At 33.3% G+C, this 72,089-nt stretch overlaps 1 protein-coding gene and 1 non-coding gene across 2 annotated transcripts; both read left to right on the top strand.

The window, feature by feature from the left end:
• Positions 1 to 17,160: 17,160 nt before the first annotated feature.
• On the top strand, positions 17,161 to 56,643 carry LOC149529509 (putative inactive purple acid phosphatase 27). Its single transcript, XM_089809066.1, has 13 exons — positions 17,161 to 17,541; positions 18,548 to 18,635; positions 19,902 to 20,168; positions 53,601 to 53,709; positions 53,983 to 54,100; positions 54,214 to 54,346; positions 54,719 to 54,897; positions 55,000 to 55,186; positions 55,530 to 55,597; positions 55,842 to 55,941; positions 56,075 to 56,263; positions 56,348 to 56,428; positions 56,523 to 56,643. The coding sequence occupies exons 1-13, from the start codon at positions 17,189 to 17,191 to the stop codon at positions 56,592 to 56,594; spliced, it is 1,944 nt and encodes a 647-aa protein (XP_089665192.1). The 5' UTR covers positions 17,161 to 17,188; the 3' UTR covers positions 56,595 to 56,643.
• Positions 56,644 to 68,684: 12,041 nt separating this feature from the next.
• TRNAL-CAA (transfer RNA leucine (anticodon CAA)) lies at positions 68,685 to 68,768 on the top strand. Its single transcript has one exon. It is a non-coding gene; the product is annotated as a tRNA-Leu (tRNA).
• The last annotated feature ends 3,321 nt before the right edge of the window (positions 68,769 to 72,089 follow it).

Below are 72,089 nucleotides of genomic sequence, written 5' to 3' on the forward strand. Positions count from 1 at the left end.
TATGACATGCAAGATCTAGGTAGTTGTCAAAACTGACATGCAAGATCTGGGTAGTTGTCAAAACTGCCATGCAACTTCTACAAACCCTTAGGCTGACAAGATCATGGCTCTGATACCACTGTAATGTCCCTTTTCTGATTTTGTATGATATTTCCAACCTTTAATCAGATCTTTAAGATCAAACAACTAATATCACAAAGATCCACCAAATTTCTCAAGAAACCCCAAATTGGGTATGCCAGAAATGGTGCCAAAAGCTTCACAGCTTCACCTATTATTAATAAATCTGAAAATGGCTATTTTTATAAAAATTTCAGCAGCATAACAGCCTACAAAATGAAATTTCCAGATCTATATAGCCTTTACACAACATATCACAAATGTAGGACAAAAACTATGCTCATCGGGCTCCCGAAATTAACACAAAAATGCCCGAAAACACCACAAAAACACTAATAAACTATCTCAGAAGTTTAATCATGTCCCAATACATATATTCAGCTCTATTTTAATAGCTTAAAGTCTGAAATATAGCAGCAACCAAAACTGATATGAAATGCTCAACTGAAAACACCAAACTCATGCAAAAAACACACCCAAAAACCCACAAATCTACACTGTTCAACACAAAGACAAACTCTGTATGAGCATGCACATGGAATGGCTTCAAACTCCCATCCTTATCCTTCTTGGAAACCTACAAACTCCTGTTCTTGGGTCTCCCTGGAAACCTACAAACTCCCATTCTTGGGTCTCCTTCTCCACAGGTTTGGCAGCCTCTGAAGAATAACAAAGAATGAGCAAAAATCAAGTTCTGAAATCAGCCCAAAATGCCTCCAAACCCCTTAAAAGAGGGCATAACTGTAACTCACGTCCAAGAGAGGTTAATGAAACATATTTTAATAATAATTTTCATTTATTAGTCCAACGGTTTCCAAAGATTAACCCCCTTTTTCCGAAACTTCACTTTCTTGGGCTTGCCTGCCTTAGCAAAGATTATTAATTTTTTATTATTTGAAAAGGGGACATGACATCAGGTTTATAATCCTATTGTTGAATCCAATTCTTTCTAGTACATCCTGAAGGAAGTCCCAATTGACCTTATCATAAGCTTTGGAAATGTCCAACTTGAATGCCATTCTTGGTTGCCTACTCTTTTCCATTGAATGGATAACCTCATGGGTTGTAATAGCCACATCAAGGATCTTCCTTCCTGGCACAAACCCCTTATGAGGACTACCAATAATTTTTCCAAGAAAGGCTTTAATATGTTCACTAAAACCTTGGCAAAGACCTTGTAGATAGTATTCCATAGACTTATAGGTCTAAAATCATTCAAATTTAGAGGATTGGAAATTTTTGGAACTAGGGCAATAAAGGTCTTATTTATGCTCTGTAGTAGTTTACCTACTCTGAAAAAATCCCTAGTCACCCAAATTACCTCTGATTTGATCACCTCCCAGAAATGCTAAAAGAAAGCAGGTGGAAAACCATTGGGGCCCGAGGCCTTGAAAGCTTTCATTAAGAACACTACCTTTTTCACTTCCTCTTCTGTGATCTTACCAAGGATTAGTTCATTTTCCTCTTCTCTTATACTCCTTGGGATTGAATTAATCAAACTTCTCTTGATCACCTGGTTCACAACGACATAGTTAATTCTATAACATTGTTTCTATTAAGTTGACTTTTTTCTTCACATTAGAAGCTTTGATTCTTGTTACTTAATCTCATTATTTTTTGATTAGCAAGGATTCCTCTAAATAGAAAAGATTCTAAATAGTCTATAGAGTTCCTCCAAGGAAACAACACTAAGTATAGGTGTAAGAAAATAACTCTTGATTCTTAATCATAATCTCATGAACTCTTTGAGCAACAATCTATAGATAAGTAGGAGATATTTTCCATAAAAATTCAAATTATGATATTTCTATCAGGATTCAACTATGTAGTTTTTTGAGTCAAACTCATTGTCCCTTATTTCATGGATAGTGGTTCATAAAACCCATCTCTCATGAGAATGAATGGAACACTCAACAAGCATTTGATCTAGATGATGCTCACAGAGGTGAAGTGTCAAGACTTTCTAGGAGGTAACCCATCTCAGTACTACTCCAACTTAAGTAAATTTAACCATGAAGTTTCCTCCATGGTTATTATATCCACTCTTCTTATAGGCCCATTTTCAAAACCTTCACATGTGTCTTATTGACCATTTACTAGGAAGCCCCTTAAGTTTATCAACCATCTATACTCAAACTCCACCAAATTTACAAACCATAACCTTCACAATATATACATTCTTCAAGTCTATTGATAACAATAAAGAAAAAGAAAATAAAAATGAACCAAAAGTTTTTTTAAATAGTTCTCTAACTCATTTCTAACATACTACTCTTGATTGCGTTGATTGCCTCAACTAAACCACTCAATAGATATTAATGCTTAAATGGCCCCACTATAATAGAAACAAATTAGAATGAAATTATACAATTTATTCATTACATTACTCAATACATAAAGACAACCATTTTCAATGATCCAAAAAATAATAAAAACAAAGATACACTTAGTGTTCATGATAAAAAATAGATTTTTTTCTTGTGTTGTATCACGTCTGTTTCATATTTCTTAATTTTTTGAGGTCTAGAAGATTTGGGTGAGTAAGTATGTGTGATAGATTTGGATATATATTTATTTAATCAAAAATTTGAATTTATTTTGACTGATTTGCTATGTCAAAGTTTTATATAACAATTTTTAAGGAAGCAAAGGTGTGTGGAATCACTTCCTACACTAATCTTTGAGAGGACAATTATGCAAATTCAACTAAGTATTGCAGAGCTCTCAAAAAATGCATAATAATTTAATCAAAATAACAAGGAACTCATAACACAATGATTACTATGAGGAAACCCTTTCAAGAGAAAAAAAAAACCCACCCTCCAAAACCCACACAATGTATTCTCAGATTTGAAAGATTACAATACACTTGCAATGCAAGTTCTTACAGGAGTGCATCACCACAACTTGAACTCAAACTCAAACTTAGAGAGACTCCTTCTAGCACCAGTCTTGCAAACTGAACTTGATGATTCAAACACCTCCCAAAGCCCTCCTTTTATAGTGATTTGCCACTCGAAAACCATTTGTGGTTTTAGAAAACCATGGGCCAAAACCATGGGGAAAACAACCATGCCACATGTTACCCACTTCTAATTTGTAGCTCCAAGAATACCATTTTCATCCATAATTTTTTTCTCTAGTTTAGACCCCCATAAAAGTCATATAATGAATTGTTTACACTCTAAAAATAACCCTTCTACATTTTTCTAGAGACTAGACACATTTTTAACAACCCATACACCTTTTTCCAACTCATAAACTTCCACAAACAAATTCTAGAATTTTCTACAATTTTTTTGGAAAAAGATTGCAAAGTTGAGACACAATTCTCAACAATATTTATGAGTTTTAGTAACTTCTTACTGTAGCTGATTTCAAAAACAAAAACTATATATATATATATATATATATATATATTCCTTTGATAAACAACACACATTGCCATTTCCATTTGAGAATTAAGCAATTCTATTGCAACCATTTAACCACTCCTTTCCAAGTACCTGGTTGATTAAACATTGATCATAAATGTAAAATTGAAAAAGATGTTATTCTTTTGCTCTAAACAAGTGAAATTTTCATTGGCATAATGATATTGACATTATTTGAGCCTAATGAGAATTTTAAAGGACATATTCTATTTGACCACTCGTTTCACTCTATACTCTACTTCACTCTAATTTCTTGTATCGTTTGAATTGGTTTAGTGGTAGAAATTTTTTAATCTAACCAAAATCAATGTTAAAATTAATATTAAATCAATTGTACACAGAATCGAAATATAAGATATAATTTTAAAAGCTTAATTCAAAAAGGCAACATTTTAATAAAAATAATTTAATAAGTATATAATGCGATTTGTTTATAAAAATAATTGAACAATCAAATTCTAATGTTCATTAATATTTAAAGTGTCAAATATTTGTATTTTTAGTCATTTATAAATTAGTTCATTAAATCATATGTAAGATTGTGTTAGTTTTACTTTTAATATTTATATCATAGAATATGTTAATATATTAATATTATTACATACTATTTTATTCAATGGTTATTTATATTATTTTACCAATTTAGACATAGAACAACGAGGAATAATCCATAGCTCTTATGAATTTCACACTCAATAGATTCTCTAATTCTACTTTCACCAAGAAGGCAACATGCAGATACATTTTTCTCAAAAAAATTTAATGGGCTTGACACAAGAAGCTATAGAAAAATGATGCATGATAAGGTCATTGTCAAGTTTGGGCATGTTTGCATATGTCCAAGTGAAATTGATCTTCTTCTCACAGAAAAACTAAGTGAATTTTTTATTTTCTTTAGTTGACAAAGATTGAGCTAGCTGTATAATTTTTGAAGACTCTTTAGTGTCAAGATTGATAGGCTACGCGAGATCAATCAACATTAGTGATCTGTCTTAAAAATAACTAGGAAAACTACCAAGTACCTCATCCTCGAGCAACTCAAAGAGGTTTTCACCCTCAAATACATATTTATTTTTAGGCTCTAACACTACCTCAAAGTTTTTTTCACCATCACAACACCTCTTTTTCGTATTTTTAAAAATTTTGTGACTAACATACTCAATATCTATGTCTATCATGGTGATAGTTGGTTCACTGGTGGAAGAGACTATAAGCTCAATGGTGTTAAGGTAGTAAGTGATCTCATAGTAATTTTGAAAGGATAGTAACTCAAGTGATTGACTTTGTATAGACCAATCAATAAGATTGAGGTGCATGAGTGATGGTGAGGTGAACGATTTAAGGTTATTAATGTGAAGGAAACTATCTCTAGTGAAAAGGGAGTTAAAATATATGAGAAATTCTTCAAAGGTACCAAAATTGGGGTAAACACTAGGAAAATTAGTGTGATCCACTAAAGCAAGTTGAGAATCCAACTCATCAAATCCTATTAATGACTCATCAAATATTTTGGTTTGGTTAGCATCTGGGCATGTATATCATCTATCCTTAACTCAAGAGATGCAACTAAAAGGGAATCCCATTTATATTCATTAGAGTTAGTACTTTGGTCATGCTCTATAAGGTGAGCAATGTTCTTTCTGATCGGTCTCTATTAGGATCTTTGGCATCTAACTCATCAAACTCAAGTTGTCTAGAAGTGGAAGCCTCAACACTATGATCATTATTTAGTTCATCTTCACCCCAAATAATAGAGGTGGAAGGTATAAAATCCTCATCTTTAGTAGTTGTAGCAATAGGTCGAGTTTTTGCTTTAGAGTCACTAGCAGTGAAAGGTTCTTTATCATAGATAGGCAGATTGTCATTAACAACATAGCCAAACCAGTAGTTTCTTTTCTTTTGCATCCTTTATTGTAATTCATGGGTTTAGTAAGAGCATATTTACTATCAGTTAAAGGTCCATAACCCAAATAACCCATACTTCTAAGGAACTCATAGTATTTTACACATCTCTTAGGAGAAATAAGAGTTGTAAGCATGATCTTATCAGATGTCTCTTCTTCCTATAAATTCAATCTCTAATAGCTTGATCTTCCTTTTCATCTTCTAAAGGAAATGAGGACTAGAAAAAAGTGCCATAGATTTTTTTTAGCTAAAGATGAAGGTTTCATGTTTTCAAATGGTTTCCCATAGGAACAAGGGGAAACTAGAAGCACAACAATTAAGTCAAGGTTATATTCCCCCATACCGATGTTCATCATCTTAATCCTATTCTCATAATTAGAAAGTGTGGTTCTAGCCTCATTAGTAGCTATATTGTTTCAAACCAAGGATTCAGCACTGCTAAGCATGTTAATTGACATAGCATTGTCCATATGGATAAAAAGTTATGTACCTTTGAAAGGGATTTTGATACATTGATGATAAGTAGATGAGATAGCCTACATGTCATGTATCCAAGGCCTTCCTAGCAAGATATTTATGTTATAAGAATAATGTTGTATTAACCTTTGTACAAGCTCATCAAAATATTTTAGAGGAGGGGTAATCTTTTTGAACCACTCAATGGATTTTCCATTCAAACTTTTTGGAAAGAGTCACATGAGGTATGTATCTTCTTGCATGAGGTCCATACTAAGCACATATAATTTCCTAACTTGATCATGTGGATTGAAATTTCAATCATATTTATCATATTTAGGAATCTCCACATCTCTTGGAAAAGGAAGATCATGTAAGGACTCTTGTCAAAAGGAAGCACACATATAGACTCAATGAATGAAGACTTAGGATTTTCCCTTTCCATTTTCATGCATGAAATTTTTTTTCATAAGTCTTGGACTTGTTTTAGATCAAGATCTCATTTTTTTATAGGTTCTCTCTTTTGAGTGATCTATTGATCATCAAACTCATGGGGTAATTTCCATCCTCTAGAAGTAATGTATGTAAAATAATAGTCCCCAATTTTCTCTAAAGTCTTAAGAACGAGTCTTGGAAAGTAATAATCTTGTTGGAATCTTATGAGGTCTTTGATAGTATTCTAATTATCTACCTCAATCCCATGTTGTGAAGGTTTTCCATGTCGAGAATGTCTAGGTGGAGACATGTTGGCCTTAGGATGAGACCTTGGGGTCCTTGGAGGGGTGGCATTTTCATTTTTTTGAAAGTTTGCAAAAGGATTGCTATAAGTTGTATTAGAATTTGGGTTCCCAAAGTTATTCACATGATGATTCCAAATCCATGAGAGTTAGTATTGCAAGCATTGTTTTCCTCATACATATAAGCATTCATCCTAGCATCCACTTGTCTTGCTTGTTCAAGTCTCTCTTGTTCTAGTCTTTCTTGTTCATCTTGGTAGGATTTCTTCTCACATTTTGTTTATTTAGACCTAATTGGAAAGAAGATAAATAAGTGTTAGTTTCTCTCTTCTTGATTCACGGTGAAAGACACTATTTTCAACCCTAAAGTATCAAATGGAGTATCAAAGGAACTACTAAAATGACTAAGAAGATTGTACCAAGTGTTAGATTTTTCTTCCTTTACTTTGTGAAAGAAAATTTTAGCCTCAAAATGTTTCTTACATGGGCACCTAGTTGGAGAAGATAATTATTCAAAGCTAAAGAAGGGTGACTTCCTTGACCAAGTTGGAATCTAGTTGTAACTAGTATGTAATAGCTAGCTTTTAGCCAAATAAGATAACACAAAGCACTTGGATTTCAAACTTAGAAAATTAAGATGTTCACTTTTCAAAGAGAGGTAGTAATGATAGCAACTTGTCAAAAGTGTCCAAGTAGTTTATGAAACTAGCAACTCAAGTTGGGAGCTAGGCAACAACCCAAATAGAAAAGTAAGTAGGGTGAGAAGAATGACAAGTGAACAATCCTTCAAATCAAGTTATGTAACCAAGGAGCCAGTGTCATCATTTTAAGCCTAAAATAGAGCCAAATATACATATTTCAGACTAGGGACACAATATGATCAAGTATAGACACCCCTAAGTCAACCAAGAATATAGTCGAAGTCAAATTGAGAAAGCAAAAGGACTAGGTGAAAGAATCCGTTAGCATGAATGCTAGTGGTGTTCCTTTGGGGGAGTATCCTAAGCACTGATAGAAAAATTGGGGAGATTGACATGTTGTATTCATGACTGTGTTTTTCATTGATGTCAACATAGTATTGTTTCTATAAAGACCGACATAGTAGCAGATCGAGAACAAGGTCATATGGATTTTGTATTGAAAATGAGGTCAAGCCTCATTGAGAATATGCTCTACAATATGTCCTGATGGTGTGGACAAGTGTGCCTACAATAAAGTTGAAGACATGTGAGAGTTATTCATGATTTATAGAGGACAGTGTGTAGATAGAGTACCTAAGAAGTGGTTTCTAGTATTTGGATTGTATTTCTTAACATGGATAGAATAGTGATGAGAAAAGTTAGACAATGATGGTAGAAAACCAGAGGATGACATCAATGAGTGTGGGAGGTTTGAGGTCACACATGTACAAAGTTGTAATTACTGTACACTGAGAGTGTTTTGTAATTGTAAAAAGATGTAATGAATTATATTATCTGAATGAAGTGCTATTATAATTAATTGGAAAAGCCTCAAGGATAACTCAGAGAATTATTTTGAGGATATGGTATAAAGGAAGGTTATTTTCCTTGTAGTGAAACATGGGTAAAATTGTGTGTAAGTGTGAATTATGCAAGTGATGTCCAAAGTTTGTAATTGTAAGTGATCAAAGGGATTAGTGTAATGTGAATTTGTAGATTTGGTTTTGAGATATGAGAAGGTATTTGGTGTGGTATTGGCATAGTAAGAAGATAGAGAAAGAGTGCAAGTTGCAAAGATTAGTTGTATTTCTATTATTCTAAAAGGAATAATATAGAGGCCAGTTGGACAGTGAGTTTAGTGGTATTTTCCTGCAAGATGTTGGATAGTGTGTCCATCTATCTTCTAAAACTCCTAATAGGGCTGGTACAAATCCTAATAGGGTTAGCATAACTCCTATCAGGTTTGGAATCTCCTAACAGACATTTAAAGTCTCCTAATAAGGACTGATATGTATTGAATGCATTTCATTTGCTCCTAACAGAATCCATCTTCTTACAAGGAAATTTTTTATTAGTACATCATTTTTTGGGTACCATCCCCACCATGATTTTTCCTCTAATCAATGGTTTCCCTAGTTAACATATATGATGTTATTCTGTATGTGTATCTTCTTAAGGTTATTGATTATATTCTTCATATGCTTAAGCTTTAATAAGGTCGATAAAAGTTATATTAATCTGATAATTGATTCACCCCCTCCCCTCTTAGTTATCTTGGTGGACTTTACTTTCTTACAGTTGGTGCCAGAGCATCAAGTCCTTGAAGGAAAATCTTGACAACTTAAGGAGATCAATGGCAGGTCATTTTAGAAAAGAAAGTGGTACAAGAGCACCTAGAAAAATGGACAAAAAGAAATACATATGTCATTAATATTTTTTCTTAAATTTCAAGTTAATATTTGTCAATTTATATTTGAGTCAACATGTAAGGCTAAGTTAAGCCTTGGAAACAATTTGTAATAGATTGTCAAAGTTGTCTAGTATGGTCAAATTATGTAAATAAACCCATGGAAGGGTAAAATGTCATAAAATTTCATATATATTATATTTTGGTATGTTAGTAGGGGTTTTATAAAGTTAGAAGGTCATTTATGAGAAAACACAAAAATTTTCAAATATGTGATAAAATATTGTCACACAAATTTGACAATATGTAAATTTGATGTAAAAGGAAGGTCGAGTCATAGGAGGTATCCAATAGTTAGAGAAATTTAAAATAAATTAAAATATCATGTAATGGTCATGATTTAAAGATTGGAATGGTTGGAAATCCTTTTGAGAAGAATAGGAATGAAAAGAGTTTTGTTTTGCAAGTCTTATGTTAATTTTCTGTATGATTTTCCAGAAACTTGACTATTTTTTCTATTGGTATAAATTTATATGAAAAGATACAAGCATGAAACTTATATTTTAAGAAAGCTATTTGAGTTAGCTTCCTTTTTTATTTGGTTTTGTCAAATTTCATTAAGTTTTCTAGAAGTTATGACCATTTTGGTGACTGCAGGTCTGAATTTGTCATAGTTTGTTAATATTGCCATCATAAGTTATGGAATTTTCATTATGTGATTTTTGAATCCTTGCATCAAATTGGTATTAGACTAAAAAATATTTGGGGAAAGGAAATTATGTGGGTTTGATGTTTGAATTTTGCAGGTTGAAGAGAGAACCTAGATGCCAAGAAATCAGGTAGTGGAAAAGAGAGGAAAACCTAGGTGAGGCAAGAAAAGATGTGGTAAGAAGATATAATATTTCTTGGAGGGTTTAAATTTTTTAGGAAGTATATGTAGGATAAGGATTCACAAAAGGAGAAGAAAGAATATGAAAATAAAAGGAAAGAAGAAGAAGAAAAGAAGAGGAAAAATGAAGAGAGAAGGAAGAGAAAAGAAGAAGAGGTGAAGGAGATAAAGGAAGAATTAATGAACTTGAAAATAAAGTTAAATAATATGGAAGAGAAAACTTAAGCATTGGGAGAGATGATTACAGCTCAAGAGGAAGAGATAAATCATGAACCTATTGTCCAAATTGTGAAAGAAGATAAACAATCTTCCTTAGTCATTGTGGAACCTACACAAGAAAATACTAGTATTGGTAATATGGTTGTGGTTGAAGAGAAAAAGGATGGTACCATTGCTGATGAATCTCATGATGAGATTTCTATTGAAAAAGAAGAAATCAAGGTTATGAATGAGCAAAGAGTAGAGAGTGATCAAATTTATGGTGAAAGTAAAGACAAATGTGAAAAGTTCCCAAGAAGACTTGAGAGAAAATATGCAATATTTATGATTGAATTTGATATTAATCAAATTGATTTTATCCATGAATTTTTCACTATTTTCTTTTAAATGCAGGTAATAGAGAAATCAGATTGTAAAGGGCATAAATATTTTCATGACAAGTTCATATTCTTAAGCAAGAGGATTGAGAGACCAAAAGTGAAGATGAAGATAAGCTTTCTTTTTACCCCTTTCCAATATACTTGGAAGATTTGAAAGTTGAGAGCATGGTGCAAGAGCATACATATCTCAGTAATATTTTTTCTTAAATTTCAAGTTAATATTTGTCAATATATTTGAGTCAACATGTAAGGCTAAGTTAAGCCTTGGAATCAATTTGTAACAGATTGTCAAAGTTGTCTAGTATTGTTAAATTATGTAAATAAACCCTTGAAAGGGTAAAACATCATAAAATAATTTCATATATATTATATTTTGATATGTTAGTAGGGGTTTTATAAATTTAAAATTCCATTTATGAGAAAATGCAAAAGTTTTGAAATTTGTGATAAAATATTATCACAAAAATTTGACAATATGTAAAGTTGATGTAAAATGGAAGGTCAAGAGTAATAGGAGGTATCCAATAGTTAGATGAATTTAAAAGAAATTAAAATATCATGTAATGGTCATGATATACAGATTGGAATGGTTGGAAATCTTTTTGAGAAGAATAGAAATGAAAAGAATTTTGTTTTGCAAGTCTTATGTTAATTTTCTATATAATTTTCTAGACATCCAACTATTGTTTCTATTAGTAAAAATTCATATGAAAAGATATAGGCATGAAACTTATATTTTCACAAAGGTATTTGAGTTAGCTTTCTTTTGGTTTTGGTTTGGTCGAATTTCATTAAGTTTTGTAGAAGTTATGACCATTTTGGTGCTTGCAGGTTTGAATCTATCCTAGTTTGTTGATTTAGCTAAAAATTTGCAAAATGTGCTATATTTCTGTGATAAGTTATAGAATTTTATTTATGTGATTTCTGAATCCTTGTATCCTTGCATCAAAAAGTCTTAAGTTTGATGGATTTAACTATGACAGTTGGAAAGAGAAGATAAAGACACGTCTGCTATACAAGGTTCTAGAATATTGACTAATGACAAAGAATATAAAAAATATTATGGAAGAAAGAAAACTTGATGAATGTAGTAAAGATAAAATAGATCTAATATGTGTAAGATGCTTGCTAGAGAAGCACTTTTTTCAGCTCTTCCTAAAAATGAATACAGGACCAAGTAAAATCCTTAGATTTATCTCATGAAATTTGGAAAGCTTTGGAATCTACTTTGATGGAAGATGAATTAGTAAGAAGTTATACCTAGTAAATATCAAAGATTGTTGCAAGAATTACATCTTCTAATGGATCCAAAGATGAAGATGAGATTATATGGAAGATCTTGAAAACCTTGACACCACCATTCAAGTAGACATCGTAGATGATTGAGCAAGTGATACCATGTACTGAAAATTTTACCAGAGAGACTCTTCTTGGAATATTGGAAATGGCATAAGTAAGGTTAAAATAGGGTAGAGATTTTCCTAGAGTGCAAACTACTTTTAGTGGATTATGTGTAACCCTAAGATCTATAGTAGGATTTAAGTGGTAAAATATCATAATTGCCTATTTAAGGAGGTACAAGGGCCCAACTTACCAATGATGAGAAGGGTGTTGAAGGTTGAAGCATTTGCTAATATTATATAACTAGAGAATCAAAGTAGAAAGACAATAAGAGTTAAGAAGAAGTGAAGAGTGATTGCTTAAAGGGTTGCCAAGAAAATTAGAGACCGAGATGATAATGGAGGCCAAACAATGAATTGGCTTATGGGACAAACTAAGATTTGTATATGAAAATTGAGTTGTACTTGACATATCAAAACTTGTCGTTACTTTCTAACCATTGTAAACAGTATTTGAAATCCTTTAGTCAAGGTTGATCTAATAGACATATGTAAATCCTGTAATCAAGGTGGAATCTAATGGAATGTTTTAAAGTCCTCTAACAAGGCCACTTTTAATAGGGTGATTAAATCCTCTAACAAGGTCATGTTTAATAGTGTGCTTTGTAGCCTTTAATAGGGTTGGCTCCTAATAGAGCTCACTTGAGAAGAGTGAAAATTGGTGGCATTTTATTGGCGGTTTTCTCCAAATTGGGTTTCCATGTTAAATACTAGTGTCAAACTTGTGTGGATGTTTGTTGTGATGTTTTACAATTTATTTCTACATTTTGAAGTCTTTTATATTTAGGACAGTGAACTACTAGTTGATGTTACTTAAAGTTAACTATAAAGACCAAGCTATCAAATGTTAAGAGCTGAAGTTGGTTAAGTATTTGTTTGTTCAATTGGTACACCTAGACCTTGGATAACTAATTCACCTCACCCCCCTCTTAGTTATTCTAAACATTCTAATAGTATCACACTGCATGGACAAGATCATACTTGATAATCTCCCAAAACTCTTAGAAGAATGTCAGGGTGAAACCATCTGTTCCAAAGGCCTTAAAGGAACCCATAGAAAAGACCACCTTCTTAACTTCATCCTCAGTCACCTTCCTAACAAAGTCTTGATGAGTCTCATTATCAATGACCAAGTGAAGAACTAAAAGGAAGTCAAACTTGGTTTGGGGATTAACATGAACATTAGGGGGATTTTACATCTCTTGAGAATAGCTAGTAGTCCACTTCTCTAGATCCTCCTCATCATGAAGTTGTTTTTTGTCCTTATTGATCAGCTTCTAGATAGTATTTCTCTTCTTGTTCTTGGAGGTCAATTTGTGAAGAAAAGTCATGTTCCTATCTCCTTCTAGTAACCATTGAACCCTAGATCTTTGCTTTGAGAAGACTTCTTCTCTTCCAATTTCCATATTTCATCTCCTCCACCATCCTTTCTTTTCTTCATGGTTAGCCATTGAAAGGTCATCTTCTTTCATCCTCCCTTGTAATTCTTCCAGATTTCTTTTGATTTCAGGTTTTTTTATTTGAAGCTATTTCCAAAGACATTTTTTCTTGATAAGTTATCTTCTTATAACTCTCTTCTTCCTCACTATATTCAATACATATCCAATCCTTGTATTCTTGTGCTCCACCAATAGTTGATCGGGTCTCTAAGCTAGGGATGCGAATGCCAAATGATTTCATATCAAAAAGGTTTCTTCCTATGACAATTATTAGAATGCCAAGTGAACAAAAGTATTGAGTGGTTAGAGACAAACCTTGTGAATTCTTGGAGGGAGGTGAAAGGTAAGATATCCCATCCTACCAATATTAGCACACTATCAAGCCTTACCTAAATAAGATTTCTTCCCATCCTATTATTAGACCAGGTTTATTGGAGTCCCTATAGCTCAATATCTATGACATTATTTGCAATCAAGAATCCCTCTAGATATTGCATACTCTTTGAGACATCATCTAGGCCACCCATCTTCTCTAACGGTTATAAGAGGTGTTAAAATATCTCGCACACATGAAATGGGCAAATCCTTCCATTTCTTCATATAATTAGAGGCTTCACCCCAGAGCTGAAGGTGTCCCACACCTAGTGTTCGAAGCATAGAAGTTCAAAAGAACCTAGGTTTGACCTTCCTCATTTAAGGTAACTACCACAAAGTGGATGTGATAATGGAGCTCCACTACTTCAAGTTTTTTTGAGTTCCACATAGTAGCAATCCCCCCAAAAGCACTAGTCGCTTCACTATAGGCATATTTTTTCCCCTAGCCACAAATAGTTGGCCATTTTTTCAAAGTTCTAATTATTCATCTTAACCTCCTAAATGAGAACTATATCTACCTTATGATACTTGATCATAGATTTCAAAACAAATTATTTTATTGAACTATTAAAACCCCTAATATTCCAAGAGATTAATTTCATTTCTTACCTCTTTGGGTATTTTCCAAGGTCTTATGTGACCCATTAACTATGTTCTGAGAAGTAGCCTTGGTTCTTGTGACTCTTGTTAGGGGCCTACAAATCCTTGTTTATAAGCCCACATCTACCTTAGGTTGATCATACCTCTTTTGTTTGGGTTCCTACCAACTCCCTTCCATCCACAAAGGGGTCCCTCATCTTGAGGGCATAGAGCTCAACTCAGAGGCTATTTGAAGCTCAATACATGGGAGCTTAATCATAAGAGTGCCACATAGTGAGGAGCAACTTGACCCATCCTTCTTCTTTGACGCATTCATCCTTACCCAACCATCCTCTGGTTGGGCTTGTGTCACTTTTTTCTAAGTAATCCGAGACAATGATATCTCGGCATTGTGGGTCATCCTTTCCCCTACAACCTCTATGTGTGAAACCCACTTGCCTCTAAGGGCTTGCATAGAATATTGTTGACTATCTTACCAACCTAGGGCAATCTCGCCTCATCAAACTCCTTCTAAAATTCTCCCTCCATAAGAGGTCACAGAGATCCTTGTTAAAACATATATTTGGTCCTTATCTCCCTTGTGGTTCACTTGCCCCACCAAAACCCCCTTCCATGGGGTTTGGTCCTAGGATGTCACCATAGATCCACCAAGACACACATCTGGGACATCCAGTTATTTTGTGGGTTCCATCTCTTTATCATCCCTTTTTCTGAAACCCATTTTTCATTAAGAGACCACATGTCCATACTATCTACATCTTTGGCAATATAAGTCTACATTCTCATAATTGATATCTTGTCTCCAAATTCCCCATTTTGAATTCAGAATAATACAACTTCAAAGCATATTATTAACTACAACATTCACATAGAATTTGGAAAATCCTAACAAAGACCTATTTTGGGTAGTTGCATCCACCTTAATGAAGTGACCAAATTAATCTCTGATCCATTGGAAGACCTTATCATCCAAGAATTCCAATGGAAAGCATGGGAGGTGGAACCAAACTAGGGCCATTCTCTGCAAATCAACACTAGGATTAAAGCCATGCTTCCATTTGGCCATGACTAGATTGTATATCCCCAATCTCTAGGAACCTGCCAATACCCAGTTTCTATCCTTTTCATTTGTGAATTTAAAAAGGAACATTGCCTCCACCATAACTGATCCTCTTAACTTCCACCTATTAGAGACTAATTTCCTAACCATCTATATGGTAGGTCTATAACCAAGAAATCTTCCCACAAGACTTAGTGAAAATCTTTTGGACACATTTTCCACAACCATATTTGGAAATGAAATCTTTGGCCCAAACTCTCCATGCAAGATAGTGTTAGTAACCTTAGATGTGGGTCCAAAATCTATTCCCACCAGCATGCCTTTCTAGCTTAGTTTAGCATCCATCGCACCCGGTTCTATCCCAGTAACCTTGGGTGTAGAAGATTGCATAAATGCTAGATGATTTGTCACATTTGATGAAGTAGGAGAAATCAACTCCTGTCCACCACAGGTACACGTGACATCCAAGAAAGTCCCTTTTGACATAGCCAGCCATAAGTCTAGGTGAACCGCCTGGGCAAGGGGTACCAACTCATCTCACATAAAAACCACCATTAACAACCATTAACAAGCAAAGTAGAGTTGCAGAGCTATGCTTCAATGTTGTTTCGACTTTGTTGATGATTAAAAATGTTAATACAAAAATTAAATAAACACATCTTGATGTTTATAAATTACAATAATTGAAATAAATATATAACACTTTAAATGTAGATAAATGTTAGAAAATCTTTATTAGTAATTTATTATTTGGTTGATTAAATTAATGGTAAGATTATGTTTATGTTTCTTATGTTTTTCTTTTCCTTATGTGAGGTTATTATTTAAAATTATTTTGTTCAATGATCAAATGTTTTTTTTTCATAATAAAAATAGAATTATTTATAATTCTTCTATAATAAAATATAAAATTACTAAAATAATCAATGGGTTATAGTTCAATTAGTTGAAACAATTAAAGAGGATGATGATATGTGACAAGGTTTAAACTTTTTGACTTGTTCCTTTCTTTCAAGTGTGATATGTGGATGATGGTTTTCCAACAATACTCTTACACGTTTGCTTCTAGTCAAGAGATGCTCTTGAGTATCGGTTTTACATATGAATGATTTTAAAGAACTTTTTTTTTTTTAATACAAAATATAGAATTGATATAATTACCCTGTGGTTATAGTTCAATTGTTTGAAAGGAATTTAAGATGATGATGGTATGTGATAAGCTTGAAACTTCTAGATGTGCTTGTCATTTAGGTGTGACATTTCAATGATGACTTTGATGACCAAAACTCTTACACATGTCTACATAGTCAAGAAATGTTCTTAGATCATATTTGACATATAAATTACTTTATAAATATGATAAACAAGACCACATAATTACACAATTCAAAGACAATTATAATTTCAAAATTTACTGTTTATTGTCATAATCTATTATATAAATATAAAGATGTCAACCTGTATATAATAATAAATGTGTGTTCTAGAAAAAATCTATATGACAATCTGTTAGAAAAAGCTATGAAAAATATATTATATATAGTTGAAAGGAGTGATCCAAAAGCTTCCGGAGAAACGAATCTTATACAAGGTTTGCTCAATGTGAAAAGGTTATGACAAGAGCTGTTGAAAACCAACACGTAACTCTCAACATTACATAGACGTAAGACCACTTGGTTTTTCAAGCCAGCCCCTACATTATATAACAACAACAGAGCCATTGTGTAAGAAAACAATTGAATTTTTTATGATCTATTTTAAATTTTCCCATCACTCCGCAGAAGAGAAATCAAAACCTTGAGCAGCCATGGCAGCTTGCTTTGAGAGATTATTCATTTCTCACGGGTATTCATTTGCCCGTGTAATTTCAATAGCTCTCCTATTTATATGTTGTGATATAATTCAACAATGCAGCGGATCATCCATAGTATTTAATACAACGTTGAGCAAATCTAGTGAGAACGAGTATTGCAGAGAAGGATTCAGATGTATTAACAGAAGGAGTTTACGTCAGTGTGGGGAACAAAATCCATATTTACATATAAATTTGAGCACGCAGGGGCCTCTCCTTGATGAGGAATTTGTTACAGTGACAATCAATGGCATGTTGAATCCCAAAGATGATGATTGGGTCGCCTTAATTTCGCCTGCAAATGCCAAGTATGCTTCTTTTTATCAATAGCCGTGTTAAAGATTATATATTTCTGCTCTTGTTAACAGTTATTATCATTCAAACAGATATCCAATTTATTAACAGAAGATGTCAACCATATTTCAACTTAGTCGGCAGACTTTCAGGCAAACGCAATTGGCAGGCGAAAAACAGTCAATACCCAAGTATCATTTATTAATATTTTTGAGTTTTTGCCTTTTTCACTACTATACCAGAAGGGCAACAAGTGTCATTTTATGCTACAAGAGTACTATGAAATTATGGTAGGAAACTCTGTAAATTGCTTAGTTAGAATCAAATCCATCTAAAATTCAAGAAGTCTCTGATCTCGATTTTCTTTTAGGATAAGTAGAAATCTCGCTGCATTGAAATCCACTCTCAGTCCGTGGATTTCTAATGAATTTAGATATTGTCGGGCAGGTCGAGGTTCACATTTAATCTACAGTAATATCGGATCTGTAGGCATCGATTCATCTACTTTTTCAAGGTGGCTATGCCTACTATGAACTGGTAGGGATTCCAAATTTGCAATTACATTGCTTTTGTATTCATGATGATCAAGTGATTGGTGATTTAGTTACCAACAATGGTTTTAAAGAGGTGTTTGCTCCCACCATTGATGATCAAGTGGGCTTTCCGTCCGCGCTTCATCAAAGAAAGACACCTACAAAAGAGACTACAATTTAATTTAAGATGAGTCTGGAAAGAGTAGAAACCATAATTTAATGGGTCATCACACGACACAAACTAAACTCCATTAAGAAGAAACATTTGAAAGTAAAGCAATTTTGTTTGGCATACCATTTTTAAGGTGATCGTCTCATTTCCGTTGGTTGAGAATGATATCATTTTCGAAATGTCTATTTCTGAATTTGTCTGATTTATACAACTCTTATAGACATCTTTTTCAGTAAGCATCTTAGAGAGAATAGCTCTTGGTATATTGTGGATATTCTTTTGTTCTGACGATAGAGAATTAATAATGTGAAACAGAGTAACGGATTGTCCTCTGAATGACGTGCTCTATGTGGAAACAGGAGATGTGGCATCCCATCCTCTTTTATGCCATTACCCTGTGAAGGTAACCTCAATATCCTAGTTTAATATTATTTTATTTTTTCTCATTAGTTGAATCATATCTTCATTTTTAGTTCAATTTATTTGAAAATGTTGAATTGACTCACTTCGGAAAAAAAATTTAAAAAATTGACAATATTTTATTGACTCTTGATTAATTGCCGCTCTATTAAGATGCCCATTTAGGAATTTATTAACTTCTAGAATTGTGATGTTAAATTTATAAATTATAAATTGTATAAAATGGGCAGGTCTAATATTAAACTATATTTATCTATTGGTTCAATAGTATATATGTTGTATTTTGAGGGTTGTACTAATTGTTTGAATGGATTCATTTAAATAAAATCATCTAAATTTTGATTTATATGAGTGGTGAACTAAAATCGTATAATTAAATGAGTTCTATGTTAAAAGTAAGTGCAGTTTCATAAGAGTCATTAGATAAGATTTAAATATATTATAAGCTTTGATTTGGATAGGTGGCCCTTCTTGAATCACATAATTAATAGATAGATCTTACTAGAAAAGTCACCGTGGTTTGAAATGATCCAATGAATTTGTCTTGAACTACAAAATAGAGAATTTGACTCCATTAGATGATTCAGTTTAAATCACATTAATAAGATCCTCTTGCAAAATAAGACATAAACTGTTAGATTCTACTTAAACTATTTTAAATTTTTACTTCATTTAATTGTTCAATAAAGTCTCTAAGAAACTAGACTTAATAACACTTTTAAATTTTAATTTATAAATAGGCAAGAGCTTACAATGCATCAGTAAATTGTGAGTCTCTCATTGGAGAGGTGTTGTGTTCCAATATGGAGATTTAATCACATAATTTTTTTTAAAGTAATAATTTATAAATAATATATTTTCAAATCATATCTTTTTCACCTTTTATTATGATTAAAATTTAGTTGGTCTACATCATTCCCAAGATAAACACTCTGATTAAAGCAGCCTTATAGTTCAAATCATTCCTTGTTACAACCATCCAAACTGTACAGTTGACCAATTTCCAAAAAAATAGAAAACATCATGAATTTTTCTGAAAATTTCAAGTTTTGATCTTCATGATCTACATAGTTTGTAGTTGTAAACAACAAAAAAATTTAGAAAAAATTTACCATGATTTGAAAAAAGAAAGTTTTGACTTTATTTTCTCTTTAGTACATTTTAGAGGGAGATTAACCTGTCTCTATACAGTTTTAGGGAAAGGGGAGCTGGTTGATTTTTAAATAAATGAATTGTATGGTTGTTACAGTCCCAGTTCATGAAGAACGACCCTTCCTATCTATCATGCAATAAAAGCAGGTGTGAGAAGAAAACAGGAGATGTTTGTACGGTAGAGACTTGCAGTGGGTCCTTATCATTTCACATTGTAAACATCCGCACACACATTGAGTTTGTTGTATTCCGAGGTGGCTATGATGTTGCTTGCATCCTCAACTCTTCAAAGCCTCTCATGTTTTCCAACCCAAATATGCCTCTTTATGCTCACATTTCCACCACAGATTCTACAGGGACTTCTGTATGTGGCCCTAATTAAGCACTAGTTATTCATTAAATTTATATAGATTTAATACTAAGAATTAGTAATATCACTACTACATGGGGGGGTATAAAGACATTTTTTTAGACAATTCCTTAACCAATTGTCTTAATCTACGACAATACAAAAGTTGTATACCGTCTCACATCTTGTCTTTAACCGAGTGTCTTAAATTATGTCTTAAAGTATTGTCGCTATAAGACAATATGAAACAAAAGTAATTTTGTCTCTTTAGAGACAATTTACTTTAATCCCAACTAGTGTCTTTAGAGGGACAATAGTGTTTACATCCAACTATTGTCTCTAATAGACATTATTAAAAATATTTTTTAAATTAATATTTTTTTCTTCCAATTTCAACATCTAATGTTTACAGAAAATAATAGTACAAATATGCACTATAATTATTTTCAATATCTCATATAAGAAACTCAACAAAGTAGCATAACAAATTAACCTGTGAAGAAAAATCATATTAATTAATTTATTCCAATGTTTTTTTCTTACAAAATGATGTGGGAGCTGGTCCACTGCAACCAATAAAACACATTGTAGATATGCCATATCCATCATTGAATAATAACATTGAGTTCCTTCAACTCTATAGCCTCGTAATGAAGTAGCTAGACTTACACAAACACCATATTACACATCCACAAAGTTTAATGGTGTAGTTAAAAAGATCCTTATTTTAAATACATATTTTTATGAACAAAACCATAAAACCATAAGGAAATATCTCAGTGGGATTTGTGGGTTGCAACTCATAGTTAACACCATCAAGCTCCCTTCAAAGTATTTCTTTCGAGGGCATAAAACATCTTTGTCCTTAACTCTATAGCCTCATAGTGAAGTAGCCAAGCTGACCCAAACATCATATTACACATCCACCATGTTTAATGGTGTAGTACAAACAATCCTTGCGTTAAATACATATTTTATGAAGATAACCATAAGGAAAGATCTTCTTTAGATATCAGTTCCTAATGACGTGAATGCCCATCTCAGTGAGTTTTGTGGCCTACAACTCATGGTGAACACCATCAAGCTCCTTTTAAGTATGTCTTTGGAGGTAGCATAAAACATCTTTGCCTTGATATGGAATGCAATAGAAGACCTGATGATATCATTAAAATATTCACCATATTTAGATGTTGAAGATGGACATAAAAATATAATGCCTATAATTTAATGGATAAAGGAAAACAAATTAGATATACAATAGAGTAAAAAATTGTGATCAAAGCCATGGTACAATCTCAAATGTTTTTTGACTTCATGAAATTGATTAGAGGGAAAAAATTACCATCCATTTAGCAGAAATTTTAATGCCATATACTTCAATACTCACCTTATTTTGGATCTTGAAACTTATTGTTTCAAATATCAACTAATACACCATATTTACGTATGAAATGCATTCACATAAGAAAAATCAATGAAATGCAAAAGAACTGACCAGACAATGAAGAATGTCTTTCTCTTCTGGTGGTTGTGGTAATGCGCCCCATGGTTATTATTTCATTCTATTCTTTTATAGGTAAAACCAAGGGGCAAAGCTTGTAGCTTTAAATAGCTCATCTTCATAACAAATGCTCAAACTTTTATTATACCATACCCATCTAATTTGAAGTATGTTGCTGCATACTACCTGTAGTTCCAAGATGATAAAAAATAGACCAACAGTTAGAGCCAATAGTATGTCCATGAATTAGAAGAAAACATGATATGTTTTACTTACCATGCAAGAAATGGTTGCTTAACTTTGACCTTTTCTTGTACTTTCCATCAGACCTGAAACCACTAGAAAATAGATTTATGGTTCCCAAATAAGAAATTCTTGAGAATATTTTATTTTGGTTGAGTCAGAAGCTCAATTTGTCTAATTTGATTGACACAGAAAAATAGAAACACAAAATATCTAATGGCTAGTAAGTCTGTAAATCCTATTTATTGAAAAGGAGAGCTTTTCTATAGGAAAAAAATAGCAACTTAGATAAAAGGAACTCGTCACAATGTAAACACTTACAATATTTAGCCTTCTGGAATAGCAGTGTACAACCAATTTAAGAATTCATCGGTTAGTCTAACACCGATGGACTAGGATTTTTTAGAAATGACAGAGCCACGAGAAATTCTTTCCTTTTCATAATCTTCAAAGGCACTCCTGATAAATCATATTAGAGATTTCAGAAAATAAATAAAAAATGTTTAGTTTAGTATGCAATTAGCATACTCAAACAAATACAAGTAGCATAATTCTAAGCACACGTCTAATTAATTTCCTGAAAAAATGTCTATGCTAAATATGGTTAACAGATAATAATTTCTTTTGACAGTTTAATGTGAATTCAATTTCCCTTTGAATTAGTTTTAATAGAAATGCAAAAATAAGATGCATTGACCATAATTCGGAAGAAATTGCAAGTTGCTTAGCAAGCTCTAATCCATCCTGATGGAGCCCAATTTTTAAAAAAATTTGGGGCCTCTATTTATGATGTAACGTGTGAGATTAGTGGTGATATGTTGAGTTGATGTCAGGCTAGTGAAACACAACAATACACAACGTGAAGATGACACTTTGAACAAATGTATCGCTAGAAAATTGTAGAATGGATCTTTGAACAAGACACTATACTAACATCTCCATTTGGTTGACTTGGCAGGCTCAGAGAGGATGAAGTTTTTGGGTGCTAAAACTGGATGCTTAAAAGAAGCCACAAATGTCAATAAATCTTAGTCCATTCGCGACTGCCTATACTCGTGGAAAAATAAATGTACTAGCTTTATCAAGTGATATGATGTTGAAGTATAACTATGAAGAAATTTTGTCAAAAAATTTGCAGATGTGTACTGGTAGAGGACTAATGGCCGACCTCCAGGAATTTATTAACCCAACCATTTGTTGTCTGTGCATCTTTACTGCCTGATAGATTATAGTGACATAGAATATAGCTCTAGGGGTATTTAGTTTTTCCTTTAGACTAATACATAGTGCTTTTCACAGAATTAAGATGGACATGTGCTTTCAGATTTATTGATAAACTCAAATACAAAGTAATGGAATAGATTATGAATTGTTACATTAGTTACAATAGTCTTGAGCTAATAGCTGCAAGGAATTTAAATGTTCACTTCCAATAGATGCAATAAGTATTTCCTAAATCTTGAACTACTTTCCATGTGCTGGCTACAAAAGGGGTAGCATGAAGAAATGATTTGAGATTCGAACATTCTTTCTCTACCACAGGAAACCCCTATTCATTAATGTTCATTGGGTATAGTTAGTGGGCTTCAGAGCACTAAATAGATTTATATATCTGTCTACAAATCAACAGAGATCTGATATCTTCACAATAATGGCTACTAGGAACAAAGATTAAACAGAAACATAATTGAACAAATGTCACTGAAATATGTCTTAAAATATGATGCTATTGGGAACATACCTCACTAAAAGATGATTTAAAATATGATGCTATTGGGAATACAAAGTAGAGATGAGAGAACATCTACATTAGATTATAAAGGCATGATATTGACATGAATCTTTAGTAAATGTAGTGGAGGAACACATAGGTTATTTTGAGTAACTTCTAGCCCTTAAAAGGAGCAACAATCCTACTTGCTTCTATAACGTATCTTCCACCTAGTAATGTTGAAATAGAGATAATAAAATCATTACCGAAAGAGAAGTTGTTAAATTCTCCTTGTGAAGATGAATGGACTGCATTTCACACTGCTTCAACTAGGAATAAAAATAATTTAAGGCCCAATACAGTTTATCATTTCCAAAAGAGTGGATGCTAAATTCTCCTTGTGAAGATCAATGGACTGCATTTCACACTCCTTGAGTACATTCATCTATGATACTTAAAGGCCTAATACAATTTATCTTTTGCACCATTTATAATGAATTTTGTTCAACCATTTTACATTGCTATAAGAATTCCAATCACCACGGAATTGACAAAATAGGTCCTCATCAAGAATGGAATTAGATGGAGGCTCAAAACGGTACCATAATTTTCTAGGACATAATATGTATACCAGTGAAATTGATCATTAACACTATTGTAACCACAAGTTGCTATTTGAAATCAAGGATGTGTTCTTCAAAAGACAGACTCTCAAAAGAAACGAAAGAAGTTTATTTTGATTTGATAAATACCTTGTGTGAGCTGGTTTTATTCAGACACCCATAAACACTCTTCTTGCCTGCAAGATGACAAAAATATTCAATCTATAGTAAGCCAATGTATGAAGTGAACCAAAACACATAGAAAAGCATGTGATCAAATAATAAGAAAACATCTTCACTGACGAAAAGCATAAGAATACAAAACTGAAATACATCAAAATCCAACATTGGAAAACAAGATTGCAAAGACACAATTTACCTTCAACCAATCAACTATCTATGACAGGTCAACTTTTTTATTATCTATTGACCCAATGAATTTCATTTGACCATTTTTGCATATTAAAGTGGCAATATCAGAGTAATAACTTTATATAGGATGATGACAATTTGTAACTTAGATCTACACCTGTAAATAAGCAAAGAGTTTCTTCCAGAGAAAATAAGAAATTGTCTTTGCAAAAGGATTCTTTTATAAAGAACAGATTTCCACAACCACAAGAAAACAATTTAGTAATGAAACAAATTGTAATTTAAATCTAACAAAATGGTCTGTAGGAATCACATTATATAAAATGATTTTCTAATCCTCAACTCCAATATCGTGCTTGATTGTTGTGACTGTGATTCTAATTTCAACCACCATGTGAATTTACCTCCTGCATGGCTGATGCGATGTACAATGATTAGAAGTTCAATAGGATTGTGCATATCCTGTGTGGAATCAGGATGTTAATTGTAAGACAATGGACAGGCATATTTCAACACCCTCTCATGTATAAATCATTTCCCAATGTCACTTGCAGGATAAAATATATATCAAAGCCAATCCCCAAGGCTCTATCCCAAACTAACAAATACCCAGAGCTAATACACCCCTCTTACTAGGTCATTTTTATTGCATTCATATGGATCTATTTTTTGGATATTGGGCGTTGTAGGGGCGATTAGCCAAAAATATGCAGCCCCGAGCATAATGGCGTTCATACTCTGTTTGGGATGGGTGATGGAGGTACTCAGAAATATAGTGCACGTCACAACTACAAGGGTTTTGCCATTGTTTTATCTGAGGGGAATGCAATGAAATGTTCATTTCTCTTTCCAGAGAGCCCTAAAAACATCTTTGGGAAGCATCAATCTGGGATCAGTCTTAGTACCTTTTCTAGAAGTTCTTCAAGTCCTCGTAATCAAACATGAACACCTTATTTCCAAAAATTATCCTATACGAAGAATCAAAATTAATTTAGCTTTTGTGGTGGGCCATAAGTTTATTTTTTGTATGGCAAGGACGGGAAATGAATATGGTTGAAGGAGAAGATGAATTTTTCTTCTCCTGTGAATACATTTTCCAATTTGCTAACAACTAGGCCTTTGTTCAGGTATACTCTCATTTCAATGACATTATTTTTAGCAATTAAATAATTTGGAAGAACAACACCACACCCAAAACTTCAAAGGAGACAAATGGTTATAGATTCGAATCTTTAAGCTGATTCATGGAAATTAATGTAGTATTAGGGCCAGGTTATGATAGGAAACCCAAAAGGCTCAATCATTTAAACCAAAAGAAGAGGGTAGTATTAAATGTGAAAAGGTTCTAGGTTTTCAATTGCATCTGGTCCATGAGAAATATTAAATTCGGCAATTTATTTGCAGGTAGCAACACACAGGAAAGGATTTGTAAAAGCAGCTCAAGACACTTGGGCATTGTTCAAAGCGGCGAGTTACTTAATAAATTTCTTGTGTATAAAAAATACGAAAAATAGGAGCTGCGTAAACTTAAGAGCTCAATTCAAATCTCTATTATGTAAGAATAATCCTTTGAAATTTATATGATCTTGATCATCAACCTTCAAATCAGTAACAACATATTCAAGAAGTTCAAGAAGCACGCATAATCAAAAAAACATTTAGAAACTATACCACTGCATGGGGTCAGCAAGTTAACACAGACAAATCAGAAATTTACTTTCTATAGCCTACAAAGCAGGCGGAAGTTGCTAAGAAGCTGGATCAAAGGATTTTAACACCCCCTAACACCCCCACCCCCAGCAGGTACTTGGCCATCCCAACTTTTAAAGACTTGAAGAACCCCAAATTGCAATCCATTGTTAGAAACATGCACAAACAAGATGGCTATCTGGAAAGTAAAATGCATGTCATAGCAGGCAGAATGTTAATGCTAAACACTGTTATATCTACAATAATTATAAATTAATCATTGAATATAATAAAAATTAAATTTAAAACCTGAAAGTTAAAATTAATTAAAAACTCTAAGTGTTGTAAGACTATCATAGTAATGCCATAAAGCTTTAACTTAAAAAATAACTTAGCTTTCTTCCATTCATGTCAGCATCTCTGCATCATATACTCTAAATCATGAGTTTTAAAAGGTTCCTCTGTTACTATTTTGACACTATAGCTCCTTTTTAATTTGAACCCACTCTTCACACATCTCAATTATCCCTCTTTTGTTTGCATTTTGTTTTGCCCTAAGACTTCATCCAAAACAAAAGTTGAAACCATTTGGAAATAAAAACTGACTGTCAGTTACTTCACGTGTCTCTTTCAAACTGCAATCTTATATGACAGATGCCTATGATCCTTCTTTGACCTTTTGCAGATAATTTGGTTAGTAAATAAATTCTCCACAGAAAGCAAAAAAAGGAAGATGTCAAAATTGTGAGAGCAGGCACTGCTGGTAAACAATAGTGGCAGTGGAAAAAGCTTCAGTTGAACACCACAAAATCATGCCTAGACACCCCTGGGGATGCCACTAATTAATTTTTTCCACAAAAACTCTTAATAAAATATTTTATGATTTTGAACCCTTTTGTGTTTTCTAAAGTTTCCTAAATTTCAAATTTATACAAAAAGAAATCACCAACCCTGTTACTTCACCTATAACAGTATTTATTCATAAAAAGCATATTTACATCTACTAGTCTACTATTTTTTCACAACTATATTTTAATAGCATTTTAACAAAACAACAACTATCTATTATGTTTAGCAGATAATATCTCTAATTTCAGCTCTAGACTAGCTCTTACATTAGCAGATTCCCCACTTCTAGCCACCAGTAGACTCTGTTCCAAACAAAGACAACATTGAAAAAAATATGATGGACTTGTTTAGTCCATTCAAGTGGATATTTACACCACAATGATCAAATTGATATAGAGACAGGTCTTAATTTAACCATTGCTAATATTGTTTGGAACTTTTGAAGTCACATTACTATTTGTACTCTAAATTCTAGCTCCCTTTTTACAACAATGAAGTGTTTTTTTTAATAGATGATACAACAATGAAGTTGATGGTGAAAATTCAAATGACTATTGTGGAAACGAACAAGTTAAATTTTAAATTTCACTATTGCAAGCTACTTACCATAAGTACTCTGCTCCAGTTCTATTTTCTTTTCTTGATATCCAACAATGCAGCAGCCAAATTCAGACCTATGTCTCCATTGTTGCACTTAAGTTGTCTTCTCACAACCATCACAATAAATCTAAAATAGATTAAATATAAATTGACCAATAGTTAAAGAACTCAATAGTAGGAGTAACAATTCATGACTAACCGTATGATAACTAGAAATTCATTATGTGTAAAAGCCTCCAAACATAAAAGCAAACGATAAAAGAATAAGGTGTCCAACTCTTATGCATTAACTGAGGGAAGATCTGCAACATACTTCAGCATAAGCTTCGGTATTTCTTTGCATATATCATCCCAAGCTTCCTAAAATTAGTGCTTGAATTTCAGAATTTTATCACAATTCTCAAACATTCCATCTTTGTGGAAACTAATACATGTAGCATATACCAAGACATTGTTAGTTCAACTTACACTATTCATAAACAAGACCTAAGTGCCTAACAACATGAAAACAAAGTTCCACCAACAAAATTAACATTTCTAGCTCACCTAGATTTATATGCTTTCGCCAACTATGTACTCTAAGAACAATGATTATAAATGTAAAACTAATAACAATTGGTGACATGTTACACAAACCTGGCTCATATTCTTCATTAGTTCATTGCATAAGAAGCTCAATGGTTCATGGTAAAAATGTTCCATGCATGCCATCTACAGAATTCACAACATAACAAGTCCAAGTTCAGTGTGAGTCAAGAGAACATATATTTGTATGAACCAATAGAATATAAACATCACAGTCGCTAGATAAAAAGATAAAAAATTCTGAAACTGACCTTCAGTGCCCTTAGAAAGAAGGTTGCAGTACCATCCTGCCTCAAGAAGTTTGTGTACAGAAACCTTGCAACCATGAACCCAATATCAAATCCACAAAAGGATTCAATCACTATGGCAATGAGAAAAGCCTCAAGGCGCTCCTGAGGATACTTTAAGTTAAACCTTTGAGGATTTAGATGTTGTATTGCACTTAAGGGCAGTAGTTTCCTTAAAGCATCGACAATTGTTTCCATTCCCATTACAAGAACAACTGGTATCTGAACAACCCATTCACTGACACAACAACATTAAAAACTCAAAAACTAGAAAACTATCGAGGCAAATAGACATTTCTAGAAATAACCAAGAAATCCATTGCAATTATAATGTACATGAAGGTACAATCTGAACCAATACTTATTTTCAATCACTATGCATATGGACACTAGTATTATTCTCAATGCATTTTTTTATCTAGCTAATATTCACAAAAGTCTTCAAAATGCTGCAAAAGAGGAATTGTAAACCCTCTTCTATCTAATAATAGTACAAGTCTATGGACCTTTTACGAATATATATATATATATATATATATATATATATTGAAAAGCTTATCCCAATTAATAGTCTAAAAATTATGATAATCCAGTTACTGGCAATGCTAAAGATACCATAATTATGTTGGTGATGCCCATTGATTGTTTGATAAATGCTTTCATGTTAATATTTTGTCCATATCAACGATAAATACACACATCAAGTTAACATTACATAAATATATTATATATTGTAGGGAACTGATAGATGTAACTAAATCTAGACAATCAAATTCAAAATCAGTAATATACATATCTAGTAAAATGATGCCATCTCTAAGTTAAGATTATGTTAGTAGAAAGAAAATTAATGATGAAGTTACCTACAAACAGTAAGTAATGATCTCTTGTCAAGTGAAGACAATCAAATTCAGAATCAGTAAAACTATATATCATAGATCTTTAAAATAATATAATGTTAGCAGTAAGAAATGTGATTATGAAATTGCCTGACAATAGTAATGTACTCCAACAAGTAATGATGTGGTTTTCAGTTACAACATCTTCTCCATTGATATCTTGCACACCACCAGTCATTGTGGACTTCATATCCAAGTCCAACACACGTGGTCCACCTCATCTCTTTAAATAATTGTATTAAATAAGAATAGTTCAATATTACATTTATAACTCATATATATCATAGTTGAGGAATCTAAAATAACTACCTAAAATGATTTTTTGCAGTCTCTATCAATTTGAATATGCTGCCTAATTCACATAACCCATTTGCATTTTACCCATCATCTCCTAGGGAAACCTGCAGTACATACAAGTTAGAATTCATCCATTTGAGATCAAACAATGATAAGGTAAAGGGTTAGAGACCCACTTGTAATTACAAAAATAGAATATGTTTATTGAATGCCCTAATTAGAATGCGTAATGGCTTACCTGTTTGAACTTTTCCAGAAATTGCTTACTTATTTATTGCAACCCAGTCACACAACTTATATCTTGGTTAGTCTCTGCAGTTCTTAGCCTTGTATGAGTGTCTCCAATATGTTCTCTAAAATTTATAAGTATGGAAGTTTTCTCACTAGAGAGGTAGATAATGGATAGAATCTACTGCCTCGTATAGGTAGAATTTGATGTTTCCTATGAATGTACAGTCAACACAAACTCATTTGAGAGCTTAACCAAATGATCTATAACAAAAATAAAAATGTGTCAAAGCCAAATAAAATTACAACAACTGTTTTCAAATTACCTCCCATACTAAAAACTGCAAGTGGTACCCAACACTACATAATAACCCAAAATAATAATAGAAAAGAATAACAATATTACCTTGATCTCTTCTAATTTCTGTTAACCTCAACAATTTAATGAAAAAATGTGTTTACAACAATCAAATTAGATATGTTATATGCAAAGAGTTCAAAGACTATTAGCAATTGAATGTTCTCAAACACCACAAATTACTACTGCTTCATTAGTTTAACATATTTATTAAAGTATTTTGCAACTCCAAGAACAGAATGTAGCACAACGTGCATAAATAATAGTAGTAGAAACAAAGCCTGGAAATAATGCATGCAATATTTTTATAAGTAAAAGGCAAAGTCGTATTAAATTTAATCTATTTTTATGTTATCTTCTGCGAAATATTTGTATGCATCTGTTTCCTTTTTGTTCTCTTTCTACGAGGCACTAGACGGATTGTTGTTTTAGATTGCTTATTGCATTGTACATTTTTGTCATTATTCTTCTCTCCCATTTGTTCAGATTCAATGATGGTTGACTTCTGAGTTTCAGGAACATGTATTGCATCGTGTGAATGCATCTCATCTTCATGCTCACTACTAGATGCTTCAGTTGACGAGTTTGATTTTTCAGCTTCCTATACACAAAACAATTTAAGTATTAAAACATAATTTATCCAATTAATTTAATCCATGTCATAAAATATATAAATTACATACATCAAATTTCTCACTATTGATTAATTTGTCCCCTCGATCAATCATATATTGTCGAAGGCCTTGTGAACCATGTAGCAGAGCATACTTCAAGTCCTTCTCTACTGCTTCCTTTTCAAAATGGTGAACCTATATTAACAAAGACAAATAAACTTATAAGGTACAATGACTAACACAATCGAATTAACTTAAAAAATTATTACTAAGATAGTGAATATAATAGATTAAATATTCACTTACCATGCTAGCACGAATGCTATTATATCCACCAGATCCTAATTTATGAGAACCAATCCTTGACACTCGAGCTTTGGTTGCATTGCTTGTATCATGAAGGCATCTTTTACTTCCTTGTATAGATGCCTTGTAGTTTGGATTCTCATCGACCTTCCTCTTAAACTTGGCATCTTTCACAAGTTCATCCCATGTCACTTGATTCGTGATCCAAGCTGGATGCGGATACTTCAAGTTTTTGACCAATTTTAGCCTTAAATTATCTCTTTTTGAGTGTATGTACTTACATGCTATATCTAGAATAACATCTTTATTAAAACCAGGATCACCAAATGTTGTAATGACATCATTAAAGAGTTCTTCCTTTTTATCTATAGGTTGATTCCTCCAATCCCTTTGGATGGTATCTCCAAATAAATTTTCCACACGACGATATATAAAGTGAAAGTATTTTAGGCTTGTTTCATCCTTCAACACATTTCCTTCAGAGGTGAGCAATATTGTTAGTTCTTGCAATCCTTTTGTAGTTACTAATGATACTTTTGTAGTCTTGGGGGTTGAGGCAAATCCCCTTACAGGCACATCAGTCACTTGCTCATTTACTTCCTGTATTTATAATTAAATTTTGAAATCAGTTAAACCCCAACCAAAATATTAAACTATTGTCAAATCCAGAACTAGTGCAAAGACATTATCCATAAATGAGCAATCAAAGAAAACACAATGCTAGCAAATAGACTATACTAAGGATAAGAATTAATTTTCAAATAATCATGTGCCAAAAAAGGAATACTTGTTACTCTTTTATATCATGTATGTCAACATTGATACACAAACATATATAATAAATATTGCTGCTACACAAAGAGCTGTAGAAAATTTCATATTTGCTGTTTACATCTAAAAAATATATATAATACATAAAGTTCTACAAGGCATGTCTATCTACTAGTAAAATAATATAAATACGAAACACCCATATGCAACAACATATATTTGGAGCATACAAACTTATACTCTCAAGTACAGAAGTAAAGAAAGAAAATTACAATAATAGTTAATAAATATATGAAGTGATATTACTGATCTAATGTATATATATATATATATATATATATATATCAAATATTCAATCCGGCAACGATTCTCCTTCACTCGTTCAATAATTATATAGCAAGTATTGATCACTGAATACAGCAGCACTAATTTAATCAACAAGTGACTATTTATTTTCCTATATATTTCTATACTAACATGATGTTGGTGGGAGAAGTCATTGATGGGGAAAAAATATTATTTCAGTTCATTGATATCAGTAGCAAACAAAAGAAAGAACAAATTCCATTTGAAATATATCTCTTACACTACCAAGTTAACAGTGATAAATCAAATCTAAGAATAAACCAATCCTTTCAATATCTGAAAATTTAAAATTAACAATAGTTGAAATCTATATTTTTGAAAAAATATATGAACTTCACATGAACAAGAATTTATTATATCTCTTTGCAATTTTACCTGTTCATCTGAGGTACTCCCTGCAGTCTCTAGTAATGCCCTATCACATAGCTGAATTTGTTTAATCATTTCTTATCTGATTCCAATATTTTCAGGAGTATCTGGTAACATCCTTAACATTCTTGATTGTGAGTCTCTATTAATCCTTAAGGAAATTTGTTCCAATGTAGGTGGAAGAATTCTTATAGAACCCACATTTGGTGTGCTCCTAATAGGGGCATTCATTCGCAACTCAACAAGTCCATTAGGAACATTAGTGTTTGATGTAGATGGTCTGGTATGAGGTTTTTCACTTGATCCCACTCTTGTCATAGGTTCTTTTGTTGTAGACATAGATGGTATACCAAGAGCCTCTACACCAGTACAATGCATGCTTGTTGGAGTTGTCCCTAAAATATTTGGCAAGTACAAATATACATATTTTGATGGTATAATAACACGAAATTAATATAAGTAAGCTTGCTCAAAAATGTCATCAGATCCTACCTTTGGCATACCAAAAGATGTATTGGTGGGCATAGTTGGATCCTGTATACTAGCAGAATACACGGTCAATTGAGTTACTTTCCAAATGTCTTGTGTATAAAAAAACACAAAAAATAGTAAGTAGAGAAACTAAAATGCAAATAATAAATGCATAATAATCTTGATCAGATTTTACCACTAATATAGCACTAGATGTAGTAACTAATGTAATAGAGGTCGGAATGACATTCGAATGACCTGCATTCCATAGATATAAAATAACATTATATTAAAGATGGAATTGTGAGTCTTTATTACTCCTTAACTAAACTTTCTCCAATGTAGGTGGAAGAATTCTTAAAGAACCCACATTTGATGTGCTCCTAATAGGGCTAGTCATTTTTTATTCAATAGGTTCGTTAGGAACATTTGTTTTAGATGTAGATGGTCTGCTATGAGGTTTTGCACTTGATCCAACTCGTGTCATAGGTGGTTTTGTTCTACACATAGAGGGTATACCATGAGCCTGTACACTAGTAGATTGCATGCTTGTTGGAGTTGTCCTTGATATATTTTGCAAGTACAAATATAAATATTTTGATGGTATAATAAGTTAAATATTTTAATCAAGCTTACTCAAAAAATTCATGTCATCCCACCTTTGGCATAGCAATAGGTATATTGGTGGGCATAGTTGAATCCTGCATACCAGCAAAATACATGCTTAATTGAGTTACTTCCAAATTTCTTCTGTATAAAAAAGCACAAAAAATAGTAACTAGATAAACTGAAATAAGGTTATTAAATGCATAATAATCTTGATCATATTTTACAACTGTTATAGTACTAGATGTACTAACTGATGTAATAGGGGTTGGAATGACTTTTGAAATGGCCTGCATTTCATAGATATAAAATAACATTATATAAAAGGTAACATTTGATAATTGATATTATAAACAATAATTTTCAAGCTTACCTCCTTCACCATCATCGTTATCTGTTGCCCTTGTCCATTTTTTAACATTTCAACTAAAGCATTTAAAATCAATGGATCCCCCACAGAAGAATTTGTAGCACTTTGGGCCACATTCTTGAAAATGTACACAATGACAATATAATAAAAATAAGAACATATTTATTAGAGAACATATGCAAACAATATTAGTAAAAAATTCAAATTTAGTGCCCCATTAACAATAACATATACAAATTTCATTAATCGTCAACATAAGCAGTGGTCAACATGCATTCTTTTGAGTTTTTTATATTACATTTATCTTGAATAGGTGGTGATTGCATAAAGTTCCTAGATTTTGATTGTGTAAAGTTTCCCAGAAATTCAATTGAGAATTTGCAGCATGTTATGTCATGTGCCTCCACCAAACATAAAACTATTTTAAAAATAAATGCTTGAAGAAATAAAACATAAATACAATTAAACATAAACTTATCCAATTGAAAAAAAATGAAGTTATATGTATTGACATTACAAACATCCACTATAAAAGAATTCAAATTAGTAATTTTTCATTACATTTTGTGTATAATAATAAACTCAATACTCATATACAAGTGTTTATTAATGTACTTATTACCTACAATAATCTTAAAGTGAGCATGGTTATCAAACCATATCATCCTAAGATGCAATGTCCTCATCTGATGGCATAAATAACCCATCATTAGTAGGCCCTAAATCCACAAATAAATTAATACTATTGCTTTCATGATCTTCATCACCTTCAACTATAGGTAAATGAAAATCAATGAAGTCATCATCTTCATGGACTTGTTGTCGTTGTAGTTCCTCATGTGTTTCAAGCACTTCATTAAAATCAGCAAGATCTTCATCATGGTCATATGTATCATTGACAATAAAAATTTCATCGTCATCATCTATGTCTTCAAGTGGGATTTCTACATCTTCAAGTAAGCCATGGTCGTTTGCTTCAACAAATGTTACTCTTCGCCCTCTTGGATCATAATCAATAACAAATGACCAACCAAGTTGTTCTAAATTTGGAATGAGAAATATTTGGTCACATTGATTTGGAAACACATAAGGTTCAGAAGTGGCTTCAAACCTACAAGTATTGATCATATAGAATCCATTATCATGCAAAAAGATTGTTTTATCTTCGCCCACTTTGATTAGCCTGTACCATTCAACACGAAAAACAACTTTCGTGAAAGACCTAAAATCAAGCTCTATAATATCCTCCAACACTCCATAATACTGAAGCGTGCTTGTGATTGGTTCTCTATCATTTGCATGTGAACGACATTCCACCTCAAATGATGCTGAAACACCACAATCATAGGTTTGTCTCTTTTCATCAACTTTTCTAATGCGAAAATGATGACCAAGATTCCACATTGCTTTGTAATATTTTACCTAAAATCATTAAAATAAGAACTAATTAGATTCAATTATACAAAAAATAAAATAAAACACAGTAAAAATATCCAATATGCTAATATATATGAATCACCTCCCCGTTCATTGATCCTTTAACAAAGTTTAATTGTTGTGGTGTCACTCTATTCTTCTTTTTTGTTGTCTCATGTTCAATATTGGTCTTTAGCCAATTCCATGAGCATCTATCTGTCCATCTTCTTTTATGGCTTGCAGGTAGCCCTCGAGAAGTGTTTTGACCATGTTTATTATATATCTCGGCCCATGCCTTTTCATCCTCTAATTTCTTTTGTTCAACATACATTTCCATCCATTCCAACATAAAGTTAGAATTGTACGCAATATACAAATGTAATGTCTCCCACTCCTTAGCATCTACAACGAAAAACAAAATTAATCAATAAGTTAATAATTATTTAAATTATTTCACTGTTAAATTTAACATAAAATTATTGCTTCAACATTATTGCATACCTTTTATCCGCTTTGATGTCCCCTGCCCCTCTAATTGTTCTCCTTCAAATGATAGAGGTTGGTTATAATTCCATAATTGTGGAGCTTCAAGGTGCAATTGAGGCAAGTACTCACTCAAATGAACCATTGCTTGGAAAACCACATACCCCTCAACCATGGATCCTTCTGGTCGAGCCTTTTGCCTAACAATTTTTTTTAAAACTTTCATATATCTCTCCACTAGCCACATTGTCCGAATATGAATAGGACCACACAACTCAATCTCTTCTACTAGGTGTACAAGGTAGTGGTCTTGAGAATTAAAAAAACTAGTAGGGAAGCACATTTGAATATCACACATCAAAACTGAAATATTCCTTTTCCAATACTTCAAGTCATCCTGATGTATCTCTTTAGATGAAACCCACCTACAAACATTTACAATTATTAGATAAAGATTTTTGATATCTTCAAAACTGAAAGGATTAGCTCGTACATAGGCAAAAGTAATGATGCACTTAAAATGATAAGATTAGTATATTGTTATGCATTATTAATTCAAAATACCTCAAATATTTCGACAATTTGTATATTGTTAATGTGACATCATGATCAAAACTGCTTGGTATTGTTGTGGGCAACACATACTGCACAACCATTGATGAATAACCATTTTAAAATATGCATGACCTGATATTATTACTTGGATATGCAAATTTCTAACTAGGTTTGAAATATTTCTAACATACTACAAAGTTACCTTTATCCAATTATGCCAATCGTGTGTTTTTAGGCCTGATAAATCTGATCCATCTCTTGTGAATAAGTTTTTTAATGATGCACCAAATCCAGAAGGAAATCTAATCACTTTCATTTTTTCAATGATGTTATCTTTCTCACTTGACGTAAGAGTCCATGCAGCATCAACATATGAGTTATCTCCATGTAACCACATGTTCGGCATGATATTGGCAACTTGCAAGTCCTTCCGCAACTTAATTTGTGCTTCATGATTGGTTCCATTTAGATGTTTCCATAAGCATTCTGCCACATTTTTTGCAATGTGCATAGTATGAAATAGATGGGCTATTGGAAAGTTCTCATAATATTCTAATTTGTAGAAAATTGAGAGCCTTTTCATTCCTAGTGGAAATCTCGCCCCTTCCTTTTTGTCATACATCGCTTTCCACCTAGTTGGGTTCATTCTTCTTGGCTTTCTTGTTTCCACTTCTTGTCCATTAAACTTGTTTTTCTCACGCACTCTATAGCAATGATTTTGTGGTAAGAAATGTCTATACTCATCATACACAGTTTTATTGAGATCTTTTGACTGCCTGTGTAAGGTTTTTGGCTCACATGTTGGACAACCATGTTTCCCCTTTGTTTGTAGCCCTAAAATAAGAATGGAAATTAGAGTTATTAAATGGAACAACGAAAATAATAATTACAAAATGAAATTTTTCGTATATTACCACAACAAATAGAGAGCCCAGGGGCATCATGTATTGTCCATATCAATATTGCATGAAAGAGGAAGTTTCTATCATTGATTGATCTTGATAGATCATACATATTTACACCATTCCATAGTTCGCAAAGCTCATCAATGAGGGGCTCCATGTATACATCCATATCCTTTACTTGATTCTTCCCTAAATAAAAGAACAAAATTATTTGGTTTCAAGAAAAATGAAGTATTTATATAAAATCTTCAAGAAAGAATTGAATTTATATGTTCTAATACCTGGTATGATAAGAGTTAACATTGCATGCTCCTTTTTCATTGCCATCCATGGGGGAAGATTGTTGTTAATAATTAAAACTGGCCATACAGAATATGTTGTTCTAAGATCTCCAAAAGGATTGACACCATCCATTGCTAGAGAGATCCTTGCATTCCTTGGCTTATTTCTTAAATGTGGCCATTTTTCCTCAATCTCTGTCCAATATTTGCTATCTGCGGCCATACGCATGACACCATCTTCACTTCTCCCATCTGCATGATAATTCATATATTTTGCCAATTCCTTGCATTTGAACATTCTCTCAAACCTTGGCTTTAGTGGAATATGCCGTAATACTTTATGTGGAACCTTCTTGGACACTTGATCTTGGCAATACCTACTTGTGTGACACACTGGACATGTTAGGTTGTGGTGACTGATCAGGAAAGTACTGTACATACTTCATAAATAGTGGGGTTCGGGGCATCGCCCCGAATTTTTTTTTTTTTGGGAAGTAGCCGACATGGTAGCCAACATATTATGGCCAACATATGGCCGACATGTTATAACCCTAAAGCGGTTTAATACTTGTATAAAAAGGGCTTAGGGTTGGGTATTTTGATGTGGTGGTGATACGAAATTGGTTCTTGCGGCGGTATTGAGCTGTAAGGGATTACGGATTGTAATCAGGTTGTAATCATTGGATTGTAATAAGATCGGACTTGCTATTTGGTGGACATAGCCTAGGGATTGGGTGAACCATGTTAAATCTTGGTGCCTTGTGTTCATTTCTATGTGTTCTATTATTTTTTGTTATTGGTTATATTTGCATGTAGTTTTTATTTCTGTCTGTGGTTTATCCTAACAAGTGGTATCAGAGCAAGGTTGTCTTTCAGTTATCCTCTGCAGGAAAGTCTCACGGTTAAGTGGGAGTCTCACAGTTGAGTGGGAGCAATGGCAGATGAGGGTAAGTTGAGGGTTGACAGGTTTAATGGGCAGAACTTCCAGTTATGGAAGATGTAAATGGAAGACTATTTATATCAGAAGGATTTATGGAAGCCGTTGGAAGGAAAAGCCAAGAATCAGGGAACTATGTCAGAGGCTGAATGGGATCTTTTGGACATAAAGGCACTCGAAAGCATTCGGTTATGCTTGGCACCATCGGTGGCATTTAATATTACAAAAGCAAAGATGACAGAAGATTTGATGAAAACCCTAGCGACACTGTATGAAAAGCCCTTCGCTTCAAATAAGGTATTTCTCCTGAAGCGTTTATTTAATATGAAAATGGCAGAAGGTGGATCTGTTGCAGATCATTTAAATGAGTTTAATACTATTACTAGTCAATTATCTTCTGTGGGTATCAATTTTGATGAAGAAATTAGGCCTCTCTTGATTTTGTGTTCTTTGCCTGAAAGCTAGAATGGCTTGGTAATGGCGGTGAGTAATTCTGTTCCTGGATCTAGTACCCTAAAATATGATGATGTGATCGGTGTTATTTTAAGTGAGGAAAGTCGTAGAAAATCCTCAGGTGGATCTACATCAGGAAGTGCTTTAAATGCACAAAGCAGGGGCGGAATGACTGAAAGAGGAAGTAACTCTAGAAATCGTGGGAAATCAAGAGGAAAGTCAAAGGGGAGGAGGTCTCAATCGAGAGGACCAAATGATTGCTGGTATTGTGGGAAACTAGGGCACAAAAAGAAAGATTGTTGGACTCGAAAGAAAAATGAAGGAGATAAATCAGATGGAGACAAAGAGGCAAATGTGGTAAGTAAAAAATCCGAAGAGGATGCTTTGCTTCTGTCTTTAGAGAGTGTTGATGATTCATGGGTTTTAGATTCTGGTGCTTCTTTTCATGCTACACCTCATAGAGGTTATTTCATTGATTATGTCCAAGGAGATTTTGGGCTTGTTTATTTGGGGGATAATGAACCCTGTCAGATTGTTGGAAAGGGAAAAATTAAGATTAAGTTGTAGAATGGGAATCATTGGCTACTACATGAGGTAAGACATGTTCCAAAGCTGAGTAGGAATTTAATTTCAGCAGGGCAACTCGGTGATGAGGGTTGTGTAGTTACTTTTAATGATAAAATTTGGAAGGTTTCAAAAGTTTCCCTTGTAGTAGCAAAAGGTGTGAAAGTAGGCACCTTATATCTTTGTACTGGTCATATTGTTCCTTCTACTTTGATTGTTTCAGAGAAAAATGAATATTTAGGAACAATTATTGCAGTTGAGCAGGGAGAACAAATAGTTGCTGTAGATTCTGATACAGCGTTGTGGCACAATAGACTTGGGCACATGAGTGAGAAAGGTATGAAAGTACTTCATTCAAGGAAAGTTTTACCAAGTCTAAAATGTGTGAATATGGATTTGTGTGAAAGTTGTGTGTATGGAAAACAAAAGAGAGTGAGTTTTGTAAAGACTGGGAAGGAAAACAAAAAGGAGAAATTAGAGCTTGTGCATACAGATGTATGGGGACCGGCTCAGGTATCTTCCCTTGGTGGCTCTCATTATTATGTTACATTTATTGATGATGCAACTAGAAAAGTATGGGTTTATTTCCTTAGACAGAAATCTGATGTATTTCAAACTTTTAAGAAATGGAAATGCTTGGTTGAAAATGAGACTGGTAAGAAATTAAAATGTCTCAAATCTGATAATGGTGGTGAGTATTGCAGTCATGAATTTGAAGATTATTGCTCCACTAATGGTATTCATAGACAAAAAACTGTTCCAAGGACTCCACAAGAAAATGGAGTGGCTGAACGCATGAATAGGACCATAATGGAGCATGCAAGGAGCATGAGGTTGCATGCTGGGTTGCCCTTACACATGTGGGTGGAGGCTATCAATACTGCAGTATATTTGATTAATAGAGGACCCTCTACTCCTTTGGGATGTGGTATTCTAGAGGAAGCATGGACTGGTAAGAAGGTGAGTTATTCTTTTCTCAAGACCTTCGGTTGTGAAGCTTTTGCTCATATAGACTCTGAAAATAGAACCAAGCTAGAAGCTAAATCAAAGAAATGTGTCTTTTTTGGATATGACATTAATGAATTTGGCTATAGGCTTTGGGATTTTGAAAATCATAAAATTATAAGAAGCCGGGATGTCATATTCAATGAAAAAGTGTTGTACAAAGATCTGTTGCAACAACATGAGAAGAAAGAAGATGATTATGTAGTGCTGGATGATACTCCAAAAGCTGATGTTCCAGCCATTCCTCATGATGTGCAACAACTGCAACAACAAATACCACACACACCAGTGAATGTTAGATGGTCAACAAGGCCAATTAGACCTCCACAAAGGTTTTCTCCCTCTTTGTATTCTATTTTACTTACTGATGCTGGTGAACCTGAAAGTTATGATGAAGCTGTGCAAGTGGATACTAAGATTCAGTGGGAGTCTGCAATGAAAGATGAAATGGACTCTTTGCTGAAAAATAAGACATGGGATTTGTGCAAGTTGCCTGCAGGTAAAAAGGCTTTACAGAATAAATGGGTTTACAGGTTGAAAGAAGAGGAAGGAGGTAAGAAAAGATTTAAGGCTAGGTTAGTTGTAAAAGGATTTGCACAAAAAAAGGAAATTTATTTTGATGAGATATTTTCTCCTGTTGTTAAAATGACTTCTATTCGTACTATTTTAAGTCTTGTGGCTACTGAAGATTTGCATTTAGAGCAGATGGATGTTAAAACAACCTTTCTTCATGGTGATTTGGATGAAGAAATATATATGGCTCAGCCACAGGGTTTTGAGGTCAAAGGTAAGGAGAACTTAGTGTGCAAATTGAAGAAAAGTTTATATGGCTTGAAGCAAGCACCTCGGTAATGGTATCTGAAATTTGACAGTTTTATGCATGAGCATGGATATAATAGGTGTCATTCAGATTACTGTGTTTATTTTAAGAGGTTGGATGATGATAGCTACATTATTTTATGTTTATATGTTGATGATATGCTTATAGCTGGGTCTAACATGGATCATATTAAGGGGCTGAAATGCCAATTAGCACATGCATTTGCTATGAAGGATTTGGGGGCAGCAAAACAAATCCTTGGTATGAAGATTTGCAGAGATAGGAAGAACAAAACATTGACACTATCTCAAGCTGATTATGTTGAGAAGGTGTTGCAACGTTTCTCTATGGAGAATGCTAAAGCTGTCAGCACACCTTTACCTGGTCATTTGAAATTGACTAAGGAGATGTGTCCCAAGACACAGGAAGAGGAGGATAAGATGTCCAAGGTACCCTATGCTTCAATTGTAGGAAGTTTGATGTATGTTATGGTATGCACTAGGCCAGATATTGCACATGCAGTGGGAGTCGTTAGCAGGTATATGAGTCATCCAGGATTTGAGCATTGGAATGCTATCAAGTGGATTCTCAGATATTTGAGAGGAACATCTAATAAGTGTTTACACTTTGGAGGCTCTACTACTGATTTATAGGGCTATGTTGACTCAGATTTGGCTGGGAATATTGATACCAAACGAAGTACTACAGGTTATGTCTTTACTGTTGGTGGGGCAGCCGTGAGCTGGGTTTCTAGGCTACAGAAGATTAATGCTCTCTCCACTACAGAGGTAGAGTATGTTGCTGCTACAGAGGCAACCAAAGAGATGATATGGCTTCAGTTCTTCTTGGAAGAATTGGGACATCCTCAGAAGGATAATTATTTGTTCACAGATAGTCAGAGTGCCATTCATCTTGCTAAGAATTCAGCTCTGCATTCTAAGACCAAACACATACAGTTGCGGTACCATTTCATTCGGTCAGTTTTGGAGGATGGACAGTTAAAGCTGGAGAAGATACATACCAATGAAAATCCAACAGATATGTTGACAAAGGTTGTAACAAGGGAGAAGTTGAACTCCTCTTCAGCTTCAGTTGGTCTTTTAGACTAAATGTGAATAAAAGAACAGCAGAGTCCAGGGTGGTTTGATCCAGTGGGAGCCCCATGCGATAGTTGTATTGCTACAGGATCAGTCTCCAAGTGGGAGATTGTTGTTTAGTGTGGAGCCTGATCAGTCCCCAAGTGGGAGATTGTTAGGTTGTGGTGACTGATCAGGAAAGTACTGTACATACTTCATAAATAGTGGGGTTCGGGGCATCGCCCCGAAATTTTTTTTTTTGGGAAGTAGCCGACATATTATGGCCGACATATGGCCGACATGTTATAACACTAAAGCAGTTTAATACTTGTATAAAAAGGGCTTAGGGTTGGGTATTTTGATTGTAATAAGATCGGACTTGCTGTTTGGTGGACGTAGCCCAGGGATTGGGTGAATCACGTTAAATCTTGGTGCCTTGTGTTCATTTCTGTGTGTTCTATTATTTTCTGTTATTGGTTATATTTGCATGTAGTTTTTATTTCTGTCTGTGGTTTATCCTAACAGGACATTGCTTCAAATTTGCATTCTTTCCATGGTACAATATATGGTCATTTGGACATGCGTCATATGTATTGTACTCCATTCCAATGTCTTTCATCATTGAAGATACTTCTCTATGAGAATGAGGCAACTTATTGTCCTTTGGAAGTATTTTGTTTGCCAAAAGCCTACATGATGAATTTTTTTTTAATAAGTATACAAAATACTTAAATAAATGAAGACACCAAAGAGAAATAATTTATAGCAATATATATCCTACCTTAATATGTCAGTAAAGCATGTATTTGTCAATCCATGTGCAACCTTCAAGTTCAACAATAACATAAGTGTCGCTAGTATAGAAGTGTCTGCATTTAGAAATAGAGGCATCCTAGCCAGCTGAGCTATGGGTGAATCAATAACTTCTTCAGAATATGTGTAGAAGTCTTGGATAAATTCATTAACTCTAGCCTCATTTATCTGTGAAGTTCTTTCATCCATAAATGCATCTTGCTCTTCATCTTGGGATTGGCTATCATCAGTATCATTCATTGGTTCTTCAATGATGTTCGGAGTTTTAAGTGGCTTTTCATAAATTAAAAAATCAAATGAAATGATCAGAAATAGAGTATTAAACAATATGCATATGAATTTTTATTATAAGATATGTTATTACAATGTACCTCTTCTATATAAACTCCATATTTCATTCTATGGATACCAACAAGTCGTCGCTTCTTTAGTTTCCTATTTTCACACCTTTTGCAAGTGCAATATATCATTTCATTGGAGTATGCATTTGTACCTGGAGCAGGTCTTGGTGCTTGTTCATCTAAATATTCAGATGATGACGATGTCCTATTTTCCTGAATCCACCATGTACTATCAACAATAAGTGTGTTAAGTTTTTAACTTGCATAGTATATATTCTTCAGAAAATCAAAATTTGGACAACCTAATTTGTATATTTTTATGTCTTTAGCTAACTCGAGATAATATGTTAGAATGATTTGTATTGTTTTTTAACACAGTTCTATAGCAAAAAAAGGATGTGACCATAGGTAAGCACCATCTCATCACACAACTGTACCTAAGCACCATCTAAGAAACATAGTTCTCTTCAAAAATCTCTCCTCAAACCTTATGATTATGTTGGTTCAATATCCCAAAGGTAAGATTAATTTATTTTTCTGACTTATTACACATAGAATCATTGTATGGTAAGATTTTTGAAGGTATTTTCTAATTTCAAGGGTTTCATCACAGTCACAAAGACATTTCATAAATAGTGCAAATTACTCTAAATAAAATTAAAACTAACTAGTTTAGTATTTTAATCATATTAATGATGATATGAAATATTACTCTATGAGATAAATATTAAATTCTATTTACTATTTCATTTAAATAAAATGATATCAGGAGTACAAAAACAACATAAATACCTGGTCTACTATTTTGTGTGGACACCACGAATATTTCGAAATAGCAAGCTACAACAAAAAATTGGATTATGAAGACTATGACACTCAATAGGAAAAATAACAAACTTGATAGAGTTTACGATCATTCTAATCATTAGAATGAAGAAATGGAGTCATCATTCCTGTGTCCAAACTCATGCACACATACACTCTCCTCATATCATAGTCATTAGATCTTGTATGCATAAAAGAAGTTTATTTTGACTTGATAAATACCTTGTGTGAGCTGGTTTTATTCAGACAGCCTTAAACACTCTTCTTGCCTGCAAGATGAAAAAAATATTCAATTTATAGTAAGCCAATGTATGAAGTGAACCACAGAAAATAGAAACGCATGTGATCAAATAATAAGAAAGCATCTTCACTGATGAGAAACATAAGAATACAAAACTGAAATACATCGAAATACAACATTGGAAAACAAGATTGCAAAGAAACTATTTACCTTCAAACAATCAACTATCTATGACAGGTGAACATTTTTATTATCTATTGACCCAATGAATTTCATTTCACCATTTTTACATATTGAACTGGCAATATCAGAGTAATAACTTTATATAGGATGATGACAATTTGTAACTTAGATCTACACCTGTAAATAAGAAAAGAGTTTCTTCTAGAGAAAATAAGAAATTTTCTTTGCAAAAGGGTTCTTTTATAAAAAATAGATTTCCACAACCACAAGAAAACAATTTAGTAATGAAACAAATTGTAATCCAAATCTAGCAAAATGGTCTGTAGGAATCACATTATATAAAATGATTTTCTAATCCTCAACTACAATACCATGCTTGATTGTTGTGATTGTGACTCTAGTTTACCTCTCCTCCATGAATAATGAGATGTGCAATACTTAGAAGTTTAATGCATTCTACATATCCTATCTGGAATTAGGATATTCATTGTAAGACAGCGGACATGCATATTTCAAAACCCTCTCATGTATAAATTGTTTCCCAATGTCGCTTGCAGGATATAATATATATCAAAGTTGCTCCCCAAGGCTCTGTCCCAAACTAAGAAATACCCGGAGCTGATATGCCCCTCTTATTGGGTCATTTTTATTGTATTCATATGGATCTGTTTCTGGATATTGGGCAGCTAGAAATATGCAGCCCTGAGCATAATGGCATTCATACTCTGTTTGGGATGGGTGATGGAGGTACTCAGAAATATAGTGCACATCACAACCGCAAGGGTTTTGGCATTGTTTTATCTGAGGGGAATGTAGTGAAACATTCATTTCTCTTTCCAGAGAGCCCTCAAAACATCTTTGGAAAGCATCAATTTGGCATCAATCTTAGTACCTTTTCTAGAAGTTCTTCAAGTCCTCGTAATCAAACATCAACATCTTATTTCCAAAAACTATCCTATACAAAGAATCAAAATTAATTTAGCTTTTGTGGTGGGTGATAAGTCCATTTTTTTGTATTGCAGGAATACATTTTCCAGTTTGCTAACAACTGGGCCTTTGTTCAGGTATACTCTCATTTCAATGACAAATTTTTTAGCAATTAAATAATTTGGAGGAACAGTGCCATGCCCAAAACCTCAAAGAAGACAAATGGTTATGGATTCAAATCTTTAAGCCGATTCGTGGAAATTGATGTAGTATTAGGGCCAGGTTAAGATAGGAAACTGAAAAGGCACAACTTGAATAATATGTTACAATAAAAACAAGGCTCAATAATTTAAACCAAAAGAAGAGGGTAGTATTAAATGTGAAAAGGTTCTAGGTTTTCAATTTCATTTGGTCAATATAGGAAAAGATTTGTAAAAGCAGCTCAAGACACCTAGGCATTGTTCGAAGCCGCGAGTTTGGTACTTGTGATTAGTTAGTTTGATAGGTTTGATAGAGGAACCAAAGATCTGAATTATTTCCATCATGATAGAACTAGTAGAGAGACCCAAAGAACAAAAGTTTAGTCAAATTAAAAAAATGGTCTTTGCACTAAATCGATTAGTTTGAACCTTTCACTGATGATAAATCTGTGCAAAAATAAACTAATTAATCTTAATTAAACTACTATGATTTAGATCTCTCTACTAGACTCGTTAGCTTTAATCCTTTCCTAATTGATAGGTTGATCCAAAACAATGCCCTATCTAGTGGATTGATGAAATTAATCAGAAGCTAGTCAAACTGTGCAGTTCATTCTACACAGTTAGATTCATGAAGAACCTATGCAGTTGATTTTAACCTATGAACCTATCTCAATATCTAGATAAAAATAGGGTGTAGTTGTGACAAGTAGAATAAACCTGTTATACAAGGTCTGCACACCTATGATTCCTCGTGTTTGACTTAGATTGTGGCATTTGTTGCACTTGTCCTACTGTAATATCTTGCTTCTAACTAACTGTGACATGTCATTGCATCAGTTGTTTATATATATCTCTAGCAAATTTCCTACCTTACTTCTTCAACTTAAGTTCATATCATTTTTTGGTTCAACAAATACAGCGATGTATGGATCTTGTATGTCTACATGCAAGGACTACGCAATGAAATAACAGTTTCTAAGCTGATTAGCATAACCCACCAATAAATTATGAGAACAACAAACAAAAAAAAAAGTATTATGTAGGACCAACATTTACAAGCATGTTTTGAAGTATCTGAAACAAATTGGCAGTAATGTGGATAACATACAAAAAGTAATGCCAAAAAATATTAAACCTTCACTCTGTTTTTTTTTGCAATAAACAGCCTACCAAATTAAGTATTTTCTAGCAATTAACTCTTTCAATGTAAAAAGAAGTGCAACCTTCCAAAGAATTATCTATAAAATTTCAATCCAAAATTGAGTCCCTCTAAGAATTTTGCTTAATAATAGTGAGAATCTCCCATGTGAAGTCCTGTCAGCAGAGCAATAGTCACGATCAAAGAAAGCTATAGGAACAGCTATGAGAACATGGTGGTGAATTTAATAGAATTCATGTTTCAGAAAACCATCTTGACATGAAGTGAAAGAAGGAAAAGAGACATCCTTACTGCTAAAGACTATTCCACGGGCCATATCTACCCCATGTTATATTGTATGTGTTACAAAAACTGAGCTCAAGGCCAAGGTGAGGTTTGTTTCCCAATTCAAATGAATATTATCGAAGTAGATAGGTTTTAGGCATTGTGCTAACTATTAATAGGGTATGCTGTTTGAGGGTATAATTTGAAAAATGTCATATGAATTTAAATCACAAGAATTTTCAAGGATGCAAAAATACAGACCTTTTACCTTGTGCTTTTCATATTCTCATACTCTCCTAATTAGCTCTAATTTTCGTGTTTCTCTGAATTTAGCAAGAAATCCTTTATTCATTTCTCAAAATGGCTCTCCACAGTCAAACAATGACAAAATTTGTAATTATATTTGAGCTATTCAATACTGTCCATGAAACAACTATTAATGTTGTCGAGTGATTGATAAGTGCAATGATTAGAGCATTTTTTGACATCATTCATGGATTGTACGAAACCACTTTCAATGTATTAATTAGTATTTCCTGCCATGGAACTATTGCAGAGGATATAACTATAAACAATGATAAATTGATGCTGAAGAAACCAATCAAACTCAATCATTTCTTAATATTAACTGATGGTTCTAACAGGGGACAGTACAAACAAATGTCTGGACAAGACCAAATAGTTAAACAAAGTATTTGAATTTGAAAGTACAATAATGTCCAAAATCTAGAAAAGGTACCTGAAATATGATGATGTGTACAAAAAAGATCCTAAAAGTGTTGGACGTCGAGGAAGTTCAATAAAGACTGGGGCTTCACTTGAATCCCAAAAGCATTATAGAAACAACTTCTAGTCCTGTTGGTGCTACAGAACAAATTTATAAGTACTGAAACTAAATAGTATTTTTTTATCAAAACACAGATGGGATGAAACAGATAACAAATTTTATTCTTCATTTTTTGCTTGTCCTACAAAATATTTCATTTAAGATAAAGCTTAGAGAATTTAAATAAAAAATAATAATAAACCCCAACTACTTACAATTCTAATACTGTTGATCAAAGAAAAAATATTATGAAATTGCCACCTGCAAATAGTGTTGGCAAAACAGATACTTATGATGCAAAGATTTCAATCACCATTTTTAAACAAATAGTATACAAACAATAACCAAATCATTCAAACACTAGCAAAGTAATAAATCGGCTACAAAAATCAAATTGTTGATGGTGTGGCATTGTCAAGTTGATCCTTGTGACGAACCAAATCACTCAAACAAATTATCAAAGAACTATAGTGGCAAGTAATTGATCTACAAAAAGAAGTGATATAATATGGTTAATGAAGTGTGTTGAGGTAGACAAAATACATTGACTTGCTTTTCATATAGCTTGTGCTAGACATTCTCTGAAAACATTAGTGAAATGTTTGCGAAAATAAAAACTATACAAGTCCCTCTAATGTGTATTACAAATTATAAAACAATTACTGAGTTTAGCCCAAATAAGAAACCTTCCTGCATGTTGGAAAAAAAATGTCTATGCATTTGATTGAATTGCATTTTTATGGTGTAATGAGATAACTTCAAACAAAATTTTGCATTTATTGAATGTTTTGTCAACATACATGTATATCTGTATGTACACCATGCCTCACAAATAATTTAATTCAACTGACATGATTTTTTCATTTATTTTCCACTATGCCACCTAATTTCTCAAATATTGTAAAGTATACTATATAACAAAATGAAGACTATCAAAAACTCATGCCAGCAACTACTGTAAAGCCTGATAAATTTCTAAAAAGCATTTTCCTGTTGTCTCACATATTTAAAGTGCACAACCTTCGAAATACTGCATTTCTACTTAAAAGAATCATCCATTCCCTAAGATTTACAACACTCTTTACAAAGACATTTAATTTAAAAATAGAAAGACACTTATTTAGCCATTAATAAATCAAAGTTTCCATGGCTTCTTGTTCAAACACCGTAAATCCCTTCAAATTCTCCACATATGTAAACTATTTTTTTTCATATTTTCAAAGAATGCCACCATTTTGTAGCCATTTATACTAAACAATCACTCTCCAAAAAGAAGTACAAACCATTAAAATCATTCAAAATAACAACACATTGAAGCAAAGAAGAAATTATATAAAAAATCATACCTGACGTTGCCATACTCGAAGACTTTCCCTTTGGCTAAGATAATGACGACTGTAACCTTAGCAATGCAGACTACGACAAGCTCCTTTGCCTTTTTCAGTATCCCTTGCCTCCTCTTCGAAAAGGTCACCTATCAATTAATCATATCCTTCATATGCTTCATTACAACTTTCCCTTTAAGCCTCATTACATATTTTATGCAGCTACAACAACTATCTTACCTCAACAAAAAAAAATTCAGCTAGTCCAAAGCTATGCGATTTCCACCACCAGACACATTCGAAACCACCTATATGCAACACCTTCTAACATGTGAGAACATTCCAGCCACCCATTTTTTTCCAAATTAAAATTAAAAAATCAGCAAACTATCATTTTCAAACCCCAAGCATGTCCAAAGATCCATTAATCACACAAATTTAAGAAAAAAAGTCATAATTCTTTTACAAGCCGATCCATCAGAAATAAAACCCTCATTAATAAGCGAGCAAAACAAATTAAAATGACATATATAATTTAGATCGATTTCAAGATGTAATTAACTTTGAATACTTCCAAATTTTGAAGTTTTCATTATTATGTGATAATGCAATGCCATTTATCATTAGGGCATAATTACTAGAGTGAAAATTTTCCTCCAAGATAGCCAAATGAAGTAGCATTTTAAGAAAAAATAAAGAATTCTTCCCCCAGTTCATGTGTTGTTGACGTTTTGCAGGAGCATAATAGATATAGAAAACGTATGAAAAAACAAACATTGAACAATATACTGGATTCAAACACAGAAACAAGTATAGAACAAATAACTTATGGAAATACAAAGATAGTAAAGACTACAGTCATGATGGTGACTTGGTCAAGAGTGCTCATGAATTCCACCAAAACGGTATTCAGAAATAGCAAAGAGGGTTCATGACTTCCAAAAAGAAAAACTTTTTTTCCATGCCCATCTACCTTGGTTCGCCATGGATCTACGCGGGTATGCACAGGTTTGTCCCAAGTTCATCCTGTTGGTTGTTTTTAAAGGTGTTTTATATGGGGGAACTGAAGTGTTTAGGGTTTGAGTCTATGCAGTGGCTTAATACGGATCTTTGGACTAACATGGCCAGTTGGTCAAAACCATGGGGTCCATTGAGGTAAGGTCCAATATTAGACAATGGACTACACAATATTTTAACTGCAACTCTTCTGGTAAAATTGGAAATAGAGTAGGGTGTATTATTACTAATATGTTGACAATGTGCCTTCTGAGTTACAAATGATTCACTCTTTGGAAGAGCTCTATCTAGATAACAATCAGCTTAATGGTACCATACCCACTTCTCTTGGACATTTGACTCAGATTTCTAGAATAAATCTCTCTAACAATAGTTTAGAAGGCCACCTTTTTCTCCATTTATTTGATAATGCTAAGAGGCTTGTTGAGTTACCTCTTTTGAACAACAAATTGACTGTTCATGCTGACCAACATGGATACCTCCAATGCAGTTTAAGAGATTGAAATTGGGTTCTTGTAATATTGGGGTCCCATTCCTACATTCCTTTCAAAACAATTGAGTTTGTGGTTTTTGGATCTCTCCAACAACCGTCTTTATGGAAACACTCTAGATTAGCTTGGGGACCTTCAAGATTTGTGAGTTCTTTGTGTCAAACAATATCTTGCAAGGTGAACTTCCCTCCAGCTTTCATAAAAGCTACTATATAGGGATAGACTTGCATAATAATATGTTCATGGGTTATCTTCCCATTCCTTCTGTGCATGCATCAGATTTGGAACTGTTGGACCTATCCCTGAATAGATTCACTGGTATCATCCCAGCTAAGATTGGCTCGCTTCTTCCCATGCTGGACTTCTTATCATACTCTCAAAATGATTTAGGAGGTGGTATCCCTAATTCCTTTTCTCTTTTGCAAAATCTTAAGGATTTGGATCTATTAGAAAATAACTTAAAAGGAAAAATACCATCAAGCATAACCACTGCTCAACTTTCAGAAGATTGAATCTGCCAAACAATAATTTGAGTGGAGAGATTCCATCACAGATGGAAAGTTTGAGCCAACCTGACAAGCTTCATCTTAGTGATAACATGCTTGAGGAAAACTTGCCATCTACTGTTCAAAACTGTTGGAAGTTGCAGATTTTAGATGTGGCCAGGAATTTCTTGTCCGGGTTCATGTCTCTTTGGTTAGGAAAGCTTTCCAAGTTGATGATACTTGTTATGAGGTCAAAAAAATTCCATGGATGGATTCCACATGCATTAGGAAATCTTTCAAGTCTCCATGTTTTAGATATCTCCCACAATAATTTGACTAGTTCCATCCTTCCAGAGTTGGGGAAGCTGACAGCTATGATAAATGGAGAAGTGGGAGGATCAGAACTCTTACATGGCATGGCAATTGCTAAGGACACATTTTCATCTAAAATTAACACCCAATCGTTCAAGACAAATCAGCTTACAGGTTATTCAATGGTCAGGGAGAAACTATTGTGGACATGCAAAAAATTTCAACTGGTGCACAGTGGTTCTTTTAAACCCGCTAAACAGAACTCTATAAATCTGCATCTGCAATTGTGCCTCAATATTTGAAGAGTCTTAGAATAAACTAGAAGCAAATAAGATGATCACACTCAAATGCGCGTATAAGGAAGCTATAAAAAAAATCTTACTACTACCAGAGCAGCCAAGCAAAGACATAACATAACAGTTCTTCAGCTTCGGTGTCAAAGGAAAACTAGTGTAATCAACTAAGGAAACAAGCTTAAGGGTTTCAAATATTAAAAATGAAAATTAAAGGGTTTTTTTTTCTTACTTCACCCATATAGTGAACGCAACAAGTGATAAAACATAATAACATTTACAGAATACCAACATTAAAAAAAAAACCATGAGATCTACAGATGGGTAAGAAAATTTATTACCTCTTTGATGGGTAGATCTAGATTTCTAGGGCATAGTCCTTGACTATACCCAACTTTAGATCCTACCTTGCCTTTGCCCCTCACTCTTCCTGGTCGTGAATCACCTATACACCCATGTTAGAATATAGCTAGGGCATATAAAATTATAGCTGAAATGCTCCTACATATAGCCAGATCAAGGCTCTGCATGATTAATATCCTCTCTGCCGCACTATCGATTATGTCTCAGTCCTTGCCGCTAAATTCAGCCACTATTCTTGCCTTGGACCTTGCCGCTAATTTAAAATTAAAAAATTGTAGACAATGAGTTCCTCTAGCATCAACCACCAGTTAAGTGCGTGGTCAGAGGATTATAGGGAAAACCCACTTCACAAAGGACCCCTGCATTGAGAACGATCGTGAACGTGGCTAGGGCATAGGAAAAAATTGTATTGATCCATTCTCACATCAAAAATATGAACAACTACCAGCTGCATGATGACCCTTAATTCCCTGCATCGATGATCCCACAGTGCTTGCCGCTGATTCCAAAAGAAGCAACAGTTCCATGAATTCGTCATAGGAGAAGAGGTCGAGTTTGGGCGCCGCGAGCTGAGGAAAATGCGAAATGACACCGCTATTATTGATACTCATAAGTATAGTGCCCTTTTCCTTTTGTCTTTATGGAACACGTTTAAAAAATTAAAAAAACATTCATTAAATAAAAACATGTGTTAAAGACAAAAATAAAATATTGTCTCCAACAACTGTCGTAAGTACATCCACTCTGTAGTAGTGTATAAAACCTTCAATTAACATGTATTTCATTGTAGATGAAAGTAACATGGATCAGTGGAAGCAATGGCGATCAATATCTACACTACGCATCTAGGAAGACTTCCAAGTCCACTGTTACTACCTTCACTCAAGCTGATATGTGTGGTAACTTCTTTTTTCTCATTTGGATAGTTCTTCATATATCAAATTAATTTGAATTATTTCTTATTCTGATTTTTATTCAATTTGATTATATGAGTTTTGATGAAATTGGAGGATTTTCTTTTTTTGTTTGTCTTTTCTACCTCTCTAAGATCATGGAAACTGATCTAAAATGTTGGAGAAATCTTCAAACAAGTACTATAGACCATAAAAAATGTTTGACAAAATATAATTATAAATTTAATGATAAAATAGCACACTTTGTTGTTGTTCTAGCTGGAGGTTTAACTCCAAGCCCAGCCACAGATTTTGGGTGGCATGATCCTGGATATATTCACACGACTTTCATGACTGCTCTTCTTCCCTCTCACAAATATACTTACACATATGGAAGGTGTAAATTTTTCTAAACTACTTGAATATCAGACACAAATTTTAAATTTTTAAATTTTTTGCATTGTAATGGATGTGAGAAATTCCAGTTTTCTGAAATCTCAATGCCTCCAGTGATAATGTGGGGTGGAGTGATCCAGTACAATTTTCCACCCCTCCAGAAGCAGGTGCGAGCCACATCAAATTTCTGGCATTTGGGGACATGGGAAAAGCTCCTCTTGATGCATCTGATGAACATTATATTCAGGTATATATTTTTTGGACATGTTATAAAATGTATTGTTGATCAAATTTTAAAAAATCAAAAATATAATAAATTTTTTTGAATATTTCAGCATTTGTTCTTCATCATCTACATGTTTTGTAAATAAAAAAAGTAACAAAATTGAAAAAAATCATTATATTTCTTTCTAAAAATCTCAAAAAAAAAAGTTTTGACTTTTTTTAAAACATTATGCCTGAAGGATAGTCGAGCCTATTCTTTTAAACAGATCCCAAATATATTTTATTTTCACAAAACTTATAAATTTGTTTTGCATTTTTCCCCCATGTTCTATACTAAAACCCCAATTAGTAGTTTCTATGAAAGGTTAATGATGGGTAGTGGAATAATTTGTAGCGAGGGTCACTGGGAGTTATAAAGGCGATGGCAGAAGAAGAAGACGTGGATTCTGTGTTTCATATTGGAGATATCAGCTATGCAACTGGGTTTCTAGTTGAGTGGGATTTCTTCCTCCATATGATCTCCCCACTTGCTTCCCGTGTGTCTTACATGACTGCCATTGGCAACCACGAAAGGTTATTAATACTTCATTAACTTATGAATTTTCTAATTTCCATGTCCTTCACATAGAATGGGCTTCAAAAGAGAAGTGATTAAGTGTTTAATTTCATATTCAGAGACTTTCCGGGGAGTAAATCAATATATGAGAGCACAGACTCTGGTGGAGAATGTGGTGTTGCTTATGAGAGATATTTCCCTATGCCAACACAAACAGAGGACAAACCGTGGTACTCAGTCAGTCAAGGCCCAGTGCATTTCACTGTTATATCCACAGAGCATGATTGGAGTACAGGTAGTGAAAAGGTATAATATTTTCATGTTTTCATTTGATGGTAATAGCTGGCTGAAGTCAGATTAAATATTTATTGTAATTAATTATTGTTATTAATATATAGTTGAGTTCAACTAGATTTCTTGAATAAGAAGTTCATAATTTATCATTGTGTTATAGACTCTTGCTTATTTTCAATTATTTACTTAATTTCTTCATAATTTTAATTTTCTATTTACTTTCCTTATTTTAATGTCTATTTCCTCTCTTTATTTTGATGATGAATGTTGAAGTGATCTGAATTATTGATATAAGCAATCAGCTATCTTAATATTATTTCAATTTGTACTTTTTTCTGTTTGAATTGGATTTCAGTATGCATGGATCGAGCAAGACTTGACTTCTGTGGACCGCAAGCAAACACCCTGGCTTGTTTTCACAGGGTAACATATCACTCCATTGATGTTCTCTTGATTCCCCCCGGCTCCCCGTTTTTTTCAAAATGTTGGTGGTGTAAATAATATTCACAAGTTTTGAATCATTTTATGATCCATTATTATGATGCAGTGGGTAATATAATGAATGAATATTATCTAATACAGTGATACTTAAATTTAATTTTTGTTTAAATATTTTTAACAAAATCGCTGTAATGAAAATAATGATATTTGGCTTGCATAACAACAGGCATACACCCATGTATTCGAGTATAAAGGAAGGATTGATACACAATAATGTTGATACCAAATTTGTTGCAGCCATTGAACCACTTCTTCCCAAGCACCAGGTATGATTAACATCAAACATTGATCATTATTGATCCCTTACTATATTCCGATGCATAATAAATACTGATTTTAATAAAGGATTTTTTTTCTCTCGATTGAACTTAATGAGAAGAAGGGATTTAATTTTCACAGGTGGATTTGGCGCTGTGGGGTCATGTTCACAACTATGAGAGAACATTTGCTCTGTATAATAATAACTGCAAAGCTCTTCCTGACAAGGACGTGGACGGAGTGGATGTTTATGAGAGCATGAATTACAGCGCACCCGTTCATGTCGTTATTGGGATGGCTGGATTTTCTCTCGATCAATTTGAATCTAATGTGAGAAACTACTATAATCAAATCTGAAAATAGATGAATAAATTTACAATCTTTATTATTAATTGTTATATTTAAAATATGCAGCCATCAAAGTGGAGTTTGGTACGTTTCTCCGAATTTGGGTATTCTCGAGTGAATGCCACGGCACATGAATTGCAATTCGAGGTGAATTAGGGTTTCCTATTCTGCAAATTGTATCACTGTCATTACGACTGGATTAAGTTATTTGATATTCGCTTTTTCTCTTTGATTTTGGCAGTTTGTAAATTCTGGCACACGACAAGTCAGAGATAAGTTCAAGATAAGGAAGCAATCATCATCTTCTGGATAGCTTTCAAGAACCTTTCGAAAGAATTCAGAAAGTAATAATAAAATTTGCGTGTAGGGTATTCCGTTGAGTGGAGTTTATCTTGGCATTTAACAAAGCCGCTAAACACAAAATATATTGAAAGCTCCCTTACACAGGGATTTAGGCATGCAAGTCAACGTAGGTTGATTGTACATGTGTGTAAAAATGGTCTCGTCAAATGTACTTCGATTGTATAGTGGTAGAAGATTCTCTGGATATAATATATCATAGATTTTAATTCATGAGTCAAATGTTGTTTCCATTTTAAAAATGGTATCAATGTATTATATCATATAAATGAGTTTGAGAACTTTTTACGGTTTCATTGTCTATGTATCAAACGTATCTTTCTTCTGTACCTTACAAAATTGTATAAATTTATTTGGAATAAGAACATTTTTCATGATTTGATGGCAATTTTATATGATGATAAAGTTGAAGAAAAATTAACTTTAAATATAATATCATTTAATTAGGAAATGTGTGATTATTGACCTTTTAATTCATAAGGAGAAATAATTGGAATTGACAATAAATAACTGGTATGTTAAATCATTTGTGATTGTGTACAATATAATAGTTGTATAAGATTTTTTAATTTTGAATATTTATAGCAATATAAAATTAATCACCTAAAAATGGTCATCTAGACTATTATCCCCCTTTCTAGCATTTTTTTCTTAATTTCTTAATCGCTTATTCTTGATCAAATCCCCCAAAATCTATTTATTCGATTATAACCTATGGTTTGACCACCTGATCCTAGGTCTCTTATTTAATTAAAATAACATGCTCCCTTTTAATCAAATAAAAATCCTCACTCATCTCTGATCCTAAGTTGCACACACAAAAGCATTTCCCTTATTTAAAAATAAAAGAAATAGCATTTTTGTCCCACATGGAGGACAAAAGTCAACTCTTCACCGCGATTGGTAAAAAATGCTTGTGCACATGGATCACTCTCACTTTCAAACTCCACCCTTGATCACATGCATCTTGCCTCATGATCTCTATTGTCCATTTCTCTTTAAAGGGAGAGCTCTCTCCTCACTTCACAACTCCACTCTTTTACTAATGTTATGTTGTAGGATTGAAGATCTCATACTTGTGGAACTCCTCTTCTTCTATCTTCTATTCTTCATTCTTCATGCTTCTCGTTCATTCTAGTTTCTCTTCATGCTTATAGCTTAAATCATCTAGTCTAAATAGGGGTTGTAATACTTATTTTCTAGTTTAGCTTGCATTCTGTTTTCTCTCATCTAGCTTTCATTTGCATTACATTCATTCTAGATTCTTGGATATTGGCACTCATTGCCTCTACTCTTTGAATCTCTCATTCTACAATGCACTTTGCAAGGGTTGCATAACTTGGTTCATTTGAGAGCCACCATACTATTGTTTTGCACCTTTGTATGACATAGATAGATAGTTATAAGCCGCCTCTTGAGATGCTCTCTTTCATGGGCATTCTCAAGTATAATGGTTTACAGAAATGACACTTTTTGTAAACACATTTTTGGCGCCCACCATGGGGCTAGAACCAATTTTCTAGCTCCATTTTCTTTCTTGCATTTTAGTTTCATTTCTCATTTATGAATTTTTTATAGCATCATATTACATCTAATCAAGTGATATTGCAAGTTTCTCACTTTACTTTTAAGGTTAACCCTGTGCAGATTTGTTTGGAGACCAAAACTCTAGATTTTTAAAGATTTGACCATATCTCCTAAATTGTTTGGAGTTTGGTTTTGAAACTTTATTTGTAGGTTGGCAATGCATCTGAAATGTCTCAGTTCATTTTTTAGATTGTTTTGAGTTCATTTGCATTAGTGATTATTTTTTCTTTGTTTTCATAAAAAGACTTTTTTTGTTGCAAATCACCGCATTTTTTCAAAAAAATTTACATTTTCAAAAATCTTATAAAATTATATAGGGTGTTTTTTCTTTATGTTTTAAATTTAAAGGTTCTATTAGGGCTCAATAACTCGATTTGAAAGATTTGGCATGTTTTGACAAAATGGGTCCCTATAGAACAAATTGAGAGATATTGCTAAATTTCTTGCATTTTTGTAAATCTCTCTAGTTTTTAGTAGGGGTCTCTTCTTTGCATCTCTTTATGGAGCTGAAATAATAGAAAAAAAATCATATCTTGTTGACTAGGTCAAGAGCAAAGAGTAAAAATGAGAACATTTGTGATTAGCTTGCACTTTCTTTGTATACACTTGGTTAAAAGATAACTTAAATTTTTTAGGTAACTAATAAATTTACTTGGTTATTATGCCCTAACCTTGGTTTTTTTGTAGGGAGTTTCTCATTTCATTGCTAAAAAGAACATTTGTCAAAGATAAAAATTGCAAAAAGGGCTGCTAGCACTTGTTTGCAAGGCTGCCCAAGGCAAATAAAAAAAAAATTAAAAAGTGTTTTTGTGCTTTAGTTCTTTTTATGTGTGGCATTAGATTAGTTTTTTTTCGTTGTAGACACATAATTACTTTACTAAATTTTGTCACTTGGTAGGAGAGTATGCTCTTCACCTTTGGGTGAATAAATTTTTTTGACCCATTTGATATTCCAAGGTGGAGTAAGGGGTACATGAACATTTATTGGTGTTTTTGGGGGAAGCAATTGGAATAGGAGAGTATTCTCTTCACCCTGGGTGAATCATAAATCTTGAACTCCAAAAGTAGATACATTTTATTTAGTCTAGAATCCTTTAGCAGGCCTACTCTTGAGAGATCAAGAGGAATGACTCAAGTGGGGAAAAGTGAACATGGCTCTTCAAAGCCATTTTAAACTCAAGGCTATCAAGGACACAAAACCTTGGTATACATAGTGCTTATCTTCATATAGTGAGATTACTTGTGGGATTAAGAGAACGAGGAAATCACTAGATAAGAATCCTTAAGGTATTCTTGTGCCCACGAGGTCCATTACTTGCCACAAGGTAAGGACTCCTGTATTGGGAGCAAGAGGAGTACTATGAATGAAAGCACTTTCTAAACACCATAGAATTAGAAGCTACCCTCTTTTCTACTCAACATCTTGGTGCAAGGATTGATCCTAGTGGATTACTCAAATCACCCCAAGATTTTACACTCACCATGTGTGTCCATTTGGTTGTGTCATTGACATTTCCATGACAAAGCCAACATCTATTGTGGAAGACCACTTTGTCTGAGGTGAGGGGGCATCAAGTGTGGGTCAAGTTGTTGAATAATGAATTGTGACCTTATGTAGTTTTACTTAGAATGTGTCTTTGCATGTGAAAAGACCCGTGAAAATATTTTGAGAATGCACATGAGGATAGTTCTAGGGATTTCTTTTGAGACCTCACATATGCTTGTATCATGCAAGGTTTCTTTGTCCCTTTCTTGATTTTTTTGAGACTACTTTGTGTGTCACATCTTTCTTTTGAAAATTTAACTTGCTATGTTATCAACTTTGTCACCCAAGTCAAAACACCAAGTCTAAACATGTTTGCTTGTGTTTCTTACTAGGGGGAGTTTCCTCATTTGACTTTTCTTTTCTATGTATCTACTATTTGAACTTTCTTAAAATGGCTCTTTGGTCTCTTCCACTTTCTTGGTCTGTGTCAGCATACTAGGACCTTCTTTTGGTTGAAAATGTTACTTTGATCTCTTGACTTCACTCTTTTTTTGTGAAATTTTTTCACTTGTCATCTCTCTTGCTCTATCTACATGGCTAATTGGGCTCCTTTCCTAGTTCTTGACTAGAGTCGCTAGTGGCATAAGTGGCTTGGACACTCTACTTGGCAATTCACTCTCTCTATCTTGACAAATGAGCACTCTACCTTTCTAGCTTGGACATAAAGATATCTTGTGTTACCTTAGTCTCTTTCATGTTTGGCTTCTTGTCTACAACTATGGAATTCAAACTTTGTGCTACCAAATCTCAACCAAGTCTATATTATCCTAAGTTGCTTGATCTCTTTAGGGAATTGCAATGCCTATACACTCAACACAATAAACTTGAAGAGACCCATGACTCCACTTACCTTAGTCTCACTAAGGGCATGATAAAAATATAATTTAGATTTGAGAAAATGGTAGAGGACCAAATGCAATCATCATGCAATTCTCTCTCTAGTCCCCTATATGCACATAAGTCACCTTCTTTAAGGTCATCCTCTTCTTCCAGGCCTATGTATTCCACTCCAAGACATCAATTGTATTCATCTTCTAGATCCAAAGACCTTTTTAGAGATAAAGAGAATGATATCTCCTTTGAGCCTATGCCAAAATTTCATGATAAACCTATCTTTGACCAATATGATGAAGACATGAATGCATGCTATTCACTTGAGAAACAAAAAGAAGATCCTAGGCATACTTTTGAGAGGACTTTTACTCTCTTGGAATATTCTTATGCTGACATTTTGAAAACACTTCTTGGCACCAAGCTCATCACATTGCCTAAGTCTAGCTCATGTGGAAACCCATTCTTAGATATCTATTGTGCTTATCATCTATATAATGAACATAGTAATTCAAATTGCATTGAGCTGAAACATAAAATTCAAGATCTTATTGATGATGGGATTGTTGATACCTCTAGTGACTCATGTGATGAGGATACTTCTCTTGAGAAAGATCATTTTGATGAACCTATGTCTAGTGATGGTCTCTATGACACCCCTACTTCTTCAAACACTCATGAACCTCTCAAAACTTCAAAGTTTTCCAACATGCCTCCATAAAATAAAGAACCTAATTCTTTTCATGTACCCTATGCCTATCCTAAAGGGCTACCTCTAAAAGAAACTCAAGCTAATCTTCACTTGGCTCAAAATGTTTTCTATGCTACTAAGCCTAAATATCCTCAACTTTCATGCAATGATATGCTTTCTATGCCCACTTCAGCTAATCACCCATTACCTCTGAACAAGAGCCTATCATGCAAACCTCATATTTTCCCATGTCCTTAGAAATGGCTCCATGTCAAGACCTGACTCTCAAAAAGATAAAGCTAAAAATGTCAAGAAAGATCAAGATCAAGAACCCTTTCATCTCCTTCAAGAGGTCATTCTTCCATATCCTATGTCTTATCCACCTCCTAAGTATGATGAAGACATCACTTCCACTATTTCCATTGAGCTTATTGAAAATAATGAGAAAAATTCTATTCCTATGCTATCCAAAGCTACTTATCAAGATCAAAGTGTCCCCTCATGTTCTACTTCTCCATATCCACCTCAAAACTATGCTCAAGATTCAAATCCTCCTATTAAAGATGTTTCTCCTATCAAAGCTACTCATGAGTGTATTGATGGCCTTTTCCATGTTGCTCACTCTAAAGATGTTGATATCCATACTCACTATCCATTTGCATCTCCCAAATCTATCCTTGGTCCTTATCCTTCTAAGCTAAAGTCTTCCAACCTTCCATCTATATTGGGACCTTATGTTCCTTTATCTCCTACATTCACTCCTACCTTAAATCTCCTAGTCCTCCTATCATAGCTCAAGATTAACAAAGACACTAATCCTTGACAACTCTTCATTCACATATCCATCTAAGCCCTCCATATAAGCCTCATTCATCCGCAAATCCCAAGTCTTTTGGAAGCAATTTGGATGATCAACTTAAGAACAAACACAAGAATCCATTTACAAATGAATATCACTCTATCTCATCTAATCAACATGTGAATGATAAGAAAGAAATAATATTCAAGAGACTACAAAGGTCCACTACCCAAAGATCTAAACCAAAGAAAATATGGGTTCCTATACCCATCATTGAAGAAATGCATCCTGAAGAACTCAAAGGAAAAGAAAAATGTAAAGCTATATAGATTCCCAAGTCTCTATTGAAAGACTTGAATATTGAACATAAATACAAGTTGACATTCAAGCTTCCAAAGGCTTCCACTCCATTTTCTTCCAAAAATCTTCCTCAAAAGCTTCTAAAGGCTTCCACTCCATCTTCTTCTAAAATTCTCCTACCACCTCATACATCTAAACCTCTATCTATTTCCTCCATAATTGCTCCATCATTCCAAAACCCTCCAAGGTCTGTGTCAATGTTTATCTTCCCCACTTTGTCACCTACCCTTATGCAATATTTGAAAAGCTACAGTTACTTACTATCCATATTCCTACAATCCTTTAAAGACATGAACTCTTATCTTCCATATAATTTTCCTACTACCATTTCTCTTCCTTCGCCCTATCAACATCTTTGAGCATACTTATATATAGTCTTGGCTTATCCTAACTTATCTTTTCTATAGGAGAACTACCTAAATTGAAAAAGCTTGACCTATTTCTAAAATCCCAAAAAGAAAAAAATAGAAAAATGGGAGAAAAAAAAGATACGCCTTGGTGAAAACTACTTCTTGTGGCACCTTGGTACAAAAAGTAAAGAGAAATAAATTCATCCTACGGTGAAAATCACTTCTTGTGGCACATTGGATAAGTACCATGATGAATACCTGGTAAAATAGGCATTATGCGTAATTCTTCCATAAACCATCTATTCCCTCTTCTTTCTTTGATCTTGATGATGTTGAGCTATCCTTGCGTATTGGCTATCTTATCCATCAGCTTCTCTATTGTGCTTGCTCATTCACTAATATTTTTCACATCTAGCTTCATTCTTATTGCTCTATCTTATCACTATCCTATCCAATTGACCCCTTGGTCTTGATCACAATAAAGAATAAAAATTGGTTCTCATAGGTCTCTTGACATGTCTACTCTTTTGGATTACATGATTTCATGCTATTTTTCTCATTTCTTACATTGCTTATCCAAAACCTGCTTCATATGGCTATCTTTTCCTAGCTTGGGTACTCTTGAGGAGTGAGTCCTTGAGGATCACTTTCACTTGCTTCATTCTTTCTTGCTTATCCATCTTATCCACTTTGTCTCTACTCCATATTCTACACCTTGTTAGACATTGGAACAAAATGATGTGATCTTGCTTGAGAACTAGTAATCTCTAAATCATTCTAAAAAATCTAAAAAAATCATATATGATGCTGAAAAAATCCTAATAAAATAGAAAATATCTTGAAAAAATGTTCATCTTAGTGAAAACCTAGCAATGGACACTTTGATGGATCACCAAAAGAATATAATATCTAAAAAATACAAAAGAATAAAAAATAAATCTTGAAAATAATGTTGCAAAGTGGTGAAAATCTAGAAACATTTGCTACTTGAGATCCTTGCACTTATGTGTATCTCTATCTCACTTTGTGCTCATACATCATTCATCTTTCTTTTCCTTGTCTAGCTTGGAATCAACTCTTGCCTAGGTCTAGGGAGCAAAAACTATCGTAGCTTATTAGGGTCTCCTTGTTGATTTGGTGTTTCTTTGAGAACTTGCTATATAGTGTTTTTTAACACTTCCCTTGACATCAAGTGTTTTTCAACACTTCCCTTGACATTGAGTATTTTTCAACACTTGTTAAATACTTTAGCTATGGTCCAGGATGCTACAATATTTCTCACTCTTAAATACAACCCCTAAAGAGATAGTCATGTGAATTTCACACACAGACACACACACACACTTAAATGTTAAACTTGTGGATCTATGATGAACTTTATCTTTTGTGTGTTGTCTATGACAATTGCTTTGCTGAGTGTTCCCTCCTTAATAGTCTTTCGAGGATGTAAGTGGACTAGAAGACTAGGGGCATGGGGCATGTTTTTCTTTCTTTCTTCTTGTTGGTATACTTTGTTAGTCTAAGGTGTTTAGAGAATTCATGCTTGTCCTACTTAGCACTTTCTGACCTACAATGTATCATCCTTGTCTATTTTTGCAAGACCACACTTGGGGGTTATCATGGATACTAAACTTAGGGAATCTTACTTTAATCATCTTGGCCTAAATGTCTTTGATGCTTAGGTTGATCATATTCATATTCTCATAGTTATACTAGTGAGCATTGTATGATTTTCTGATGTCCCTAATAAATATCGATGATAAAAACTAGGACCTACCTATATAACCCTTAGAATTACACCTTTACCATAATATCTTACATCTAGGGTTCATTTTATCTTAGCTTTTCATTTTTAAGTGTTGAGAGAATCTTCTTTATCTTTAACAAACATGTCAGCTAATTGTGCTCATCTTCTCTTACTTCTTCTCAATCATATCTTGTCATCTTTTCTTGGCTTTTGCTTGCCTCTTTTCTATCTTATCATCAAAAGTATTAATCTTATCATCACATTTATCTACCCTTTTAAATCTCTTACATAATTTTGACATTTTGGATTCATTTTTGGGATCAAAATCAAAATTTGGGTTCATTTTGATGGTCAAAATTATACTTTAAAATTCTTCCTTCTTCTATGCAGTTGGCTAACCTTTCTGAGGCTTAATTTTTGAATCTTGTTCGAGCAATCATCATTTTATCATCATTTCTACTCTTTTTTTCTCTTCTTATTCATTTCATTTCATCATAATTATTTCTTTGACCTACTTTTGATGCTTTATCTTACTGGTCAAACTTAGTCAAACTAGGGCATATTTTCACTGCTTGGTGGTCATCTTTTGTTCTAATCACTTATTTGTCATTATGGAATTTTCTATATCTTAATTTTCTCACATTTGGCTCATTTATACATTCCCTTTACCTTATTTTGAGTTTGATCCTGAGGGGGCAAAAATACTCTATCATTGCTTGCTTGCTACATTTATCTATTTCTCAGGTGCATATGCTTGATCTCTTCATTTTCTCTCGATCTATCTATTTTTCTTAGGTGTTAGTACTCTTGTTGAGTCCAAATATTGTCTCTCTCCTAGTGTTCAATACTGTCACTATCAGGTTACACATTAAGGACTTGCTACCTCTTTCTGCATTTTGTTTTGAAGAATCAGATCTCTGTATCTATTACTTCCTACTTGGCTTTTTATTCTTTGACATAAAGTGATCACACATTAGTCAGAGAGGGGATGATATAATCACCAAAAAATGGTCATCTAGACTACTATCCCCCTTTCTATCATTTTTCTTAATTTCTTAATCGCTTATTCTTGATCAAATCCTCAAAAATTTATTTATTCAATTATAACCTATGGTTTGACCACCTTATCCTAGGTCTCTTATTTATTTAAAATAACATGTTCCCTTTTAATCAAATAAAAATTTTCACTCATCTCTTATCCTAAGTTGCACACACAAAAGAATTTCCCTTATTTAAAAATAAAAGAAATGATATTTTTGTCTCACATGGGGGAAAAAAGTCAACTCTTCATCACGATTGGTGGAAATTCTTGTGCACATAGATCACTCCCACTTTCAAACTTCACCCTTGATCACATGCATCTTGCCTCATGATCTCTATCATCCACTTCTCTTTAAAAGGGAGAGCTCTCTCCTCACTTCACAACTCCACTCTTTTACTAATGTTATGTTGTAGGATTGAAGATCCCATACTTGTGGAGCTCCTCTTTTTCTATCCTGTATTCTTCATTCTTCATACTTCTCATTCATTCTAGTTTCTCTCCATGCTTATAGCTTAAATCATCTAGTCTGAATAGGGGTTGTCATACTTATTTTCTAGTTTAGTTTGCATTCTACTTTCTCTCATTTAGATTTTATTTGCATTACATTCATTCTAGATTCTTGGATATTGGCACTCATTGCCTCTACTCTTTGAATCTCTTGTTCAATGGTGCACTTTGCAAGGGTTGCATAACTTGGTTCATTTGAGAGCCACCATACTATTATTTTTCACCTTTGCACAACATAGATAGAGAGCTATAAGCCACCTCTTGAGATGCTCTCTTTTATGGGTATTCTCAAGAATAATAGTTTATAGAAGTGTGAAACTTTTTGTACACACACTTACTATTTTACAACTGTTAAACATGACAATATAAAATTCTGAAGATCATCAAAATCATAACATATGGTTCTAGTAACATGCTATGAGTCTTCTAGTTCTGATTAAGTCAATCACAAGCCTAACCCATAGCATAAAGCCCTAAGGTAGTTCGAAAGGAACTCATAAGAAGTGAATGTAATGAGCAACCAAAACAACAAAACACAAAAATAATCACAATGCAAGTTTATGGATTAGATTGTGGGATGATTGATCATGTAGTGTGATTCGAAACCTTGATGAAAAAATTTGTTCACACAAATGTAATCTTGTAGCAATGCAATCCTATGTATTGTGAAAATCTAATAGCTTTGACAAAAAGAATCAACTAAACTCCTTGAATAGACTAGACTTAAACAACATGCACTAATATTTGACTAATGTGTTGTTTTTGTAGACCCACCTTTATATCTTAGTTCCATTCGTTTGACCTATTTCCATAGTTAGGATCTACTTGTCATACAACATAATTTTTCTTTTAAAAGAAAGCACACTTGATGTGCACTCTTTGTATTATGACAACTAACTTGTTAAAATACACATATGAGATTATTCTATGAAAAAATAATGGACTCTTTTTAAATTACTTTAATTTTTTCAATCTTTATTTACTTTAACAAAATAAACCTCCACATTTAGGCTTAATAAACAATTTTTCTTCTAGAAAAGATGTGGTGATTCGCAATTTACTTAGTTTGAATATAAAATTTGTTAATTTATAGATTAAAGGATAAAATTATAAGAGATTATTTGAAGCATTTGGATAGTATTATTTGACATCAACATTGTATAATTTTTATTTTTGAATATTTTGAATTATTATTGTATGTTTGTTTATTATTGTCAATCTTTTTAAAATTTAATTTATAGAAATTTTATAAAGAAAAATTCTTTATTTTTACCAAATATGTTTATTAGCATCACATCTTAAATTGGACATGAATATGAACTTGGTGAGTGTGTGGTGTTAAGTTGATTTAGGGATGGGCCACATTTTGGTAGCTCCATATCTATTTGGTAGCGATCTCGATGACCCTTCCCAATTTTAGTTTTAGATATAAGTCAATTAACTCGAAGCCTAATTTGTTTATTTAATATGTTTATATTATCTTTTAGAGTCATAGATTGCTAATTCTATGGTGTTTTTTTCTATTAAGTTGATTTTTTTATTCACATTAGAAGTGTTGATACTTGTTACTTAATCTCATCATTTCTTGGCTAGGAAGGATTCTTCTAAATATAAAAGATTCTAAATAGTCTATAGGTTCCTCCAAGTAAACAACACTAAGTAGAGGTGTAAGAAAATAACTCTTGATTCTCAATCATAATCTCATGAACTCTTTGAGAAACTATCTATAGATAAGTAGGAGATATTTTCCACAAAATTTCAAATTATGGTATTTCTATTAGGATTCAACTGTGTAGTTTTGTGAGTCAAACTCATTGACCCATATTTCATAAGTAGTGGTTCACATAACCCATTTCTCATGAGAATGAATGGAACAATAAACATGTATTGGATCTAGATGATGCTCACAGAGGTAAACCATTGTGACTTTTTGGGAGGTCACCCATCCTAGTACTACTCTAGCTTGAGCACGTTTAACTATGAAGTTTCCTCTATGGTTATACCAACTCTGCTTGCAACACCATTTTCAAAACCTTTACGAAATATTGTGCCTTATGAACCATTCACTAGAAAACCCCTTAAGTTTATCATCTATCTATACTCAAACTTTGCCAAATTACAAACCATGACCTTCACAATATAGACATTCTTCAAACTATTGATATCAATAAAGAAAACAAAAACAAAAAGCATGAACCAAAACTTTTATAATCTGTTCTCTAGCTTACTACTCTTGATTACATCAACTAAACTATTCAATAGATATTAATGCTTAAGAGGGCCTATTGATAATAAAACAAACTAGACACAAACAATTCTCTAACTCACTACTCTTGATTGCCTCAACTACATAACTCAATAGATATTAATGCTTAAGAGGCCCCACTGTAATAGAAACACACTAGAATAAAATTATACGTTGTATTCAATACAAACTCACCAACTTACATTAGTGAATACGTTAAAACAGGCTTTTTTAATTATCTAAAAAACAACAAAAACAAACATACGCTCACTGTTCTTGCCAAATAAAATATTGCAATTTAGTTACTTAATTTTAAGGTTTACACGAAAACAAGCACCGTCAGGATGGCCGAGTGGTCTAAGGCGCCAGACTCAAGTTCTGGTCCTCTAACGAGGGCGTGGGTTCAAATCCCACTTCTGACATTAAAAGTTTTGCACATCGATAGAAATGTAAAGTCTCTTTCATGTTCATGTTTTGAGCTTGATTATTCTCTTTTCACAAAGAAGATCTGGATAAGATTGGCGATCTGGGTATTCAATGGTCAATACAGTAAATATTTGTGAAGATTTAACAAATTGCTGAAATAACATATCTTGAATCTCTATTGACTATTCACTGTTACAGAGTTTTATATAACATTTATCTGCACTCCACAAAGAGCTATATACAATCTTTAAATTGATAGAACAAAATAGAAACACTCATATTATAAGCGTTATGGCCAGGCTAGAAAAGTAAAATCAAAATTTCATATTTGTTTTATTTTTAAATTCAAATTCTATCGTTTTCAAATTGAGTTTTCGTATTTCGAACTATGAATCAAGCACAGTTCAAATTACAGTAGAGTTTTAAATCTAAATACTTCAAATTCAAATTCCTTCAATAAGAACCATTGTAACAAAAATATAACCTTTTGGAGGGTAAACCTATTCGAGTATAGAGGAGAGAAATTTATACACAATTAGTTGCAGGCATTGAACCACTTCTTTCCGAGTACAGGTATGATCAACATCAAACATTTGGTCATTGATCTCTTGCTATCAGATGCAAAGTTAAAAGAATAGTAGTACTTGATTTTAACAAATGATTTAATTTAAACAGGTTGTAAGTTTTAATTGAGTAGATAAAAATTAAAAACTTAAAGGTAGTAAATTAAAGAATAGACAAAACAAATCTGGCTATATCTATTTTGAATGCATAGAAAATTCTTTATTAATGTTTAATCAATTAAAAACGGTCATTTGTACAAATTCATACAATTATCAAAGAAGGAGATGAGAAGGTGAAAGTTCGTTTAACAATCTTTCAGTTGATATTTTCCAACATACTCCCAGCTTCTCTGAGCATCCACCCTTCCCGTACCTAAATGGGAGCTTTGGAACAAATATGGCATCTACCAAATGAAATGAAACTAACATATATATAATTTATATATATAAAATAAGCCAAGAGATATCCTTCTGAGGTGCCTATTGCACTGAGATAATTTATGACAATAGGCACCTCGAGAAGGATATCTCTCGGCTTATTTTATATATATAAATTATATATAAGCTAGAAGGAGTCATGACGGAAAATGAAATACATCATTAGTAAATCAAATAATGGTAGATTAATAGGATATCCACATGATATATTAGATTAATGTCAACATGAAACGAAGAAAGGGTCATATCTATGTCATATTACAATCTCTCTCTCTCTCTCTCTCTCCCCCCCCTATTTAGCCTCGATGTATATCTCATATCTTTCACACTCTTATCTCTCCCATATCTTTATCTCACAATCTCTCTCTATGTCAACCTTATGTCTGTAGCCCTATATCTCCCTGTCTTACTTTCTCTCACACATGTCCCCTCTCACACATCTCTTTATCTCTCAAAATCTTTCTCTATGTCTACCTCATGTCTCACACACTCTCTCCCTTGTCTCACTCTCTATCTATTATGCCCCTCCTATTATTATTAGGACCTATTCTCTCTCTCTCTCTCTCTCTCTCTCTCTCTCTCTCTCTCTCTCATGGAACCTGGTTATAATCTTTCACCTCCTATCTCCCTCATCCACTGTTCTCTATCTCCCTCAACTCTAAACATGCCTTCACCATTATTACCATATCTCTCTCTCTCTCTCTCTCTCTCTCACACACACACACACACACACACACACACACACACCATCATCATCATCATCATACCTATCTATCTTAAACTCTAATTATCCTTGTTCTTGTGATCTATTGATCTCTATTCCCCTCTTTTTTTTGTCTTCCTTATCTCCTCCCTTTCACTTCTCCCTCTTTCGATTTTCTCCCCCCTCCCACCATATCTTCCACCTAGCTATACCTCATGTCTATCACCCTCTCCCCTTTATCTCACTTTTTGTCTCTCTCCCCCTCCATCATCATCATACCTATCTATCTTACACCCTAATTATCCCATTTCTTGTGATCTATTGATTTCTCTTCCATTCATTTTATTTGTCTTCCTTATCTCCTCCCTTTCACTTCTCCCTCTTTGCCTTTTCTTCCCCCTCCCACCATACCTTCCACCTAGCTCTACCTCATCTCTCTCTCTCTCTCTCTCTCTCTCTCTCTCTCTCTCTCTCCCTCCATCATCATCATACCTATCTATCTTACACCCTAATTATCCCATTTCTTGTGATCTGTTGATTTCTTTCCCCTTCCCACCATATCTTCCACCTAGCTATACCTCATGTCCCTCGCCCTCGCCCCCTCTCTCTCTCTCTCTCACACACACACACACACACACACACACACACATCAAAATCTTATATACACTCCCCCCTTCACACTCTTATAACATCTCTTTCCCCTCTTAGAAAGGTGTGCTATTAGGAATAATAGTTTATTGGATTTGTGATAAATGGTAAATTAGTTTAGTATATAATTAGTTTGAACATGATGGTTTAATTTGGTTTAATATTTTTATTAGACTTAGGGTCAGGGAATAATTGATTTAATGCTAGGATTAGAAGTAAGTGTTATTTAATATTTAATTAAGTTTTAGAGTACACTTAAATTTAATTAAGAGTTAGGATTCAATTTAGATTAATGTATATTTACATGTGTGTATATACATAACTTGGGTTCACTTGTTTTAAAATTATAAATTATTTTTGGGTTCACTAATTAGTATGTTAGTTAAGAGGTGATGGTGTTCCTATTAGGGTTTAAAATTAGTTACTAAAATTCAAACTTTATAAATCTTTTTAAAAAGATAAACTTTTTTTTTTCATAACAAATTTTCAATTAATAAGATAAAAACTAACTTCAAACTTAATATTATTAACACTCATGCTTTCCTATTTTATAATTATTTCTATTATAATGTAAAATATTTCTATTTGATAAATTCAAAGAGTTTTCAAGAGAAATAGAATGTTTAGATAGAAAATCTGTTAAAGATTTCTTCTTTCAATTATACCTAAAGCATAGATTTATGTTATGATTTATACATTTAAAAAATTTAATAATAAAAAAGAATTGAAAAATCTATAAATTTTTTTTAATAAAATCGCATGCAAAGGGTTGAAACTAAAAGATTTTTTTTTTTACATGGTTAAAGAGAAAGGCTAAAATGGATCCGATAATGTTCATCAATGATGAAACTAATTAATTTTCAGTGTTATGTTTAGAAAGAGATCCACAATCCTTGAAGCATGAATATGATGCAAACATGAAAACATCACATATCGTGAAAAGTAACAGAGAAGCTGAAGTAGAA

Source organism: Cupressus sempervirens, chromosome 11, assembly GCF_028749045.1.
Source record: "Cupressus sempervirens isolate cs-2001-9-10 chromosome 11, ASM2874904v1, whole genome shotgun sequence".
NCBI classification, from domain to species: domain Eukaryota; kingdom Viridiplantae; phylum Streptophyta; class Pinopsida; order Cupressales; family Cupressaceae; genus Cupressus; species Cupressus sempervirens.

Excerpts from the sequence above, each read along its gene's own strand:
- LOC149529509 (XM_089809066.1), top strand. The coding sequence starts at position 17,189 with ATGGCAGCTTGCTTTGAGAGATTATTCATTTCTCACGGGTATTCATTT. Across the intron at positions 53,710-53,982 it reads CACTCAAGCTGATATGTGTG|CTGGAGGTTTAACTCCAAGC; the intron begins GTAACTTCTTTT and ends TTGTTGTTCTAG. Across the intron at positions 54,101-54,213 it reads TATACTTACACATATGGAAG|TGATAATGTGGGGTGGAGTG; the intron begins GTGTAAATTTTT and ends CAATGCCTCCAG.